This window comes from Hemiscyllium ocellatum, chromosome 45, assembly GCF_020745735.1.
Source record: "Hemiscyllium ocellatum isolate sHemOce1 chromosome 45, sHemOce1.pat.X.cur, whole genome shotgun sequence".
Lineage (NCBI taxonomy): Eukaryota > Metazoa > Chordata > Chondrichthyes > Orectolobiformes > Hemiscylliidae > Hemiscyllium > Hemiscyllium ocellatum.
The window spans coordinates 12342189-12414277 of NC_083445.1; the positions used below are offsets into that span (position 1 = coordinate 12342189).

Below are 72089 nucleotides of genomic sequence, written 5' to 3' on the forward strand. Positions count from 1 at the left end.
AAATTTTGATCTGTGAGAGCTGGCTGTATCCACTCAGGCTGTTAAAAAAAAGCCCAAATCTCCCTCATTCCTGGTGCTAATTGAATACATTCTTTCTCTGTTGACAACCACAGAGTTGTGCCCAGAATCATATATAAGCTTCCAGCCCAGACTTAACAAGTGTTTCATAAAGATTTAGCATGAACATTATAGAAAGCGATGATTTATTTCTCAATTAGAAAAATATTGAAACTCGACAAATGACAATGTGCACATGTAATAATTCGCTGTAAGTTTCATTAATTCAGTGGGTAACTGGAGAAACTCAAGTTGTTACAGATAGAGCTTCCTTATCCCTGTGCTTGTAATGCCATATAGTTTTCTCTACATTAACGACACTAAATAAATAGATGTTGTTGTTGTTGATGGAGGGCATTAATACTTTTGAATAGACGAGCAGCCAATCAGTTCTCTTGGTCTGGATTTTCCGGGTAATTTATAAGGGAGGAAGTATTGTGATATGACTGTTGGCACTTTGCAGGTGAGGTACTGAATCTGGGATGGAAGTCTGCCAGCCGAACAATATGCTTTCTGCAAAAGCTGTAAAGGTGACAGGAAATCAATTTGCGAACTTGTGTATTCAATGGAAAACAAAGGTGCTGAGCGGGCTGATGAGATTGCGGCCTTGATATTTCCGAGGCAGAGCGAGAATTCAGATAACATGTTTGTGTTCACCGTGTCCAAAGTGGGTGGCAAGCTTCCAGAATCCACTACGTTAGTCTCTGTCCTCGCTGCTGCATTAACGGATTCAGCAAAGCCTCATTGACAAACCTATATATCGATTACATTAGCACCAGACCTGATAAATCTGAAGTGAGCTTATTCCCATCTTCTGTCAAAGAAGTGATGAAGGAAGAACAGAGATTTCCAATCACTGATAAAATGTAATAAACACAATCTAGTCAAAAACTGGATTTGTGTTGTTTTCCTTCAATATCGAAGATTTTTTTCTCATTTTAAACTTCCTCAGCACGTTTTGATCACTCACGCTGATTAAGAAGAATAGAATATTTAAGGGCTGACTCCTGCCCAATATTTCTTTAGAACAGCACACCTAAGGAGAAAGCCATTCTGCCCATTGACCTGAGCAAGGCATGATAGAGTCATAATGGTCCACAGCATGGAAACAGGCCCTTCCGCCCAATTGCTCATGCTGACCACCTTTCACAATTTGAATTAATCCCATTTGCCTGCATTTGGTCTATATCCTTCCATACCTGTCCCATTCATGTACTGTCTTAAATGATGAAATTGTACTCATTTCCATCATTAACGCTGGCAGCCTGTTACAGGGAATTACCGCCCTCAGTGACAAAACATTGACCCTCTGGACCCTTTCGTATTTCTCCCCTCTCACTTTAAACCCATGCCCTCTAGTTTTAGACTCCCCTACCCTGGGGAAAATCTGGTGGCTATCTACCTTATCTATGCCTCTCATGATTTTATAGACCTCTATAAGGTCACCACTCAGTCACTTACACTCCGGGGAGAAATGTCCCAGCTTATCCAACCTCTCCTTACAACTCAAATATTCCAGTGTAGGTACCATCCCAGTAAATCTTTTTTCACACTTTCTATTTTAATGCTATCCTTTCTATAGTAGGGTGATCAGAAATGCATACATTACTCCAAATGTGGTCTTACCAGTGTCTTGTACATCTGCAACGAGACACCCCAACTCCTATACTCAATGCACTGACCAATGAAAGCAAGGATGCTAAAAGCCTAGGAGAATGTGAGGTCTGCAGATGCTGGAGATCAGAGCTGAAAATGTGTTGCTGAAAAAACGCAGCAGGTCAGGCAGCATCCAGGGAACAGGAGATTCGACATTTCAGGCATAAGCCCTTCTTCAGGATTCCTGAAGAAGGGCTTATTCCCGAAACGTCGAATCTCCTGTTCCATGGATGCTGCCTGACCTGCTGCGTTTTTTCAGCAACACATTTTCAGCTCATGCTGAAAGCCTAGCTATGATAAGTATGTACATTGTATTAAGAATTCTATGTTTACGCTTTTCCTAATGTCATTCCCATTTTAAGTTGTTCCAGTCACAGTTATAATAGAGAACGGAGAGTGAATCCTAATGAGTGGGAAGAAATATAAGCAATTTCTAGCATAAATGGAGCATATGAAAAGGAAAAAAAAATGACTTTGAAATTGAACAGAATTGTTTCTGTGCACGATTGTCTGAGATGTACTGCAGAAATTCACCAAAGATCCTCAGACAGCACCTTCCACCCCATGACCACCTCCATCCAGGAGAACAAGGGCAGCAGAAACACCACCCCCCTGGAAGTTCACTCACCATTCAGACTTGGAAATATATCTCCAGTGTGGCTGGGCCAAGGATCCTGGAATTCCCTCCCCAAGGGCATTATGGGTCAACCTACAGCAGATGGACTGCAGCAGTTCAAGATGGCAGTTCACCCCCACCTTCTCAAGGGGCAACTGGGGATGGGGCAATAAATGGTGGGCCACACCCCACAAAATGAATTTTTTAAAGCAATTATCCGGGCACTAAGCTTGTTTCATCTGAAGGTTGTGCTCTGTATGCTGTACCACTAATCCCACGGGTGATGATCAAACTGTACATGCACTCCCTATGCTTGTCCCACATTCTTGAGCTTTCGGGATAAATCCCCATGCTTGCATGTGGATAATTCTGCAAATAGATGGTACTGCATAAGCTGCAGGCACCCACGCTTGAAACATCACAAATACAGTCTGAGACACATTGGTTTCATTTACCTGCAGCATCACTGTCAGTGATCCATTGGTATGACGGACAAATGCCGCCACCCATGAGGGTAATTACAACCCATTTCGCTATTTATGAACTTTTCTGGGGGCTTGATACAGTATCTAATATTAGCATTGGACAAGTGCACCTATAAGTATGAGGAATACAATGATAGATTGTGCGTAATTAATTATGAGCCAGTTCCTCTATCGACTTGCTGAGTTAGTGTTTGAACCACAAGAGGGGTTGAATCAGTTTCATTTTATTAAAAGTCAAATTTTCAGTCAGGAATATTGTCAGTGGAAGCAACTGGGAACCTCAGAGGTACAAAGACAGAATGACAAGCCAATGTTCTACAGGCAACCCGTGGGATGCGAATGGTTTCTGTTCTGGTCTTTAATATTATATTCCTGTAGATATTGTGTTCATAAATATCGCAAGTCAGACATTCAGAAATTGGGGCCCCCTGTAAACAGTCAAGGGGATACACATTATTCCTGCTGGCCTTGGGTGGAATACAGATAATGTCAGTTGGTACAGTCGGAAAAGTATAAAATGGATGACAGACTGTGGGAATTATAATACATAACAATATAATTATAATGGTAATATTACGCATAAAGCTCAGAGGTGCCTGTAGTCCTACAGTTGGTTTTATGCTGATAAGACTAACCCTCTTTACATGCACACGAGAAACAATCATTAACCCACACCTGAAGTCTCCTATCGGTTTGTTGGGTTGTAAGAAAACACCACACACAGTGTGGGCCCTGAAACAGCTGCACAGAGGGTGGTATCTTGTCACCAAGTCACCCTTTATTTTCAGGTGTACCATATATGGGCTGTGACCAGCCAGCTCAGAGCCAGTCCCTAGACTGAGGAGACCTTCTGAATCTGCTGTTTCTGTCAGCCAGGGCTCCCTGATTGGCCTAGTGTAACGACCCTAATCAAGGATCAATGTTAGCTGATCTCATCCAACACTGCCCAAGGCGATCTGCCTGCTGAAAGATTTCAGATCAGCTCTCCCTAGTTCCCTAATCAGAATGGATCTCTCAAACAAACATCACAGAATCAGACTAACTGGTTGTTGATACACTGTTTTGTGTCAGACCTTCCTGTGAGCAAATTGGCTTCCACATTTCCTGCAACGGTGACCTAGCTTCAGAAGTACAGTACTCCATTAGCTATGAAATGCACAGGGAGTCCTGAAGTTGTGAACGGCGCTCTCCAACAATAACAATCTACATTCACCTAGCAACTTTGTTGATGCAAGACATCCTCAAAGCACTTCATGACGGGTGTTAATTGTCAAGCTCAATTTGACACCAAGCCACATGTGGAAATAATAGAACTAAAAACCAAAAGCTCGGTCAAAGAGGTAGGTTTTATGGCTCATCTTAAAGGAGGAGAGAGACATGGCGAGGAGCAAGCTCTACAACTTAAGACCTAGTTAGTGGAAGGCATAGCCTCTGATGGCAGTGCAATTAAAATTGAGCCCATTCAAAAATGAGAACTTGGATGGTTGTGGGGCTGGAACAGTTGGGAAGGCCATGAAGGAACTTGGAAGCAAGGATCAAAGCTCTAAAATGGAGATGTTGCAAGGGAAGCAGTGACCATAGCGACAGTGGGTGAACTGGATTTGGTGCGGGTTAGTAGATGAGTGGCAGGGTTCTGTATGAAGATGGAAGAAAGGAAACCAGTTATGACAACACTGGTATAGTCAAGTGTAGAGTTAAACACGGCTTAATGAGGATTTCAGTGGTAGATAAGCTCAGGTAGGGATGGCGTCGGGCAGTGGTCCAGGAGGTGGTTTTGTTGACATTGCAAATGTCAGGTGAGAATCCCATCTCAGCGTCACATACATTACCAACCTTACAAATGGTGTGCTTCAGGCTCTGACAGTAACAAAGGGGAAGGTGGAGTTGATGGTTTGGGAATGGAGGTCTGGGTAGGGGTTGGAGACTATTGGGTCTTCCCAGGATTCAGTTGTAGAAAATTCCTGCTAACCTCTGACTGGATACAAAAATAAATAAAATGGATGTCGGTTTGCTCGCTGAGCTGGAAAGTTCATTTTCAGACGTTTCGTCACCATACTAGGTAACGTCTTCAGTGAGCCTCCGGATGAAGCCTCAGGGCATCGTCCAGAGGCTCACTGATGATGTTACCCAGTAGGGTGACGAAACATCTGAAAATGAGCCTTCCAACTCAGTGAGCAAATCTACATCCAGAACCTCAACCTGAGCTACAAATCTTCTCAAAAGACTTTGTCCAGAGGCTCACTGATGATGTTACCTAGAATTGTGACAAAACATCTGAAAATTAACCTTCCAGCTCAGCTTGCAAACCTACATCCTGAGCTACAAATCTTGTCAAAACTCGCTAATAAATAAAATGCTAAAAGTTCGATAGATGCAAAGCTTTCTTTAGAAATAAGCTCTAATTTGAAATGACATTTCCTAACTGTAGAAGACACAAGTTCTCTCTGGTGTTAATTCTGATTTCACTGTCCCAGCAACATTTAAGCATTCAGAGCGACAACACTCGAATGATTTGTGTCTCTCATCCAAAAGCTCTACGTTCGAGTCCCAACCTTGGACTTGATGTCCAAAGTCCTTTCATAATGAGTATCAATCTGTTGGCATATCCAACATATGACAATGGCAGGCAATAAAAATAAGAGAGATTCTTAGTCACGAAGAAGGGCTTATGCCCGAAACGTCGAATCTCCTGTTCCTTGGATGCTGCCTGACCTGCTGCGCTTTTCCAGCAACACATTTTCAGCTCTGATCTCCAGCATCTGCAGACCTCACTTTCTCCTCGGAGATTCTTAGTCAGCCATGAAAGAAAGTTAAACCTCTATAATATACATATAGATTAGATTTCCCACAGTCTGGAAACAGGCCCTTCAGCCCAAACCAACCCTTCAAAGAGTAACCCACCCAGATGCATTCTCCTACCTAACGTACCTAACATTATGGGCAATTTAGCCTGACCAATTCACCCTAACCTGCACATCTTTGGATTGTGGGAGGAAACCCACATAGACACAGGGAGAACATGCAATCACTACACAGATAGTTGCCTGAGGCAGGGATTGAACCCAGGTACCTGGCACTATGAGGTAGAACCACTGAGCCACCATGCCACCCATGTACAATGGCACATTACCACAGCAGTTCACACTCCCTGAATGAACCGTTCACACACTATCGCCCTGGGAATTGCAAGTAGACTTTGAGAGCAATAGTTACACATCAGTAACCTTCAGAATGAAAACTCCAATAAATTATACTTATTACTATTCACTGTGAAATCTGTCTCCAGGTAGAAGAGAGGAGATATCAAGGAACAGTATCTATTTATTTCTAGCCTAACATGAGAATACTTCCTAATTATGTCAGCTCCACTTCTTCAGCACTGACATCTTTTAACTATCAAAAGGTAAACTTAAATATTAAACGGTTATCTACAGCTCAAATCCAACATCCTGTTCCCATTAATCAAATCCTTCTTTGAATGTCATCAATGAGGGTGAGATACCAGCAGGCTCTATCCATGACAGGCAACAGTGACAAATGAGGCTGCTTTGCCCCTTCAGCTTTCATTATAAAGAGATAGCGTCTGGACAGAAAATTGGCTAATTTTGCTATTTTATGCTTTGCAAAAGAGAGAGAGAGAGAGAGAGAGAGATACTGGTGTTGCAGTGTCATTTTACCTGGCCTTATCAAAAATGACTCAATAAGCTCAGTTTAGCTTGTAGTACAACCTGCATTACATCCATTGGCAATGACAGGAACAAATTTAATTTCACAAATGACCACTAAGTTATGAGCAAATGGCCCATTATTACCTTCAAACCACTCAACAGTTCCTCACGCTGGATGTGTATGAAGTGTGGTTTTTCAGTATTCCTAGTGGCTAGAGACTGTGAAGGTTGGCTATTATGTGGCTGTGGTGGGGACTTTGTCCATTTCCTTGTGGAATGTGCCTTTGCAAAGGAGATCCCCACAGAACGATGCAGAGGTTCTTGTTGAGGTTTGTCCTGAGCAGCTCTGTGATGCCAACCTCTGCACTTTGTGCGGTTCCTCCCAACACTCGCCAATATAAGCACCAACTGTGCCTTGAGGACCATTTGCTCGGTTAAAGGTGATTTGCCCAAAACGATCTGATCTACCAGTGCATTAGTTTGCCTTGGGGAATATGCTGAGGGATGCACCAAAGCTTGGGGCAGCTGTGATGGAGAAACGTCACAGCTTAAGACCTTTCATTCATAATGTACTGTGGGACTGGGAAATGTATTTGTATAAAATTCCTACAGTGCCAAAAAAGGCCATTCAGCTGATCCTTCAAACAGCATTCAGTCCAGACACCTCCCCTCAATACAACCCCCCACTACCCTCTGCCTGTAACCCTACATTTTGCTATGGCCAATCCACCTCACCTGTGTATCCCTGGGCACTATGGGTAATTTAGCGCAGCCAATCTGCCCTAACTTGCACATCCCTGCACGCTATGGACAATTTAGCATAGCCAATCCACCCTAACCTACACATTCCTGAACACTATGGGGCAATTTAGCATGGCCAATCCACCCCAACCTACACATCCCTGAACACTATGGGCAATTTAGCATGGCCAATCCACCCTAACCTACACATCCCTGAACACTATGGGCAATTTAGCATGGCCAATCCACCCTAACCTACACATCCCTGAACACTATGGGACAATTTAGCATGGCCAATCCACCCCAACCTGCACATCCCTGAACACTATGGGGCAATTTAGCATGGCCAATCCACCCTAACCTGCACATCCCTGAACACTATGGGCAATTTAGCAAGGCCAATCCACCCAAACCTACACATCCCTGGGCACTATGGGTAATTTAGCATGGCCAATCCACCCTAACCTACACATCCCTGAGCACTATGGGTAATTTAGCATGGCCAATCCACCCTAACCTGCACACCTTTGCACTGTGGAAGGAAACTGGAGCACCCGGTGAAAACCCACGCAGACGCAGGAAATGGACTCCTGGGACGGTAGCGGGGTCTTGCCTGCAGCGATGATGGAGCTGGGACTCCTGGCAGGGATAGGCCCAGAGCATGGACTCTTTTGGCGAGGGATCATTGACTGTGCCCAGAGCAGGGGCTCCTTGCTGTGGTAGGACAGGCGCGGCGACCTTGCAGAAGTCTTGTAGCCAGATTTGGGACCCTAGCCGAAGAAGATGAACTCTACTGAAGTACTTCCTTCATAATCTTTTGCACCTCAAAATGGCGACAGAGTATGGCGACGGAACACCTTTCACTGTATCTCCCCGAAAATGTGACAGCAAATCATTCATTCATTCACATCTTCCATAGAACATAGAACATACATAGAACATAGAACAATACAGCGCAGAACAGGCCCTTCGGCCCACGATGTTGTGCCGAACATCTATCCTAGATTAAGCATCCATCCATGTACCTATCCAATTGCTGCTTAAAGGTTGCCAATGATTCTGACTCCACCACTCCCACGGGTGGCGCATTCCATGCCCCCACCACTCTCTGGGTAAAGAACCCACCCCTGACATCTCCCCTATACCTTCCACCCTTCACCTAAAATTTATGTCCCCTTGTAACACTCTGTTGTACCCGGGGAAAAAGTTTCTGACTGTCTACTCTATCTATTCCTCTGATCATCTTATAAACCCCTATCAAGTCACCCCTCATCCTTCGCCGTTCCAACGAGAAAAGGCCGAGAACTCTCAACCTATCCTCGTACGACCTATTCTCCATTCCAGGCAACATCCTGGCAAATCTTCTCTGCACCCTCTCCAAAGCTTCCACATCTTCCCTCTGACAATATGATGAAGAGTTGAAATATTAGCTTGCTCTCTCTCTCTCTCTCCACGATGCTGCCTGACCTGCTGTAATCTCCAGCATTTGTCATTCACTGCAAAGTATCATCACTTTCCCAGTGCAGGTTACTGAGACAATCTTCCAATCATTATTTCCCTTATGCGACAGCCTCCATTTTTGAAGATGCATGTCATGGCATAATCTTTTCAATTATGCCGCTCATCATTATGAGAGTACAATTTAGCTGAGGAGGACATCTTGCTTCAGGAAAGTAGGTGGGAAATTTTATTTCCAAAAGTACACAATCAGTATATAAAAACATTTCAACATGAGTATCACAGGTAGACAATCCTTTATCCGAAACACTCGGGACCAGCTATATTTCGGATTTCAGAATTTTTCGGATAAAGGATTAAATGACATTTTCATAGTAACATTTTTTTTAATTACCGAATTACTGTGATTATTACAAGCCCTGAGATACAATTGGCACCTGCCAGTGCTGGGCCACACCACTACGTCACATCTGAGTGATGTGGATCGAGGGGGTGTGGAGTTACGTTAACTGTTTGCATACCAAACAACCTTGTTAATGCGAAAAAAAACTTCAGGAAAGAAACTTTGAATTTGAGAGCTTTTTGGATTTCGGAATTTCGGATAAAGGATTGTCTACCTTTAAAAGGTTTGTAAGAAAATTCAACATACCATGAGACGTGTTCTGCTCAATTCAATTGTTGCAGTCTTAACACTTATAAAATACATTCCACATCAGCCCGGGGGCAAAATATTTTCAATTGGAATTAACAGAAAAGGCAATAGGTTGAAACAGAAATATATTTAGTCACTGTGTCACCTGCCCCTTTCATTTCTCTTTGGAAACGTGCAAACTACTTGTGAAAAGTTTTTCTGAAGAGGAATATGAATCAAGCAAACTTGAGAATCTACCAACATGATATCCATGATGATTGGTGGCATGATGGCTCAGTGGTTAGCACTGTTGCCTCACAGCACCAGATTTCGATTCCAGCCTCGGGTGACTGTCTGTGTGGTATTTACACATTCTCCCCGTGTCTGCGTGGGTTTCCTCCCACAGTCCAAAGATGTGCAGGTTTGGATGAATTGGCTGTGCTAAATTACCCATAGTGTTCAGGGATGTGTAGGTTAGGTGCATTAGTCAGTGGTAAATGTAGGATAATAGGGTAGGGGTCTAGGTGGGTTACTGTTTGGTGTGGGTCTGTTTCCTCACTGTAGGGATTCTATTAGAAATTCTGTAATACACATATTGAGTTCTAAATGTTTTTGTTGTAATGCTTGTACCATGGTCATGACATTTATTTTGACCTTTCAGATAATCTTTAAACATTTTTGTGATATATTTCAACCCCATCTCACTGTGATATTTTTGTTCCAGTGTAATGGCAATGTGACCTTACCTCTGAATAGCTGTGCTCATAACCATCAGTGCCCATGTGTTCCAAGTTCTACTGCATTATCTTTTATCATATTTCTTGGTATAAGACTATGCGAGCTGCCCCTGGTGCCTCAAATATATATAAATATAGTCTTGTAAGAAATGCCTTTGGCTTGTTTGTGACATAGAGTCAAACCTCAGCATTTGCTTGTTTCTCCATATGTTACTGTGCAGAACAGAACTGCTTCAATTACTATTGTGTATGCAATTTTGATTATGAATAAAGCATATTTTTAAAATTTAAAGAAATGTTTGCCGGAGAACACCTTGGGGTGTGTCTTACAACACATGAGAGTCAAGAGAATTGAAATTGGACTCAGGCACCTCAGAGTGGAACATGATGCACAGAGACAAAGTTCTGGTAATTCCTAGTTTGAAAGGTGTCGTCCTTGGGCTAGCTACCTGACATGGAACTGAATGAATTAATGTAATTAAGACTATTGCATTAGTATTGAATGTAACATGCTGAACAAATCTAATTTACTGCAAATTCTGAAATGCTCAAGTCAAAAGGTTTTGTTGTTCTTTTGTTTGCAAATCTTATGAATTAACATATACATTGGGAACCAAAGTTATGAGAGCACAATTTAGTCTAGGAGGGTATCTTTCTTAGGAAAATCTTATTTCCAAAAGATCCAAAATTTACTTACAAATTTCCATTTGTAAGTAAAAACAGTTCAAGATGAACATGACAAGATTTGCAAGAAAGTTAAACATGCCCCAAGACATGTTCCACTAGATTTGATTGTTACAGTCTTAACATTTCAACATGGACATTACAAAATTTGTAAGAAAGTTCAACATGCCCCAAGACATGTTCCACTAGATTTGATTGGAACAACCTTAATAGTTATAAAATACAGCCTGAGGGCAAAATATTTCCAATTGGAATTAACAGAAAAAGTAATATAGAGTCATAGAGATGTACAGCATGGAAACAGACCCTTCAGTCCAATTCGTCCATGCCGAACAGATATCCCATATCAATCTAGTCTCACCTGCCAGCACCTGGCCCATATCCCTCAAAACCCTTCCTATTCATATACCCATCCAAATGCCTTTTAAAAGTTGCAATTGTACCAGCCTCCGCCACTTCCTCTGGCAGCTCATTCCATACACGTACCACCCTCTGTGTGAAACAATTGCCCCTTAGTTCTCTTTTATGTCTTTCCCTTCTCACCCTAAACCTATGCCCTCTAGTTCCGGACTGCCCCACCCCAGGGAAGAGACTTTTTCTATTTAGCCTATTCATGCCCCTCTTAATTTTTTAAACCTCTATAAGGTCACCCCTCAGCCTCCGACGCTCCAGGAAAAGCAGCCCAAACCTATTCAACCTCTCCCTGTAGCTCAAATCCTCCAACCCTGGCAACATCCTTGTAAAATCTTTTCTGAACCCTTTCAAGTTTCACAAAATCTTTCCGATAGGAAAAAGACCAGAATTGCATGCAGTATTCCAACAGTGGCCGAACTAATGTCTTGTACAGCCGTAACATAACCTCAACTTCCACTCTGCCCTCATCAATCCTCTTTGTTACTTCTTCAAAAAACTCAATCAAGTTTGTAAGACATGATTTCCCATGCATAAAGCCATGTTGACTATCCCTAATCAGTCCTTGCCTGTCCAAATACATGTACACCCTGTCCCTAAGGATTCCCTCCAACAACTTGCCCACCACCAACGTCAGGCTCACCGGTCTTTTGACCCTTGGCTTGTCCTTACCACCCTTCTTAAACAGTAGCACCACGTTAGCCAAGTCTTCCAGCACCTCAAGTGTGATCGATGATACAAATATCTCAGTAAGAGGCCCAGCAATCACTTCCCTAGCTGCCCACAGAGTTCTAGGGCACCCCTTTACACTAGTTTCAACTTACTTTGAATGCCTTGATTGTCTGTTGACTGAAATTGAGTACATTATGTAGGCTGCCACTGCAGTACAGTGAAAGGAGTGTGTACTCTGCATTTAATGTAGTGCCAGCTTTAATAGGGGACCAAACTGAACTCCCCCTAATTGTTGAAACAAGTATAAAATGTCTTACAATCCTATTCAAAGAATAATGAGCTTTTCCGGTTGAAACAGAAACATAAACGTAAATTGCCAGAGAAACAGAGAGGTGCAGGATTGGTGGATTAGCCATTTGAAGTGCAGAATTACAGGGATAGGGTAGAACCGTGGGTCTGGGTTACTCTTAGGTGGTGCGGTGTGGGCTCGATGGGCCGAATGGTCTGTTCCCACACGAGGGATTTCATATATTCTATGTTCAAACTCAGCAGGTCTGGTAGATTAGATTAGACTTACAGTGTGGAAACAGGCCCTTCGGCCCAACAAGTCCACACCGACCCGCCGAAGCGCAACCCACCCATACCCCTACATTTACCCCTTACCTAACACTACGGGCAATTTAGCTTGGCCAATTCACCTGACCCGCACATCTTTGGACTGTGGGAGGAAACCGGAGCACCCGGAGGAAACCCACGCAGACACGGGGAGAACGTGCAAACTCCACACAGTCAGTCGCCTGAGTCGGGAATTGAACCCGGGTCTACAGGCGCTGTGAGGCAGCAGTGCTAACCACTGTGCCACCGTGCCGCCCACAAAGAGTAGCTTCAGTACTCTTGCTTAAAAATGTACATTAAAGGCCTGTAAAGGTTCTACGTTTTCCAGCCCCTCAGTACTTTGACTGAAAGGCAGTCACCTTTGCCCAGTTGTATCTCTGTGGCAGCTGCCCCACATTGAGTGCACCCCCTCAGCCCATCGTCAAGGTGCCAGTCAGCAACGCTTGGTTGTGGACAACTTTATTCCGGCAGGTTTCAGTTGGAGCAAAGCCCATCTTTTCCCAAAGTGGTGGCCCTCCTGAGCATATTTGATGTTTGCCTCAGTTTGTATTCAAGCCATCTGTACAAAAGGCACATTCCACAAGGAGGTGGGCAAAAAGCTGTCCCCCACCACAGCACATCGAGGACAAAGAGCAGAGAGGGGGAGACGTCAGTCAGGTCAGAAGGATCAGATGGGAAGGCCTTTTCTCATCACCTGCCAAGATATACCTTGGTGCTTTTCTTTTAAGTTCTGATGATTCTGCCCCAGTGCCTTTGGTCCATCATCCTTCTAGACGTATCAATATTTTGAAGTCATAAGTTCTACCCAGACAGTACTCCACGTTTTAGTGCCAGCGATATTAATAATGAGAAGGAACCTCTTGCCCAATGGGACAGAACCTATGATCAATAGCTTGCTAGGGGGTGGTAGGCTTTCTTGGGTTAAGTATGTCATTGTTTGATATCTCACTGTTTTACCGGAGAGGGCGCAAAGCCCTGATTAGCGTTGTGACGCAACCCGTTGGTGAATGCGTCTGCCATAGAGTCATACAAATTCCTTGTAAATCTTTTCTGAACCCTCTCAAGTTTTACAACACCCTTCCTTTCGGGAAGGAAACTGCCATCCTTACCTGGTCTGCCCTACGTATAACTTCAGGCCCACGTGTGGTTGACCTTTAATGCCCTCTGGAAAATTAGGGATGGGCAATAAGTGCTGGCCTAGCCAGTGATGCCCTCATCCCGTGTATAAATAAAAAAAACACTGTAGTCTTGAACTCCCATCTTTACCAGGTCTGGCATTATTTGCAGAGAGAAAGCAGAGTTCACAGTCTTGGTAAAAACAAGGACTGCAGATGCTGGAAACCAGAGTCTAGATTAGAGTGGTGCTGGAAAAGCACAGCAGGTCAGGCAGCATCCAAGGAGCAGGAAAATCGACGTTTCGGGCAAAAGCCCTTCATCATGCCCAAAACGTCGATTTTGCTGCTCCTCAGGCGCTGCCTGACCTGCTGTGCTTTTCCAGCACCACTCTAATCTAGAGTTGACATCCTAGTCTGGTGATCCTTCTTCAGAGTTGGACCTGAAACGTTCACTCTGTTTCTCTCTTTACACCATCTGCCTGACCTGTTGAGTTCCTCCAGCAATTGCTGTTTTTCTGACAGATTTCCAGCACCCCCAGTTCAGTGTTTTCTGTTAGGACTAAATACTGGATCCACCCTCTTTTTTTTCAGCTTTCTTCTGAGCTCTGCATCTATCTGCTCTCGGGCGGATGAACCACAGTTTGTTCACTGTCCCTGGCGCGCGGGGTCCACCACACTGTCCAAACACAGCAAGTGGACCCTGATGCAAAATAAACTTGGACTAAAAAGAATTGTAAACACCCAGCAATCACAGGCCGGGGGAGTGATTGGACTTCATTTACATACACATAATATTCTGAATCGCGTTTTGTGAAGAAACAGTAACAGCCCAGATATTGAGTGTTTTGTAGAGGAATGGGATATTGTGGTTACTGTGCTCCGTGTTGTATTGATCTGTGGCTGTGTACTCTCCCTGAATATTGCTCATTGCAGTCAGTGCAACGTTAAAGAGGATGGTGCCTATTGGGGCAGGAGGAGTTGCTATGGCTAACTTAGTATGCTCTAGTTTCTCTTCAGATTGTATGAATCTTTTGCCTTTTACTAAAGGTTTCCGTGGAGAGCAATGCCCAGAGAATAAGCAATTTTTTTGTTGCCCTACTTCTGTAGGCTTTATGTGTCAAAAAGAGCAGTTAGCAAATGTAATATGTGTCTTGATGTGTTTGTTGTGTTATTTGAGTCTGTGTGAAGGGTTAATAGCGATTGATTCAGGCTTGAAGGTGCTTGAATTGGATTGCAGCATACAAAGGTTTAAATCACACAATGCCAGGTCATAGTCTAACAGGTTTACTGTGTTTGGAAGCACTAGCTTTCAGAGTGGTGCTTCTTCGTCAGTGACTGTGGAGTATAAAGTTAAAAATCACACAACACCAGGTTATAGTCCAACAGATTAGATTACTTACAGGGTGGAAACAGACCCTTCGGCCCAACCAGTCCACACCAACCCTCCGAAGCGCAACCCACTCAGTCCCATTCCCCTACATTGACCCCTTCACTTAACACAACAGGCAATTTAGCATGGCCAATTCACCTAACCTGCACATTCTTTGGACTGTGGGAGGAAACTGGAGCACCCGGAAGCACTAGCTTTCAGGAGTGAAGAGACAGCTAGTGCTTCCAAATAAACCTGTTTGGACTATAACCTGGTGTTTAGATTAGATTAGATTAGATTACTTACAGTGTGGAAACAGGCCCTTCGGCCCAACAAGTCCACACCGACCCGCCGAAGCGCAACCCACCCATACCCCTACATTTACCCCTTACCAAACACTATGGGCAATTTAGCATGGCCAATTCACCTGACCCGCACCTCTTTGGACTGTGGGAGGAAACCGGAGCACCCGGAGGAAACCCACGCAGACAACATGCAAACTCCACACAGTCAGTCGCCTGAGTCGGGAATTGAACCCGGGTCTCAGGCGCTGTGAGGCAGCAGTGCTAACCACTGTGCCACCGTGCTGCCCACTAGTTTAGATTAGATTAGATTGGATTAGATGCACTACAGTGTGGAAACAGGCTCTACAGCCCAACCAGTCCACACAGACTCTCCGAAGAGTAACCCACCCAGACCCATTTCCCTCTGACTAATGCACCTAACACTACAGAGCAGTTTAGCATGGCCAGTTCACCTGGCCTGCACATCTTTTGACTGTGGGAGGAAAACCACACGGACACAGGGAGAATGTGCAAACTTCACGCAGACAGTCGCCCGAGGCTGGAATTGAACCTGGGACCCTGGTGCTGTGAGGCAGCAGTACTAACCACTGAATCACCGTGCCACCCAATTGTGTGATTTTTAACTTTGTACACCCCAGTCCAAAATAGGCTCCTCCAAATCATGGCGTATAAGATCATGGTAAAAGCATTTTTAGCCAAAGGACTCCAAAGGGAGGCACGGTGGCACAATTGCCTGCTGCCTCACAGCGCCAGAGACCCGGGTTCTATTCCCGCCTCAGGCAGCTGTCTGTGTGGAGTTTGCACCTTCTCCCTGTGTCTGCATGGGTTTCCTACAGGTGCTCCAGTTTCCTCCCTCAGTCCAAAGATGTGCAGGTCAGGGTGGATTGGCTGTGCTAAATTGCCCATAGTGTTGGGTGAAGGGGTAAATGTAGGGGAACAGGTCTGGGTTGGTTTTCTCTTCGGAGAGTCGGTGGAGACTTGTTGGGCCGAAGGGCTGTTTCCACACTGTAAGTAATCTAAGATATATTAAGCCATTTTAGATCAAATCTTTCACTTTTTTTGAATGGGATATGCTGGTTTCCTTTATGTAAACCCCAGATTTTCTTTTTAATTACGTTCTAAAGATAGCTCAGCTTTTTAAATAATAGGTGTGAAGTCGGTCTGTGACCCAATGTTTAGTCAGAGTTGCACATAGTTAGTTACTCTGGAATTGAATAGTTTGCTTGTCTTTCTGAGAGTTGTGAAGAACCAGCATATAGCAGTGTGCCTGGGAACCATCACACATCATCCCAAGTAAGGATCGCAGATCTCCTTTCTCTGACGGATATTAGTGAAGGATAACGTTATAAATTACTCAACACCAGGTTATATCCAACAGGTTTATTTGGAAGCACTAGCTTTCTGAGCACTGCTCTTTCATCAGGCAGTTGTGGGGCAGGATCATAGGACACAGAATTTATAGTAAAAGATCAAAGTGTCATGCAAGGTGAGGCCACTGTTGGAATATTGCGTGCAATTCTGGTCTCCTTCCTATTGGAAGGTTGCCATGAATTTTGAAAAGATTCAGAAAAAATTTACAAAGATGTTGCCAGGGTTGGAGGATTTGAGCTATAGGGAGAGGCTGAATAGGCTGGGGCTGTTTTCCCTGGAGCGTTGGAGACTGAGGGGATGACCTTATGGAGGTTTATAAAATCATGAGGGATATGGATAGGGTGAATAGACAGTCTTTTCCCTGGGGTGGGGGAGTCCAGAACTAGAGGGCAAAGGTTTAGGATGAGAGGAGAAAGATATAAAAAGAGACCTAAGGGGCAACTTTTTCATGCAGAGGGTGGTACATATATTGAATGAGCTGCCAGAGGAAGTGGTGGAGGCTGGTACAATTAAATCATTTAAAAGGCATCTGGATGGGTATATGAATAGGACGGGTTTAGAGGGATATGGGCCAAGTGCTGGCAAATGGGTCTACATTAGGTTGGGATATCTGGTCAGCATGGATGAGTTGGGCCGAAGGGTCTGTTTCCGTGCTGTACCTCTCTGTGAGTCTATAACTGATGTGATGCATTGAACAAACCTAGATTACTGTAAAGTCTTTAATTACTTAGAATGAGGATGCAGGTTTCAATTCATCGATATGTAAATTCCAGAACTTCTTTCAAATTACATTCCTGAGACAACTTAAGGTTTTATTTTGAAAAAAGACATCTCAGCTCAGACAATGCGTTCAAGCTGTTGTGTGTGATTTTTAACTTTGCCCAGTCCAACATGAGCACCTTCACATCATTAGTGAAGATGACAGTTTCATGATGTTCATTATTGAGATTAACTTTCAATTGCAGTGGTTCTTATCTGAATGCAAATTTGTTTAGCTGCTGGGATGAAATTTCAAGCAGTATCCCTATTATTCTGATCGTCTGGATTACGAGTCCAGTGTCAATGCAATTTCATCACTACCTTCACAGCCATTGTCCAAATGGAATTATATTCTTTGATTTGGGTATTGAGTTGGGGAAATGTGGTGTCTATGGTGCAAACCCTGCACCAGGAGATTATCTTGGAGGCCCCTGAGGCAAAGAGTGAAGCTTTCTGGTTCTGTACCTCCTAGAGATCCTTCGTAACATTGATCTCCATCGTCTGCAGCAGGAGTGGTTCTGCATGGTTTTCTGGTGTTTGGACAGTTTTCCCCAAATCCTTCTCTCTGATCTTCTGAAGACCTTGGAGGATGAAAAACCTCTTGATGTTGGAGGGGCTTCATGGTTCTCCAACTTGTGAAGTCTCTTTCCAGCTCCTCAGTGTATTCTGGGGTCAACAGTTTCGCGTTCTGCTTCCATGTTCCCTTGCTGGTCGTCCTGTAAGTGACATCCGGCCAGCAGGAGGCAGTGGTCAGAGAAGAATGCCTGCTTGATGTCAGTGGATCCAGCAGCAGGGGGAGCTGTTGCGGGATAGCCAACTGCTCAATCTTTACCACCGGGGGCATACCTAGTAATTAGTCTCGGGGAGCATCTTCATACATAACATCTGCCACAAGAAGGCACCCACCCACCATCTCCTTAACCTCGGTGATGGTGAAGTTGCCTCCTCGACAGAGGAACAGCAATTGTTTGCCCTGCCCCTCCCGACCAGATTGAAGGCCCCTTAGCCCATAAACGTGAGCATCTCCCGTAGCTGCTGAGGTGCGGTATCCCACACTCCTGCAGAAACGGGAGGACTTTTTTGGTATTGGCCACACAAGCCAACATGGAAACAAATCAAGCAATAGATATACCACTACGCATGTTAATACTGCCAATTTTAACACCCATTTTGAGAGTTCATCGACCAATTGTCTGTTCTCAGGTAGCCTTGGCTCCCTTCAATCTCGAGGCTGGAGGATGTTCCCACTGGTGTCCATCTTCAGGGTAATCCTAACCATGAGAAACAACACCCAGACTGGATATCCTGCCCCAGTTCAGTACAACCCAAGGGACAGTAGCTGTAACATTCATTACAACCGTTACATTCACTTGTACACTTGGTTGGTTGCAATAAGGTTAATCCAAAATAATCAACTCCCTTGCGGATTAGGTTCCCCCAGCCAAATGAAGTTATGTTTAAAAGGTGCTGATTTGAACAGGCTTTCTTTCGTTAAATTTGAGTTTATTTCTTGCGAACCTGAGGAATAAACAATAACGCGGCACACGTACACTAAGATTAAAATGAGAAGTGAGTTCAAGGAAGGATAAAAGTTACAAAATGGAAGGGTCGGTTGTGGATTGCTTGTGAAAAATAGATATTCCTGTCAGGGTGAAACGTAAGCATGTCTTTCTGTGTCTGGAATATAACCCGTCGGAGGCGTTTCCTGCTGGGTGGAGGCAGGTCCATTACCTTCCAGCTCTGCCCTCATGTTCCTTGAACTTCTACATGGTGCAACACATGTAGGTTTGCACAGGGAGTCAATGGTACTTGGTGAATCCCATTCTGAGACATGACATTTACAATACCTAAAAAAGAAAATGTCTGGTCCAATAATGTAATATGTCCGAATGTAATCTGGGTTTCTTACCCATTGTGGTGACACCTGAAGACTCAACACTCTTGTCCTTCACAGATGCTATTGAGTTTTAGCCGCAGTTCACACCGTTGTAACTGAGATCTGCTTCTCCTCCCAAGTTCCGATACCACACAACACAGGGTTGTAGTTCAGCAGGTTTATTGGAAATCACAAGCTTTTGGAGTGCTGCTCCTTCATCTTTCTGAAGCCACCTTCTGAAAGCTTGTGGTTTCAAACCCACCTGCTGGACTATAATCCAGTATCATCTGACTTCTAACCTTGTCCATCCCAGTCCAACCACAGCACCTCTGCATCATTTTCAGTAACACATACAGCTACAACAAATAGAACCCATACATTAACTGCATTTCTCTAACTCAATGCACGAATCAAAGAATATAATTCTATTTGGATTTTACAAATGCATGGGAAGGTAGCAGTGTAATTTTAATGATACTGAACTCGAAATTCAGGATGTTAGGGGGGTCACTACTTAAAATCTCACCACAACAGCCAAGCTTTGTCTACTTTGGATTTCAGCGTCTGCAGTTTTGTTTTGTCTCTAACCTGCATTTACTGAGCATTTGGATTTATAGGCTGGTCTCCAACCCCTGCAGTCCCACATCACAGATGAGTTACCTTCAGCTGGATAAAGCAGGTATTAGATTACATAATAAAAGTACAGCTGTCCAGCTCTGCACTCAATTCAATCTCGCAGGGTTCTCAGTGCTTTAATCTTCCAATTCAGAACGTCGTTAACGTTTTCTGATTGAATTATTGCCATCTGCCTCACCACCTCCCATCTATCACATGTTGACAATGGTCTGACTTGTATAGTCGCATTTAGAATTTGAGCTGTTCCGTTGTGGGGCAGGAGGTCATGTCATTGCCTGGTCCGACCTCAGGTAACCTGGATTAGTCCTAATCCTATCACAGGGAGCCTGGATTAATCCTAACCCTAGTCCAGGGTTATCTGGATTAACACTATCGCAGGGAGCCTGGATTAACCCAAACCCTATCGCAGGGAGCCTGGGTTAACCATAAACCTAATCCAGGGTTGTCTGGATTAACACTATCGCAGGGAGCCTGGATTATCCCTAACCCTATCACAGGGAGCCTGGGTTAACCCTAAACCTAATCCAGGGTTGTCTGGATTAACACTATCGCAGGGAGCCTGGATTAACCCTAACCCTATCGCAGGGAGCCTGGATTAACCCTAAACCCAATCCAGGGTTGTCTGGACTAACCCTATCACAGGGAGCCTGGATTAACCCTAATCCTATCGCAGGGAGCCTGGATTAACCCTATCGCAGGGAACCTGGATTAACCGTAAACCCAATCCAGGGTTATCTGGACTAACCCTATCACAGGGAGCCTGGATTAACCCTAACCCTATCGCAGAGAGCCTGGGTTAACCCTAAACCCAATCCAGGGTTGGCTGGACTAACCCTATCACAGGGAGCCTGGATTAACCCTAACCCTAGTCCAGGGTTATCTGGATTAACACTATCTCAGGGAGCCTGGATTAACCCTAACCCTAGTCCAGGGTTATCTGAATTAACACAATCTCAGGGAGCCTGGATTAACCCTAACCCTATCACAGGGAGCCTGGATTAACCCTAACCCTATCGCAGAGAGCCTGGGTTAACCCTAAACCCAATCCAGGGTTGTCTGGACTAACCCTATCACAGGGAGCCTGGATTAACCCTAACCCTAGTCCAGGGTTATCTGGATTAACACTATCTCAGGGAGCCTGGATTAACCCTAACCCTAGTCCAGGGTTATCTGGATTAACACTATCTCAGGGAGCCTGGATTAACCCTAACCCTAGTCCAGGGTTATCTGAATTAACACAATCTCAGGGAGCCTGGATTAACCCTAACCCTATCGCAGGGAGACTGGATTAACCGTAAACCCAATCCAGGGTTGTCTGGACTAACCGTATCGCAGGGAGCCTGGATTAACCCTAACCATAATCCAGGATTGTCTGGATTTTCCATGGAAGATCGAAACATTACACATCATCACTCTGGTCAGCTGTGGTGGGCCATGCCTGCTATCAAACAGGACATGTGTCATCAGTCTCTCGATTGGGGAGTGTATTTCAGTAAAAGGATTTCTGGTGAGCGTGACTTCAAGGTCCACTGTCAACAGGAATATGTCTACTAACTGGTGGCATTCTTTGAGAAGGATGCATTCCCTGCAGACTGCAGAATAGAGTCGAATGGAATCGTAATTTATTGTCACTTGTATTTTGACAAAAAAAATGCAAGAAGAAATGGTAAAATTGTCATGCTCCAGCGCCTATATTAATGACAGATCTTAGGAAATGCAAAGCTCCATTAGCACTAGACAAGGAGTTGGGTTAGATGATGTTTTCAAAACCCTTTAAGTGGGACTTGAGCCCAATATCTCCAGCCTCAGTGGGAAGGTGCCACCAAGTGGGCAAAACGCAACACTGCAAAGGGGCGAAAGGATGGTTTAAAGGATGTGACAGGAGGGTGAGGACCACAGCAAGTAAAGATGTGACAGGAGGGTGAGGATCACAGCAAGTAAGGGTGTGACAGGAGGGTGAGGACCACAGCAAGTAAGGATGTGACAGGAGGGTGAGGATCACAGCAAGTAAGGGTGTGACAGGAGGGTGAGGGCCACAGCAAGTAAAGATGAGACAGGACGGTGAGGATCACAGCAAGTAAGGGTGTGACAGGAGGGTGAGGACCACAGCAAGTAAGGATGTGACAGGAGGGTGAGGATCACAGCAAATAATGGTGTGACAGGAGGGTGAGGACCACAGCAAGTAAGGGTGTGACAGGAGGGTGAGGACCACAGCAAGTAAGGGTGTGACAGGAGGGTGAGGACCACAGCAAGTAAGGATGTGACAGGAGGGTGAGCAGCACAGCAAGTAAGGATGTGACAGGAGGGTGAGCAGCACAGCAAGTAAGGATGTGACAGGAGGGTGAGGACCACAGCAAGTAAGGGTGTGACAGGAGGGTAAGGGCCACAGCAAGTAAGGGTGTGACAGGAAGGTGAGGACCACAGCAAGTAAGGGTGTGACAGGAGGGTGAGGATCACAGCAAGTAAGGGTGTGACAGGAGGGTGAGGACCACAGCAAGTAAGGGTGTGACAGGAAGGTGAGGACCACAGCAAGTAAGGGTGTGACAGGAGGGTGAGCAGCACAGCAAGTAAGGATGTGACAGGAGGGTGAGGACCACAGCAAGTAAGGATGTGACAGGAGGGTGAGGATCACAGCAAGTAAGGGTGTGACAGGAGGGTGAGCAGCACAGCAAGTAAGGGTGTGACAGGAGGGTGAGGATCACAGCAAGTAAGGGTGTGACAGGAGGGTGAGGATCACAGCAAGTAAGGGTGTGACAGGAGGGTGAGGACCACAGCAAGTAAGGATGTGACAGGAGGGTGAGGACCACAGCAAGTAAGGATGTGACAAGAGCGTGAGGACCACAGCAAGTAAGGGTGTGACAGGAGGGTGAGCAGCACAGCAAGTAAGGGTGTGACAGGAGGGTGAGCAGCACAGCAAGTAAGGGTGTGACAGGAGGGTGAGGATCACAGCAAGTAAGGGTGTGACAGGAGGGTGAGGATCACAGCAAGTAAGGGTGTGACAGGAGGGTGAGGATCACAGCAAGTAAGGGTGTGACAGGAGGGTGAGGACCACAGCAAGTAAGGATGTGACAGGAGGGTGAGGACCACAGCAAGTAAGGATGTGACTGGAGGGTGAGGACCACAGCAAGTAAGGGTGTGACAGGAGGGTGAGGATCACAGCAAGTAAGGGTTGTGACAGGAGGGTGAGGATCACAGCAAGTAAGGGTGTGACAGGAGGCTGAGGACCACAGCAAGTAAGGGTGTGACAGGAGGGTGAGGATCACAGCAAGTAAGGATGTGACAGGAGGGTGAGGATCACAGCAAGTAAGGGTTGTGACAGGAGGGTGAGGATCACAGCAAGTAAGGGTGTGACAGGAGGCTGAGGACCACAGCAAGTAAGGATGTGACAGGAGGGTGAGGACCACAGCAAGTAAGGATGTGACTGGAGGGTGAGGACCACAGCAAGTAAGGATGTGACAGGAGGCTGAGGACCACAGCAAGTAAGGGTGTGACCGGAGGGTGAGCAGCACAGCAAGTAAGGGTGTGACAGGAGGCTGAGGACCACAGCAAGTAAGGATGTGACTGGAGGGTGAGGACCACAGCAAGTAAGGGTGTGACCGGAGGGTGAGGATCACAGCAAGTAAGGGTGTGACAGGAGGGTGAGGATCACAGCAAGTAAGGGTGTGACAGGAGGGTGAGGACTACAGCAAGTAAGGGTGTGACCGGAGGGTGAGGATCACAGCAAGTAAGGGTGTGACAGCAGGGTGAGGATCACAGCAAGTAAGGGTGTGACAGGTGTGTGAGGGCCACAGCAAGTAAGGGTGTGACAGGAAGGTGAGGGTCACAGCAAGTAAGGATGTGACAGGAGGGTGAGGACCACAGCAAGTAAGGGTGTGACAGGAGGGTGAGGGTCACAGCAATAAGTTAGCAAGTGAAATGACTAAGGGGGACTTAGAGACTAAAGCCAGGAAGGCTGAGTGGATGGCTAGGCAGGAGTGAGTTATTTCTGACCATGGAGGGACTGGTTGCCTGAAGTGTATTGGTTTTAATGTGGAGTGCGACATGTCAAGCAGATGAGCTTCAAGTTTAGATTGGTATGTATAACTACAATGTTATAGCTGTTACTGAGGTTTGATTGATAGCGGGACAAGACTCGAGAGTGTGGCGCTGGAAAAGTGCAGCAGGTCTGGCAGGAGGAGCAGGAGAGTCGACGTTTCGGGCAAGAGCCCTTCATCAGGAATCAGGGCAGAGGAGATGAAAGCCCTGCATTCAAATCCTTCCAGCTCCAGATTACAGGAGGATTCGGAAATGGGAAGGCTATGGGGAATTTTGAATTGGGCTGGGTGGGATTGGCCACACGGGATCAATGTGGATTTTACCAGTTTCCCCATTTTCCCTCCTCCCAACTTATCCCAGATCCAACCTTCCAACTCAGCACCGCCCTCATGATCTGTCCTACCTGTCCATCTTCCTTCCCACCTCGCTGTTCCACCCTCCTCTCCGACCTATCTCCATGAGCCCCATCTTCATCCACCTATTGCATTCTCATCTACCTCCCCCCAGCCCCCTTGGGCCCCCTCCACATTCCTGATGAAGGGCTCATGCCCAAAACATCAATTCTCCTGCTCCTCGGATGCTGCCTGACCTGCTGTGCTTTTCCAGCACCTCACTCTCGACTCTGATCTCCGGCATCTGCAGTCCTCGCTTCTCCTGGACAGACAAGACTGGCAGCTTTACATTCGGGGACTTAGATGTTTCAGGCAAGATAGAGAGGGATGGAAATGAGGTGGGGGAGGTGCATTACTGATTAGGGAGAATACGTACTGAGGGAGGACACCTTGGAGGGTCATATGGGTACAGCACAGGAATAGGAAGGGTGCAATCATTTCAATAGGGTTGTACTACAGGCCTCCCAACAACTAGCGAGTGATGGAGGAACAGGTATGTGGATAGATTATGGAGATATGTAAAACAATAGTGTAGTTGTGGTGGGTGATTCCTCTGTAGTAACCGGGTCTCCCTTAATAGTGGGCGGCACGGTGGCACTGTGGTTAGCATTGCTGCCTCACAGCGCCTGAGACCCGGGTTCAATTCCTGCCTCAGGCAACTGTCTGTGTGGAGTTTGCACATTCTCCGTGTGTGTGTGTGTATGTATGTATGTGTGTGTGTGTGTGTGTTTCCTCCCACAGTCCAAAAATGTGCAGGTTAGGGTGGATTGGCCATGCCCGTAGTGTTAAGTAAATGTAGGGGAATGGGTCTCGGTAGGTTGCTCTTCAGAGGGTGGGCGTGGACTTGTTGGGCCGAAGGGCCTGTTTCCACACTGTAAATAATCTAATATCCCTTGTTAGGTGTATCTAGGAGGGTTTAATGAAGCAATATGCAAATAGTTTAAGTAGGGAAGGGGCCATACTAGACCTGGTATTGGGGAATGAGCCTGGCCAGGTGAGTGAAGTTTTGGTGAGGGAACAGTGATCATAATTCTGTAAGTTTTAAGTTACTTATGGATAAAGGTAAGAGTAGTCTTTGGGTGAAAGTAAATCAGGGGAAAGTCAACTACAACAATATCAGGCAGGAACTGGGAAATGTAAATTGGAGGCAGTTGTTTGAGAGTAAAATCACATCTGTCATGTGAGAATCTTTTAAAAGCCAGTTGATTAGAGTTCAGGACCAGCATGCTCCTGTGAAAATGGAGGATAAGAATGGTAAGATTCAGGAACCTTGGATAGCAACAGAAATAGTGAGTTTAATCAAAAAGAAAAGAAGGTGTATGTAAGGTTTAGGAAACTGAAGACAGACAGAGCCCTCAAAGAATGTAAAGAAAGTAGGAAAGAATTCAAACTAGGAGTGAGAAGTGCTAACAGGGGCTTTGAAATGTCCTGGGTGAATGCAATACCATGATGCTTTAAACATATATAAGGAGCAAAAGGATAGTCACTCAAGGACAAAGGAGGGATGTTATGTGTGGAGCCAGAGGAAGTGGTATTCACAAAGGACATGGTGGATGGTGAGTTTAGAGAGGGCTATGTTAATGTTCTAGGGCTTGCCAATATAGAAATAAAATAGGTGTTGGGTGTTCTGAAAGCATTCAGGTAGACACATCTCCGGACTTGATGGGATCTATCGCAGAATACTGAGGGAGGCGAGGAAGGTATTTGCTGGGGCTTTGCATGAAATCTTTGCATCTTCTTTAGTCAGGGAGATATCCCAGAGGACCGGAGAATGGCCATTGTAGTTCCTTTGTTTAAGAAGGGCGACGGGGATAATCCAGGAAATGGTAGGCCGGTGAATTTTATTTCAGTAGCAGGTAAATTATGAGTGAAGGTTCTGAGGGACAGGATTTACTCACATTTAGAAAAATATGGAGTTATTAGTGATAGGTGGGCAGGAAGGCTTTGTGGTTGGGGGATGATCTTGGTGGAGTTCTTTGAAGAAGCGACAAAGATGATTGATGAGGGTAAGGCAGTGGATGTTGTCTACATGTAAGGCCTTTGACAAGGTCCCTCATGGCATGCTGATACAGAAGGTGAAGTTGCATGGGAACCACAGTGAGCTGGTAAAATGATACAGAACTTGCTCGGTTATAGAATGACAGAGGAGCAGTGGAAAGGTGGTTCTCTGACAGGAGATCTGTAACCAAATGGTGTTCCACAGGGATCAGTGCCAGGACCTCTCTTGTTTATAATATATATAAATCATTTGGAGGAAAATATAGGTGATCTGATTAGTAAGTTGTGGATGACACAAAGGTGGGGGCAGCTGTGGATGGTGAGCAGGATTGACAGGAAATACAGCAGGATAGAGAGAGGCCAGAAATCTGAGCAGAGAAATGATGGACAGAATTTAATCCAGCTAAATAGAACAACATAGAACAGTACAGCACAGTACAAGCTCTTCAGCCCTTGATCTTTTATCCTACTCTAAGAAAAGTGAGGTGATGCACTTTGGAAGGTAAAAGGCAGGACAGAAGTATACAGGAAATGGCAGAACCCTTAGAATCATCAACATACAGAAGAATCTAGGTGTACTGGTCCACAGTTCCCTGAAAGTGGCAACACAAATGGATAACGTGGTTAAGAAGGCATGCGGCCTTCATCGGTCAGGGCATAGAGTATAAAAATTGGCAAGTCATGTTGCAGCTGTACAGAACTCAAGTTAGGCTGCATTTGGAATAGTGTGTACAATTCTGGTTTCCTCACTACCAGAAGAATGTGGAGGCTTTGGAGGGGGTACAGAAAAGGTTTACCTGGATGTTGCCCGGTTTGGAGAGTATTGGCTCTGAGGAGAAATTGGACAATTTTGATTTGTTTACACTTGAATGCTGGAGGCAGCGGGGTGGACCTGATAGACTAAAAGAGGCACAGAAAGAGTGGAGAGTCTTCTTCCCAGGGTAGAAATGTCTATTACTTAGGGGACATTGATTTAAGGTAAAAGGGGGCGAGTTTAAAGGAAGGGTGTGTGTGTGTATGACATCAGTAGAATGGGTGGTGCCAATTTAACAGGAACATTAACGTCTTCAGAACCCATTAATGTTTACAATAAACAGGACAACAGAATTGCACTGTTCCTCTTCCAGCTGTGACACACGAATTTTGGATTCTGCCGAAACAAGCAAAGTTAACAATGAAATTTGTGAGGAACTTAAGGCACTCGGGACTTTTTACCTTTTTTTATTCATTTGTGAGATGTGGGAGTCACTGGCCAGGCCCAGCATTTATTGCGCCGTCCCTAGTTGCCCCTTGAGAAGGTGGGGGTGAGCTGCCTTCTTGAACCGGCGCAGTCCACCTGCTGTGGGTTGATCTGCAATGCCCTTAGGGAGGGAATTCCAGGATTGTGACCCAGTGGAGATAAGGAAGAAATGGCAATATATTTCCAAGTCGGGATGGCGATTGGCTCGGAATGGGACATGAAGGACACGATGTTCCCATACATCTGTTGTCCTTGTCCTTCTAGATGGAAGTAATTGTGGATTTGGAAGGTGCTGTCTGAGGATCTCTGGTGAACTTCTGCTGGGCATCTTGTAGATAGTACACACTGCTGCTGCTGCTGAGTAATCGGTGGTGGTTCTGACTTAGGACAACTGCTAATAAATGAGTCAATAGTCGTTCTCCCAATGGAATAAGCACATCCTTTTAGGTATTTGTCCGTTCAGGATGGTAGATCCCCTCCGTTCCATAACCATGATTGCATTTACTGATCAGTACACATGTCCGTATTTCAATTCACCTCAACAGTTCAGGATGAGACAGAAGGGAGAAAATCAGGCAACATTCCTAAACACTATTCCGTGACTCATTTGGGGAGTGAACGTAGGAGGAGTACAGTATAAAACTGACCTGTAACTTGAACTAAGTAACTTTGAATTAAGAATAGACTGTAGGAAATTGCACAAAAGACCTGCTATGCTCATGAGTAGCTATGGACAAGGGTGCAAAATACAAAGAGGTGAGCATAAATTAAAGTTTGCGTGCCAAGTCTGTTTCTCTTGAGGGGGAGGTGGCTACACAGGTACTGGATGTTGTTCAAAAAGCGGTCCTTAGTGTCTGCCTGGGAACCAACTACGACCTGGTTATGGTTGGAATAGAGTGCTACCACCAATCCTCCTTTCTCAACTCAGTCTAAGGGTTTGCCCAGTTAACTGCAGTACAGGGTCAACCACAAGTGAATCTTAACAAGAACAGGAACTTGCCTCAGCTGCACAATGTAGTTTATTGCACAATAGCAATAGATACAAGTTACATTGGTTGGCTGGACATAATCATCAGGGCAGTCAGGAGCCTGCAATAATCCTATTCGGATCTTGAATTGGAGATCCCCACATAGGGCTGTATGACAACATCAGATTGGCGAAGCCTAATGTAGTCTCCTGCATTAACCCCTGTTTTGACCTGGGGACACTCAATAATGCCATAACACCGTTGAGAACAGTTTCTAAGATTTTCCGATACCACAATGGAAGCCTTCCCACTGGAGGTGAAGGGGAAGGGAGGTGCCGTTTATCTGAAAGGGGCAACTTTGATGGGCGACCTTTAGAAGTCACGCAAGCTTTTTTTTATTTCAAAAAGATACTTTATTCAGAAAAAAATTCTTTATGTAAGTACAGTGTCACAAACACAGTTCAGTTTTGCACAGTGGCATATCAAGGAAACAAACACATATTGGAGTTTGACACTCTCCAAACAAACAAAGACCTCTCTTACACAGTTACAATCCCATAACACCAGGTTATAGTCCAACAGGTTTATTTGGAAGCACTAACTTTTGGAGCGCTGCTCCTTCATCCTGGTGGTTGTGGAGTATAAGACTGTTAAGGCACAGAATTTATAGCAAAAGTTTACAGCGTGCTGTAACTAAAATGATATATTGGAAAAGGCGTGGATTGTTTGTTAAGTCTTTCATCTTTTAGAATGAACATGTTGGTTTCAGTTCTTTCATGTGCAAATCGCAAAACTTTTTTTAAAAGTTACATTCTCAAGTGAACTTTAACAATTGGTGTCATGTCGGCCCAGATAATGTATTGAAGGTGTGAGGTGCCCTGTGTGAGGCTGTCTGTGCCGCAATGGTCAGACTGATTCTAATCTAAAAAATGGATTTACAGAATCTTACATGGACTCCTGCAGTTTTTGAGCAAAGTAAAATATAATTCTGCAAGTACAAATTCATCCCACAAACTTATGTATATGTGTGTGTGTGTGTGTGTGTGTGTGTGTGTGTGAGAAGGGGGTTATGCATATCTATGAGAGTGTGTGTCTGTGTGTGAACGTAAAGGGGTAAAAGTGCTATATTTACATGCATTTGAGGTATGGGAGGGTCCGGTAACTGAACGGACCCCCATTTACCTTCAGCAAGATGACCTCAGACGGTGGTTTTTCCCCACTGTGCCTTGGCAGCAGCTGCTCCAAGCTTTCGTGTGTCCCTCAGCATGTAGTTCTGGACCTTGGAATGTGCCAGTCTGTAACACTTGATCAGGGTCGACTCCTTGCTCTGGAAGACCGACACGTTGCAGGTGGACCAAAGATGGTCTTGAAATTCGTTGATGGTGCTCCAGGTGCAGTCGATGTTTATCTCAGCGTGCGTCCCAGGGAAGAGTCCATAGAGCACAGAGACCAAGGTCTCAGGAGAGACCTGGACAAAAACCACTGCATCTTTCTCCAGACTTGCTTTGCAAAGGCACATTGCAGCAGTGTGACAGTCTCTACCCACCACCCCAGAGCTGCTTCGAGGTCAGTGCCTACAGCCAAGTCATGCAAACTCAGTTTGGTGCTCCAGACGTTTGGCACTGTAGCTGCCTGTACAATGTTCACAGATGTTTGCAGGGAATCACTAACTTGATCCTCTTCAAATGTATGTGTGTGTGTGTGCGTGCACACGTGTGTGTGTGCGCGTGCGTGTGTGTGCATGCGTGTGTGTGTTTCTTGCTGCCAAATGCATGTTGAGCTTGTAACAGCCGTGCTGGCACCTAGTAATATGGAAGGGGAATGGGTCAGGGTCAGATAATCTTCAGAAGGTCGGTGTGGACTTGTTGGGCCAAATAGGCTGTTTCCAAGCTGAGGGGATTCTATAGAACTTCTATAATCAGCTCTCACTGTCATAGCACGTGCTGTGGCCAGCACCAAAGATAAGGACACGTCTTGTAAAAAAAATTTTGAGATGGGAAAGATTGGCCCAAATTTCTGGCCATGTCGAACTCTAGGCTACTTCAAATGAGCAGGTTCATCCAGTTGTAATTTCATTATCTGTTTGTTGTCTTTAGTTGAGAAACATTCATTTCTCAGTTGCAGCCAGAACAAAGTAAAATTAATTTCAAACAGTGCACCCTTTTGCAGTTTATATTTACTCCTGTATCATCTTTAGTATTAGCTTCCTGTCATAACAAATTTACATTTACATTTATATTGGAATAGTAAGAATTCAATCAAAGTTTCGAATCAATCTCTTGCACCTAGAACAATGAATTGATCTCTGCAATTACTGAACCCAACTGCATGCAGCCTTAGTAATGTGATTTATTGGCTGATATGGTATTGGTGGCTGGGTAATCTCATTTGGGGTCTGCAATGCCTGCAGAACCTTTTCTAGTATGTCTGAGTTGCTGCCTTACCCTTGCGCATCTGTGGACCAATTGATTTTATATGTCATTGAAGAAATATTTGCCAGAGGCAGCTTTGATTGGAAGCCTGTTTATCAATTCTTGGAGTGAACAGAAACAGCTTGTAGTATAATGGGAGCTAGCTTTAAGTTACGGAACTTCTCACTGCACTTTTGTGAACAAACGCGTTCTATTTGCCCGTGGGGGTGGCACAGTGGTTAGCACTGCTGCCCCACAGCGCCAGGAACTTGGGTTCAATTCCAGTCTCTGGCGACTGTCTGTGTTAAGTTTGAACATTCTCCCCGTGTCTGCATGGGTTTCCTCTGGTTTCCTCCCACAGTCCAAAGATATGCAGGTTAGGTGAATCGGCCATGCGAAATTGCCCACAATGTTAGCTTCCTCCATGTCGGTCCGACACAAGCCAGGAATCTGGGTGGGTTACTCCTTAGAAGGTCGGTGTGGGCTTGTTAGGCTGAAGGGCCTGTTTCCATACTGTAGGGAATCTAAGCTTGTGGCGTAGTAATAGTGTCCCTGCCCCTGGACTGAGAAACACAGGTTCGAGAACCGCCTGCTCCAGAGGAGGGAAATAATATCTCTGAACAGGTTGATTTGAAAATTAGGTAAATAATAGGAAAAATATTTGGGGAGGCACAGTGGCTCAGTGGTTAGCATTGTTGCCTCATAGTGCCAGGAACATGGTTCGATTCCACCCTCGGGTGACTGATTGATTGTGTGGAGTTTGTGTGTTCTCCCTGTGTCAGTCCAAAGATAGCATCATAGAATCCCTACAGTGTGGAAACAGGCCCTTCAGCCCAACAAGTCCGCACTAACTCTCCGAAGACTGACCCATTCCCCTACCCTATTATTCTACCTTTTCCCTGACTAATGTACCTAACCTACATATCCATGAACACTATGGGTAATTTAGCATGGCCAATTCACCCTAACTACACATCTTTGGATTGTGGGAGGAGACCAGAGCACCTGGATGAAACCCACACAGACAGGAGGAGAATGTGCAAACTCCACACAGACAGTTGCCCAAGGGTGGAATCGAACCCGAGTCCCTGGTCCAGTGAGGCAGCAGATGTGCAGGTTGGGAGGATTGGCTATACTAAAATTGCCCATAGTGTTCAGGGAAGGGCTAGCTAGTTGGATTACTAGGGTCTGGGTGGGATGCTTTTCAGAGGGTCAGTGTGGGCCGGTTGGGCCGAATGGCCTGCTTCCACACTGTAGGGATTCTATGATTCTTCTTCTATATTCATTGAATTCTCAGATCTAGCGAGGCAATGAAAGTGGGAACTGAATACTAAAAAAACATTACTTACTGAGATGGATTTGCTCAATAACAGTCAATATCAAGGAATCCTTTGATACATAATGCACTAGAAGTCTTGAGATAAACTGAGGACTCTATGGGCCAAACAGTCTGCTTCCACACTGTACGGATTCTATAAAAAAAATAGACTGAGATGAATGATCAAAGGATAACAGAAGTTGATATGCAAGAAAGCAGCTAATACTGGAATATGGATCTGTAGAGTTTACAGCAACTTTTAACTCTAATGCAACCATCAAATTAAATCTTACAGCAACTCAGACTAATAAAGGAGCTTCCCAAGTGGACAAATTTACTGCCTCGTGTTATGGACCAGGCCAGACCCCCTCAAAATATTTTAAGAAGATAGCCTAGACCCTAACTTTGTCTTATTTTAAAGGTGAATGTGATGTGGGTATTCCAGGAGTGATTCAGCTGGTCAAACCACTCGGCTTTAAGCAAAACAGAATTTATTTAAACACTATGGTTGAAACACAAACAAAAGAGAACAGAATTTAGAATAACCTAATTATTTGAAAACTTAACCAACTCAATACCGCAACTTAACTTAGGAGCTGTTCCAATTCCCGCAACATCCCGTAAATACACCCCTTGGCAAAAAGGTAAATTCAAACACAGGTTCTTACAGACAGGAGAGATTTCAAAGAGAGAAGCCAGTCAGGAGTCATCTGCTGAAGCTTGGAATCTTTTCTTCCCCACTGTCGCAGCTTTTGTGCTTGCTACCAGCAGTTTCTCTGCTACAACTAAACCAAGCTGGAAAAAAACCTGATCTGGGAGAACTGGCCATTCCCCTGCCATTGTTAAAGTAGACATATCGGCACCTCTGCCTTTACGATCCCTCTTGAAAGAAACCAAGGACAAAATAACCTTTTGCAAATGACAGCATCGACATACTGGTCTTGAACTCAGCCCACACAATTCGAATTAGTCAATCTTCCTGTGCAGTTTTTTTGTGACCTTATTCCATCTCCAAAATCACTCCTGCTCTCCTACACAGAGCGCGAGGAACTAACAGCTAGCTCACTAGAATGACCTTTCTGTGAATTTTTCAAGCTAATATTTTCTTTTGTTCTTTTAATCCCATGTAATGAAAGCTATTTGTACTCTTATGCTAGCATGTTTTAACATTCCCAAAATCAACTAGCCAGCACAGATCAGTACTCCTTACCCCTCTAGAGCCTCTCAAACGCTCCATAATTTTGACTCTGGATTTCTGCATCTTCTCCCTTCCCTTTGTCACACTATTAATGGCAGGTATTCAGTCCTAAACTAAATCTCTCCCTCTCCCACCTGGGCCTTTTCCATGGTAATAAAGTCATTGGATAATAATTCAGGGGCTCAGACGAATAGTCTAGGGGTTATGAGTTCAATCCCATCACTGGAGCTGAGAAAACTTAAGTTAATTAACAAGTGAAACTAACAATCAGTTGAACACACACTCTCTCACACACACAAACACACTTCTTTGAAGTTATGTTGGTGCAAAGATGCAGCTTTAACCCCTTGGTTGCTGCTCTGTAAATACCAAGGTGGAAGAGGAAGCTTTTTAATAAGATCTTCCATTTCCCTGTCTTATTAGCAAAGGTTGAACAGGTTGGGACTCTGCTCATTGGAATTTAGAAGATGGTGAGGTGATCTCATTGAGACACTTAGGATTCTTCAAGGGTAAATGCTGAGGGGATGCTTCACATCCAACAACCTGCTCTGAAAACTGTGCTCACATCTGTGATAAATTCTCCCACAGCAGCTACCACCATCTGCAACTTTCCAAAACAATGAACAACACTCCCTGGAGCAAATTTTGCAATTAGTTTGTAATTAGTTGTAATTGGTGTGATAGTTATGTGCTAAAGAAATTGTTGCGAGTGACTGAGAGAGGAATTAAAAACAGAGGAGGTGATCACACCTCACCTGCCATATCATATTGGTCACTGCTATCAATTTCCCCCTCAGTGTGCAACCTTATGAAGCATCATTGTCGAAAGGGCTTCACGAATGTAGGTTATTCTCGGACTGGAGACTTTCCTGATCTTCATGATTGGATTTCATATCACTAGTGCAGCTACATACTGAGTTATCAAGGCAACAAAATCAGTACAGTGAAAAAAACGCCGAGGAACAGCAGATGCTGGACGTCTGGAGCAAACAAAAGCAGGAACTGCTGGAGAGAAAACACCAATGCTCCCAAATCTGCTAGGTTTCTCCAGCAATTGGAAACTCAGCATAGTGGTTGCTTTCAGGCTGAACATGATCTTGTGAGTATAAACCCCGCTGGTGGTTCGCTCAGTTGGCCAGATAGCTGGTTTGTGATGTAGGTTGATACCACCAGTGCAGGTTCTATTTCTATACGGGATTGAGATCTCTGTGAAAATCCTACCTTCCCAACCTTTCCCTTTACCTGAGGTATGGTGACCCTCAGGTTAAACCACCACCAGTTGTCTCTCTGTAGTGAAGGGGGGCATTATGGAGACTTTACCTTTGTTTAGAAAGAAGCTCATTGAAACCTTGAAAGAGGGCAGCTGATAATAGATTTCAGTGCAGAAGCTTCTTATAAAATTAAACAGAAATATCAAAAATGCACAATCAAATTAAATGGGGAGCAATTTTTAAAAATGCATTCTCCATGGAATGTGGGTGCCCCAGTCTATTGTTGTTTATTCCCAATTGACCTTGAGAAGGTAGTGATGAGTCACCTTCTTGAAACATAGAGTCACAGAGTCATAGAGCTGTACAGCACAGAAGCAGATACCGACCAGATATCCTAACCGAATCTAGTCCCATTTGCCAGCACTTGGCCCATATCCCTCTAAACCTTTCTTACTCATATACCCATCCAGATGCCTTTTAAATGTTGTAATTGTAGCGGCCACCATCACTTCCTCTGGCAGCTCATTCCATACACGCGCCACCCTCTGTGTGAAGAAGTTGCCCCTTAGATCCCTTTTAAATCTTGCCCCTCTCACCTTAAACCTATGGCCTCTAGTTTTGGACTCCCCTACCCTGAGAAACAGACCTCAGCTAATCATGCCCCTCATGATTTTATAAATCTCTATAAGGTCACTCCTCAGCCTCTGACACTCCAGAGAAAACAGCCCGGGCCTATTCAACTTCTCCCTACAGCTCAAACCCTCCAAGTCCACCACAGTCTAAGTGCTGTAAGGTAATCCATCATGCTGTGAGATACATAACCTGGATAAATAAGTGCTTTGGGGTGCAGTGGTGACCTTCTAGTACAAATTATTTCAAGATTGATCGGCACTCACTATCATCGAAATGTAGGTATCCAAATTGCGATGGAACTTTCTCCAGTTACCTGGATGTGTGCAATCCACCACTTTAAACACTCACTCCTTCCACTATCAGATGCAATGGGTTCACCATCAACATTGCAACAGCTTGCCAGAATTTCTTCAACAACACTTTCCAACGGTGACCTTCACCGACTCTTCTTGGACAGTCACTCGGGGTCAAGGATGCCTTGTTTCTACTCCAGTTGGATGGGTTCTGAGATGGCTTGAGTAGCGCTTGTTTGTAGGTTTGTGTGTTCCCTCCAGCACCTTGACTTCACTTCCACCCTTGACAAAATCCCTGGATGTGCTCGGTATCTTTCCGAACCAGCTTCCTCCATGTCGGTCCGACACAAGCCAGGATTTTCCATGCTCCTAAGGGATGTTTTGTGGACATCTCTAAAGCATTTGCATCACCTTCCTAGAATAGACCAAGCCGGAGTAGAGCAGTTGCTTATGGGAATCGGCTTGTGAGAGGACATCGCTGATGGACCACTATTCTTCTCAATTGACTGGGAGGATTTTATGAAAGGTTGGTATGTTTCCAGTTCTGCCACCTATAGGGGGGAGGGCAGAACCATTATTTGCAAGTTCCTCCACATTATCCTGACTTGGAAGTTAATTACCATTCCTTCATCTCTGCTAGGTCAAAATCCTAGAGTTCGTTCCCTCAGGGCACTTTAGGAATTGCAGCAGTTCTAGAAGATGCTGGAGGGAGGAAAGGTTTAAGACGGCAGAAGGGCTAGCAATAAAGTGAACCACTTTGCTTTGGTGGTGTCAAGATGCTGGAGGTATGTTTATTCAGGCCAGGGAAGAGTGTTCCAACACACCCCTGATCGATGACTTTGACAAGATTTGGAGAGTCAAGAGATAAATTACTCACTGCAGAATTCCTAGTCTCTGTCTCGCATATGGAAGCTGAGCATTTATTATGAGCTGGTCATGTTAAATTTCTGGTCAATGGTAAACCCCCTGAGATGTTGGTAGCGGTGGATTCTGTGATATATTCTATGATTAAGCAATGATAATAGTGTTATCATAGAATCCCTACAGTGTGGAAACAGGCCCTTCAGCCCAACAGGTCCACGCCAACCCTCTGAAGAGTATCCCACCTAAACCCCTTACACTACATTTACCCCTGACTAATGCAGCAAACATACATATCCCTGAACACAATGGGCAATTTAGCATGGCCATTCCCAATGAGCCATGGGTGGACCAAGTACTGGACAACATGGATCCTACTGTCATCATGCACTTAAGAAATATTGCCGATGACCTGCAGAAACATGGCCTTTTTTTTTCCTTCTTCTCTAGTCTGAAACTATCAAGCCAGCCCACCTGCACTCCAACCTGAAGTAACCCAACCCAGCACAACATCTGGATCCCACCTGTTAGGATGATGCAGCTCATAATCCAGGTTCTTCATAGGCATCGAGGGACAATGGCAGGAGCTCCTAATTCTAGAAACAATAATTGGCAACTGGATGTTCACATTAAGTCCTATCTTTAACAAGGTCTGCTCATAGCTGACGATACTCAGATTAATGTTTGCCTGCACTTGCCAGTCGAACTCTACTAAATTTGCACCATGTCAAATGCTGGAAAATGGGACCTCGATTAATTTAGAATATCTGGTCGGCATGGATGAGTTGGACTGAAGGGTATATTTCCATGCTGTCATCTCTATGACTCTCTGTCCAGTGTGAGTCCTTGGATGAGTGGCTAATCCTGGAGCAGGAGAGTGGACGGGCTTATGCCCAAAATGTCGATTCTCTTGCTCCTCAGTAGCTGCCTGAACGGCTGTGCTTTTCCAGCACCACACTCTTCAATTCTGATCTCCAGCATCTGCAGTCCTCACTTTCTCCTGAGTGGCTAATTCTGCCCTTCAAGTATTGCCTGTGATGGAAGTATCTTTCTCTGCGTCCGTACATAGTCAGACCCTTCGGTCCAACCCGTCCATGCCGACCAGATATCCCAACCCAACTAGTCCCACCTGCCAGCACCCAGCCCATATCCCTCCAAACCCTTCCTATTCATATACCCATCCAAATGCCTTTTAAATGTTGCAATTGTACCATCAATTGTACCAACAGCCTCAGCCTATTCAGCCTCTCCCTATAGCTCCCCCAACCCTGGCAACATCCTTGTAAATCTTTTCTGAACCCTGTCAAGTTTCACAACATCTTTCTGATAGGAAGGAGATCAGAATTACACGCAATATTCCAACAATAGCCTCTGTTTCCAATGCCTGTCATTCCAAATAATATTTTTTCAAGTCTATTCCGTTAGCGCTGTATCAGATCCTTCAGCCTCTAGGTTACATTTAACAGGCAGCAGTGTCTTCAAAACACATCATTTAGCTACAAAAAACTCAATGATTTTTATTCAACATCTGAGCTGCAGTTAGCAAACCCAAAATTGATATCCTACTATATGCACATTTTTCTTTCCACGCATTTTGAAAAGGAGAATCATTTATCCTGCAAGTGAAATTAATCTGACCATAGAAGACGGATAGAGACAACAGAAAAACTGCAGATGCTGGAATCCAAAGACAGGAAGGACACAGCAAGCCAGGCAGCATCAGGAGGGTCAATGTTTCAGGTGTAACCTTTCTTCAGGACTTCACAAAAGTGGGATATGCAATCACCATTTCTGTAGTGATTGTAACGAGGTCAGCCGAGTGGAGCCAATAGAATCTGAGTTCCCCGATTGGGGCTGTTAACCTGGTCCAATCAGGAAGCCCTGGCTGACAGATATAAACAGGAATGTTAAGTTAGAGCCTGGGTGTCCTTGGAGAAGGAGCACGCGGTGTCCACCAACACCCTGGAGTTGTTCAGGGAGAGGTGGGCGCCGCAGGGAGTGGAGTGCATCATTTCCCCCTCCAACATTATTTTAATTTAATCCCTGCCCTCCCCTTCACTGTTTGATCACACAGCATTGCCCTCTTTGATGTGAAGGGCACTGCTTGTCACTGGCCACTCGGGTGTTTTCCTATTTTTCCTGGTGGTGGATATTGAATAAAGATTTGTACACTTTGTGTCTGTCACTGTGTCTCACACCTGCACACACACACACACACACACACACACACACACACACACACACTATGGGTGCTGGGGAAAAAAAATAAGCACTACCGCAGTTAGGCGATAGTGTAGGAAAAAAGAAAATAAACAAAAAGAATATAAAACACAGGAATGTTAAGTTAGGGCCCGGGTGTCCTTGAAGAAGGAGCACGCGGTGTCCACCAACACCCTGGAGTTGTTCAGGGAAAGGTGGGCGCCACAGGGAATGGAGTGCATCATTTCCCCCTCCAACTCTATTTTGATTTAATCCCTGCCCTCCCCTTCACTGTTTGATCACACAGCATTGCCCTTTTTGATGTGAAGGGCACTGCTTGTCACTGGCCACTCGGGTGTTTTCCTATCTTCCTGGTGGTGGAAATTGAATAAAGATTCGTGCACTTTGTATCTCTCACTGTCTCACACCTGCACACACACCATGGGTGCTGGAGAAAAAAAAAGCACTACCGTAGTTAGGCGGTAGTGTGGGGGGTTAATAAAAAAAAAGAAGAAAGAAAATAAATAAACAGGAATGTCAGGGGTTCTGTTCACTCTGGGGGCTGACTCTGAGGGAGCTGAGTCAGTGTCAAGGACTCTCCATGTATAAATAAAAGATGGCTTGCTGACAGGATACCAGACTTTGTGGAGTTTTTTAAATTTGGAAATGAACTTTTGTCTTCTGCCATAACTGATCTTTAGTGTAACATTGTTGCAGATGAGTTTGTTCCCCTCCCCCGACTTTTCTTCTCTGATTATCCCTCCCTGCATTTGTCCTTCAGGTTTGACACGAATTGGGGTACACATTTCCAAAGGTGTTGGCAGCTCACAGGTGGGCCTCCCTTTTAGTAGCCCACACTCGCAGCCTGGCCCAGCCCCCTGAGTACAAAACACTGCAGATGCTGGAAATCTGAAACAAACCCCTGAAAACCCTTATCAGATTCAGAGACAGAGGAAAGCGGCTAGTGTTTCAGGGCAGTGACAAAGGAAAAATGGGTGGAAAAACAAAGGAAGTGATAAAGGGATGGAATAAAGAAACAAAAGTTGTCCCTAACGGAGGTGGAAGTGGGGATTGCTATAGATAATAAAGTTGAAGATAGGACTTAATGAGAAAAATGAAAATCCAGTTGCCAAATATGATTTCTAGAATGAGAAATCTGCTGGCTGCAGAGGCATCCATCCATGACAGTATCAGTAGGCGTGATCATCACTCAGTCCGTGTGGAGATTACATCCTATTTTCACATTGAGGATGCCCTCCATCATGTTGTGTGGGATAATCACCACAGTAAACGGGTTAGACACTGAGCAAATCTAACATGTCAAGATCAGATATTCATAAGGCACTGTGGGCCATCAGCAACAGAATTGTACTTAAGCACAACTTGCAATCTCTGGCCTACCACATTGCACACCCAACCATCAGCATCAATCCTGGTTCAATGAAAGCTCAGGGAGACATGCCAGGAGCAGCACTAGGCGTACCGAGAAATAAGGTATCAACCTGGCTAAAGCTACAACACGGGACTGCTTGTGTGCCCAAGACCATTGGGTGGCCACAGCTTTCTGATCAGATCTAAACGCCACAGGCTTGCCACATCCAGTCTTGAATAGTGCTGGGCAAATTAAGCAACTCTTTGGAGTTGCTTAAGCCCATCCTTAATCACAGGGGAGCCCAACCCGTCAATGCAAAAGAAAAGGCTGAAGCATTTGCGACAATTTTTAGCCCGAAGTGCTAAGCCATCTCAACCTCCACCAATCCAAATTAACACAGCAATTAATTAGTGCCTCTTTCAACTGCAGTACCAACTCTCTCTCTCTCTCTCTCTGTCATGATTGTCTAAGATTTGGTGTTCATACGTGTGTTCTAATGGTTGTCAAAAGGTATGGCAACAGGTCTCTTAATTACTGTATTCCTGATTTGTACTTTGGTAAATATACTTCATTCATAACATTTGTAAAATACATTGCAAAACGTTTCGACTCAAAAATAACAGGAAGTGCAACAAAATTCAAATTGTCTCCACAGAGTACGTTCTACTCTTAGACCTACGAGTAATAGTCTTAACATTTACAAAATACAATTCAAATTGCTATAAAAATAAAAAGACAGTAAAATTTATTGCATAGCTTTGTAGAGGCCATCATGCCTCTGTGGTGGTAAGAGCGAAATGGTGAGCCGCAGAAAATAAGTCACATTTAAACTAGATCTGGATAATCAATGGAAGCAACGATGATTTTGCTTGGTTAGTGAGAGAAGATTAAAAGATTGTGTTTCTGTCCAGTAGACTTTTAAACTTCACGGGCAGCACAGCGGCTCAGTGGTTAGCACTGCTGCCTCATAGCGCCAGGTTCGATTCCAGCCTCGGGTGACTGTCTGTGTGGAGTTTACATGTTCTCCCCGCGTCTGTGTGAGTTTCCTCCGGGTGCTCCGGTTTCCTCCCACAGTCCAAAGATGTGCAGGTTAGGGTGGATTGGCCACGGGAAGTGCAGGGTTACAGGGATGGGGGATGGGTGGGATACTCTTCATTATGGACTCAGTGGGTAGAGAAGCTCTTTCCAATCCTTTGCCTCCCATGCAAGGAATATACATGAAATTATTGCCGTTGGAGAATGTGGGGATGTAAGTGGCAGAATCTTCATGATTAAAAACCCGAGGGCTGCAGGATCAGCATTCGCCTTGAGCAGGAGTCATTTGTCATCCTGAACACTTCAAGAAATCTGTGGAGCAGATTATTCTATTAACAATTTAGTCACAACCCTGCTTTTCTGTGTGCGTCATGGATGGGAAATTAAGAGAGAAATTCACAAAGTTGCAACCAAATGGGAGCTATTTGCTGTTTAGTTGATTTGGGTATTAGTATTCCCCCCTTGCATGGGCTTTGCACATGTCTGATAAATTGGGAACATGTGAGGTTTCATGGTGGGGAGATCAACCAGCTCCAATTTCAAGTGTTGGCAATGGTCAGTCTATTACAGATGCCCCCCGATCAGAGTAAACTGGAACTGGATCAGAGTTAACTGGAAGGGGTGGCACGGTGGCTCAGTGATTAGTACTGTTGCCTCACAGCACCAGGAACCCAGGTTGGATTCCAGCCTCAGGCGACTGTCTGTGTGGAGGTTGCACATTCTCCCTGTATCTGCGTGGGTTTCCTCCCACAATCCAAAGACTTGCAGGTTAGGGTGAATTGGCCATGTTAAATTGCCCAGAGTGTTCAGGGATATTTAGGTTGGGTGCATTAGCCAGGGACAAAATATAGGGTACGGGAAAGGGTCTGGCGTGGGGGGTTACTCTTCGAAGGGTTGGTTGGGTCGAAGGGCCCGTTTCCACATGGTAGTGATTCTATGTTCTGAACTGTTCTGTTTTGAAGAAGGAAACTGAATCTGAAACGTGAGCTTTGCTTTCGCTCCACAGATGCTGCCAGACCTGCTGAGTTTTTCCAGCAATTTCTGCTTTTTGCAACTCCTTTTCGCCCTTAATTCATAATCCAAAGCAATACAGCTGGTCATTGTCTCAAGGCACTCCCATTCAGTATCAGAATATTCATTAAGCATGAATTACTGACAGACTGTGGGATGTGGCGATGGGAGTGGAGTGGGGGTATTTCTCCAGTCGCTCTGTTTGTGGTCTATCACCTTTTTTTAAGACCCGCAACAAAAATATTGTAAAAAAAAATGGAAATTGCTGGGAAAACTCAGCGGGTCTGTCAGCATGTGTGGAGAGAAAGCAGTGTTAATGTCTCACGTCCAGTGACCCTGCTTCAGAATTGAATGTAGCTGGGAAAAGGTTGGTATGTTTGCTAAAGTTGGGGTTGGATGGGGGTGAGGAGTAAATGGCAGAAGCCCAGAGAGAGAGAAAGAATAACTATGGAGCAGGTGCAGAGAAGGTTTACCAGGATGTTGCCTGGTCTGCAGGCTTTTAGTTATGAGGAAAGGTCGGTTAAACTTGGATTGTTTTCATTGGAAAGATGAAGGCTGAGGGACAACCCGAAAGAAGGCTACAAAATTTATAAGAGGCACAGATAGGGTTTATAGTCAAAGGCTTGTTTTCCCCCAGGGTGGAAAGATCAACAAGAGGGTACAGGTTCAAAGAGAGGGATAACATTTAGGGGAGACGTGCAGGGAAAATGTTTCACACAGAGGAGCCTGGAACACACCCAGTGCCAGAAACAGGCACATTAGCAACATTTAAGGAATATCTAGATAGACACACAAACGGGAGGTGTTTATGGACCAGGCCAGACCCACTCAAAACACTTCAAGAAAGTAACCCAGACCCTAACTTTGTTTTAAGCAGGTCTAATTCCAGAAGGGATGCAGCTGGTCAAACCATTTCATTTCAAACAAAACAGAATTGATTTACTAGACTACCGAATGAAACACAAACAAGAGAGAACAGAATAACTTAACCTATCCGAAAACCCAACAGATCATTCCAACTTAATGATGCTGTTCCAAATGCTTGAAACAATCCCCATAAACAACCCCTTGGCACAAAAGGTAAAATCAGACCCAGGGTCTTACAGGAGAGAAATCAGAGAGAGAGAGGAGGATCAGCATAGACCTGCTTCCTTGAGATCCAGTGGCTTCACAACTCACTGCTTGCTCAAACCAAACCAAACCAGAGAAAAGCTGAGTTGGGAGAACTGACCACTTCCCTTTCATTATACAATGTTTTTTTTTAATTTAAAGCTATAATCAAGTTGGCCCAAAAACCCTTCAAACTTAGATTTTTTTGGTTTGCGTCTTTTACAACCTCTCTGAAAAAATAGCCAAGGAACAGCATTGTCACAAGAGGGATAGAAACCACATGTGGGCAATAAGTAGCAGATCTAAATAAGGCTTGATGGGCCAAAGGGACTGTTCCTGTGCTGTATTGAATTGTATTACATATTGTAAGATGGCCCAAATCACTTCCCTCCTCATAGGCGATGAAAGGAGATCAGGAAGGAGTGAAGATAGATTGCATAAGTTGATGTTACAGAAGAAATCTATAGTTTTGAACAGGTCCACGTTAAAAAGTACAGCACTTGTCAAAAAGCCAAACCATATAAAGTACCAAATTCAAACAGACTAGTGAGAAATTCTGGCCTGAAAGAGTTAAATAAATTGTTTATCTAGTCCCTTGGCTCAATGGTTAACACTGCTGCCTCACAGTGCCAGGGACCCGTGTTCGATTCCGGCCTCGGGATCTTTGAGTGTGGAGTTTGCACAGGATATTAAGGTTGACAGCAGTTTGCTAACCTTGTATGGTGGAGTCCTCTCCACACTGTGATATGAATCCGGATAGGGTCTCATCACTTCCCCATTGCTCTTAGCTGCAAGTACTACAGGAATAGTTCAGAATAAACTCTCAGAGAACTAAAAACTTCAACCAAAGTGCCTTTTGAAAGCAAGGTTTAGAAACAGATAGAAAGTGCAACAAGGAAAAGGAGTGACTGATTAAATCTTAGCTAAACACCAACCCAAGGAAGCATAAAGCTGCCCTCATTGCCAGAAGATATGGAAAATGATTTATTAAAACAAGGTTTTATGTCTTTCATTGAGACCCTCGATTTTCCTGACAACAGTTGGAGCAGAATGCCAGCCACATGGTGGCACTTACCATGATAACCCTGAATGCACCTATGCCCACTGTCACCACTGCAGATGTCAGATGGTCTTCCTGAGAGTCAACCCAAGGAAACCTGGACAGCGTCCCCTATCATGCACTCAGATCCTGTGTGGACCAGCTGGTGGAGGTATTCACTGACAGCTTCAATCTCTCCCTACGACAAGCCCAAGTCCCCAGTTGCTTCAAGAAGACCACCATCATCATGGTACCTAAGAAAGCACGTGCAACTTGCCATAATGACAACCATCCAATGGTTCTGACCTCCCTAAACATGAAGTGCTTTGAAAGGCTAGTGATGGCCCACACCAACTCCTGACTCCCAGCCTGCCTCGATCCTCTACAAAGTGCCGGCCTGACGTAACAGGTCCACAGCGGTCGTCATGTCCCTAGCCCTGCACTCATCCCTGGAACATGTGGCCCCCAAGGACAACTACGTCAGACTCCTGCTCACTGACTACAGCTCCTCTTTCAACACCTTTAAACCCTCCAGACTGATCACAAAACTCTGAGAGCTAGATCTCCCCTCCTCCCTCTACAACTGGATCCTCAGCTTTCTGACCCACAGACCGCAATCGGTGAAGATAGGTAACTGCACCTCCGCCACAATAACGCTCAATACTGGAGCCCCCACAAGGATGTATCCTCAGACGCCTACTGTACTTCCTGTACACCCACGACTGTGTAGCCAAATCCTGAATGAATGGCATTTACATGTTTGCTGACAAATCACCATGGTAGGACGGATAACAAACAACGATGAAGGAGATAGAGGACTTGGTGTCGTGGTACGATAATAACAACTTCTCTCTCAAAGTCAGCAAAACAAAAGAACCGATCATTGATTTCTGGTTGAAAGGAGGAGGACACACTTCTATCTACATCATTGGAGCTGAGATGGAGAGGGCCAAGAGCGTCAAGTTCCTCGGAGTGATGATAACTGACAATCCGTCCTGGGCTGCCCACGTACATGTGATGGTCAAGACTGCACAACAGCATCTCTTCTTCCTTGGTGGCTTCGGAAATTCAGCATGTCCATAAGGATCCTCGCCAACCTTCACAGATACACTAATGAAAGCATTCTATCAGGATGCATCAAGGCTCGGTACAGCAACTGCTCTGCCCAGGAGCATAGGAAACTACAGGAGGTTGTGTGCACAGCCCAGACCATCACGGCAGCCAACCTTCCATCCATAGACTCCATTTACACTTCACGATGGTGCGGAAAGGCTGCCAACATCAAAGACCCCTCCCACCCTGGTCATGCTCTCTTCCAACCTCTTCCATCAGGTAGAAGGTACAGAAGTTGGAACACAAGCACCAAGTGGTTCAAGAACAGCTTCTTCCCTGCTGTTAGTAAGCTGCTGAATTGACTCTCTAACTTGAAAGCAATGTTGATCTTGCTTCACGCACCTCCTGTGCAGTGTAGCCTGTATGCTTCGCTCTGTCTCAGCGCCCTATGATCTATATGTCCCTGTTTGCTGTCATCTGCCTGTACTGGACACAAAACAAAACTTTTCACTATACTTTGGTATATGTGACTACAATAAATCAAATCAAAAAACAAGACTATGTCACTTTGTCAACACATTGAGGACACTTGAGAGCATTGCTTTGGATATACTTTCTTTATCCTGTTCAGTATCTTAACCTCCAAAAGGTCTTCTCTAGAATATTTCCTTTAGACCAAAGAATTCTCAGTTATCTGCTTGCTCCCAACAGGTGAATATAAGTGACCTTCACACTCCCCTAAAATGCAACTGAGATCACCTTTATCACAGCCTCTTAGTAAAAAATCACCTGTTTTTTGTAACAGAACATAGGGTGTACCTCAATTCCCTCCACAAAGCTGCCTCCATTTTAACCATAACTAAATGAATCACAGTCAACAGAATTCACATAAATATGGCACTTAATGAGAAACAATTTTGAAAACTTATTTTTTAAAAACTGGCAAGCAATTACCTATAATGTTAACCTTCACCACCCGTGTGCTCAGTATGGTGGAGAGTCTATTAGGGCCTGAGAAGATGCTTTAGGATTATCTGTTGTCAAAATTGATATTCTTAATCTGCAGCACTGTGATGACAGGACGGCTAAGCTTTGAATTCTAAACACTTACTTAACAATGACTGATGCTCTTTCCATTTTCAGAGTTAATGCACGGTAATAACACGTCAATGGAGTTAGATGATAAAGGTGAATAACCTCCCTTAATAGTTTAGGAAATTACCCAACACGTACCTTAGTGCTATCTGGTCCCAGTCACTGCTGAGTTAGCTGACCTCAGCTAAAACACAGAGTTAAAGGAGGTGCTTCGGTGTTTCTGATTTAAGGTTGGAAAAATAAGTCAGGGTGTCTAATCGTATACAGTATTAAACTTTTGCTTAGCTCAAATATGTACAAATTTGATGAGGCTCAGCTGTGACAAATAATGTGTTCATGCAACCCATTATTAATTATACAGGAAGATTAAACACTTGGCTCAAATATTGGTGTGTGTTTGCACAAGAAACCAAAGCTCCAACGTGTGGTCAGAAGTGGGGATATTTACTGATGGTTGCTCTGTTCAATGCCAATTCAGACGTCTGTCTGAGGTACTCACACAGTCTGTACCTATACGCAGCAGGACCTGGGCAACATTCAGCATTGGATTGGAAAATGACAAGTATTATTCACACGACATTTATATAACTTATTTGGGTGTGAACATAGGAGGTAGTTAACAAGTTTGCAGATGACACCAAATTGGAGATGTAGCGGGCAGCAAAGAAGGTTACCTCAGATGGGCCAATGGGCTGAGGAGTGGCAAATGGAGTTTAATTTAGATAAATGTGAGATGCTGCATTTTGGGAAAGCAAATCTTAGCAAGACTTATACACTTAATGGTAAGGTCCTAGGGAGTGTTGCTGAACAAAGAGACCGTGGAGTGCAGGTTCATAGCTCCTTGAAAGTAGAGTCACAGTTAGATCGGATAGTGAAGAAGGCGTTTGGTATGCTTTCCTTTATTGGACAGAACTTTAAGTATTGGAGTTGGGAGGTCATTTTGCAACTGTACAGGATGTTAGTTACGCCACTTTTGGAATATTGCATGTAATTCTGGTCTCCATCCTATCGGAAGGATGTTGTGAAACTTGAAAGGGTTCAGAAAAGATTACAAGGATCTTGCCAGGATTGGAAGGTTTGAGCTATAGGGAGATGCTGAACAGGCTGGGGCTGTTTTCCCTAAGCATCGGAGGCTGAGACATGACCATACAGAGGTTTATAAGGTAAAGGGGCATGGATAGGATAAATAGTCAAGGTATTTTCCTTGGGGTGGGCGAGTCCTGAACTAGAGAGCATAGGTTTAGGGTGAAAGGGGATTTAGATGAGACCTAAGGGGCAACATTTTCACGCAGAGGGTGGTGCATGTATGGAATGAGCTGCCAGAGGAAGTGGTGAAGGCTGGTATAACTACAGCATTTAAAAGGCATCTGGATGGATATGTGAATAGGAAGCATTTAGAGGGAATGCTGGCAAATGGGACTAGATTATATTAGGATGTTTAGTCGGCATGGACGAGATGGACCAAAGAGTCTGTTTCTGTGCTGTACATCTCTATGACTCTATAATGCAACTCCAAGGCAATGACTGTCTCCAACATGAAATAAACTAAACATTCCCCTCTTGCCATTCAACAACATCACCTTTGCTAAATGCTGGCCATACCGGCAGCATACATATTTTTCAACAAACAAAAATAAAAAGCCCAGCAAAATGGAGAATTCTTTAAAATTTCATTCTCAATCCTCACAATCTCTTCTTAGTATCATTTGGACACAATAAGGGAGGAGTTAATCTCACAACTGCCTCTTTCTTCTGTGTGAAAGACGCATCAGGTTCCTCAATTTTGCATCATCACCTGCTAACATTATCCACCATTTGTCCTTCTAAATATTTTTAATGAAGTTGTTCAGATAACTAAAGGGAGGCAGATCCTCTCTATCTCACGGGATTAATGCAGAATCCCTCATGAACCTTGTCAAGGGCACTTACCATTCACCTACATCTCCCATGTTAATCTTCATTATTCCCACAGCTCGTTCCTCTCCTGGCTACAGTCTTTCTTTCTAATTGGTCCATCCTCTGCTCATTTTTTTCTCTTTGTTGCTCCTCCCTCTCACACTATAGTTCATTCAATTTACCGAGGTCTCATGGTGAACCATATGGGAGCTGTAGCCACTTCCATCTCCACTGCCCTGCACATTGAAGGTATCAAACTGTCTTGTTCACTGAAGGTCATCAGAAAATACTTAAAACCATTGTTCATGGTCACAAATTCAGAACATGTTAAATTAGGGAATGAAGATATATGCTTTGAACAAACCATAGAGTCATTCAGAGCACAGAAGCAGACCCTTTGGTCCAACCTGTCCATGCCAAGTTTCCTGAACTGGCCCCATTTGGCTGCATTTGGCCCGTACCCCTTTAAACCTTTCCTGTCCATTTATCTGTCCATGTGTCTTTAATAGGTTGTAATTGTACTCGCCTCTGTCACATCCTCTGTCAACTCATTCTGTATACCCACTACTCTCTGTGAAAAAGGTGTCCCTCAGGTCCCATTTCAATCTTTCCCCTCTCATCTTAAATCTCTGCCGGCTAGTTTAAGCTTTCCCTGGTCGAGGGAAAAGACCTCGGCTATTCACCTTATCCATGCCCCTCGTGATTTTATAAACCTCTATATGGTCACCCCTAAGCTTCCTACGCTCCAGGGAAAAAAATGTCCCAGCCTATTCAACCTCTTCTTATAACTCAAACTTTCCAATCTTGGTAACATCCTTGTAAATCTTTTTGTTCTCTTTCCAGTTTAATAACATCCTTCCTATAGCAGGGCAACCAGAATTGTATGCAGTACTCCAAATGTGGCCTCACCAATGTCTCGTACAGCTGTAACATGACATCCCAACTCCTGTACTCTACGCTCTGACCAATGAAAGTAAGTGTGCCAAATGCCTTTTCACCACCTTGTCCACCTGTGATGCCACTTTCAAGGAACTATGTACCTGCATCCCCAGCTCTCTCTGTTCAACAACACTCCAAGACTCTATTATTAATTGTAGAAATATCAGCAACTTTGCGAAAACAATAGTGAAACAAATCCATATTTGATCATTTTAATTGAGGCGAAGCTATGAACTTTGTTGAAAATCAAAAATAATCGAGAGGTATGAATAAGAAAGTTGTTCCTGTCCTTTGAGTGGCTGTGAGGGATCGAAGTGAGCACACACATTGGATTACAAAGGATGTACAGAACGGATTAGGCTATTCCACAGTCATAGTGTCATAGAGCCACACAACATGGAAACAAACCAGTCCATGCGGACCATAATCCCACACCTGCCTGCGCTTGGCCCATTTCCTTCCAAACCTTTCCTATTCACGAACTTACCTAAACGTCTTTTAAATGTTGTAACTGTAACCCAAATACACCACTTCCTCAGGAAGTTCATTCCACACTCATAGAGTCATAGAGATTTACAACATGGAAACAGACCCTTCGGTCCAACCCATCAACCATGATATCCCAACCTAATCTACTTCTATTTGCCTGCACGTGGCCCATATCCCTCCAAACTCTTCCTATTCATATACCCATCCAAATGCCTTTTAAATGCTGTAATTGTACCAGCCTCCACCACTTTTTCTGGCAGCTCATTTCATATATGCACCACCCTCTGTGTGAAAATGTTGTCCCTTAGGTCTCTTTTATATCTTACCCCCTCATCCTAAACCTATGCCCTCTGGTTCTGAACTGCCCCACCCCAGGGAAAAGACCTTGTTCTTTACCCTATTCATGCCCCTCACTTTATAAACCTCTATAAGGTCACCCTTCAGCCTCCGACGCTCCAGGGAAAACAGCCCTAGCCTATTCAGCCTCTCCCTATAGCTCAAACCCTCAAACACTGGCGACATCATTGTAAATCTTTTCTGAACTCTTTCCGATAGGAAGGAGACCAGAACTGCATGCAATATTCCAGAAGTGGCCTAACCAATGTCCTGTACAGCTGAAACATGACCTCCTAACTCCTGTACTCAATACTCTGACCAATAAACGAAAGCATACCAAATGCCTTCTTCACTATCCCATCTTCCTTGCAACTCTACTTTCAAGGAGCTATGAACCTGCACTCCAACGTGTCTTTATTCAGCAACACTCCCAAGTACCTTACCATTAAGTGTATAAGTCCTGCTCTGATTTGCTTTTCCAAAATGCAGCACCTTGCATTTATATAAATGAAACTCCATCTGTCACTCCTCAGACCATTGCTCCGTCATCAAGATCCCATTGTACTCTGAGGTAACCTTCTCTGCTGTCCACTACACCTCCAATTTTGGTGTCATCTGCAACTTACTAATCACATCTCCTACGTTCATATCCAAATCATTTATATAAATGATGATAAGTAGTGGACCCAGTACCGATCCTTGTGGCACTCCACTGGTCACATGCCTCCAGTCTGAAAAGCAACCTTCCACCACCACCCTCTGTCTTCTATCTTTGAGCAGTTCCGTATCAAAATGGTTAGTTCTCCCTGTATTCTATGTGATCTAACCTTGCGTACCAGTCTCCCATGAGGAACATTGTCAAACACCTTACTGAAGTCCATGTAGATCACTTCCACCAATCTGCCCTCATCAATCTTCTTTGTTACTTAGAATCATATAGTCATAGAGATGTACAGCATGGAAACAGACCCTTTGGTCCAACCTGTCCATGACGACCATATATCCTAACCCAATCTAGTCCCATCTGCCAACACCCGGCCCATATCCTCCAAACCCTTCCTATTCATATATCCATCCAAATGCCTTTTAAATGTTGCAATTGTACCAGCCTCCACCACTTCCTCTGGCAGCTCATTCCATACACATACCACCCTCTGCATGAAAAGTTGCCCCGTAGGTCTCTTTTATATCTTTCCCCTCTCACCCTAAACTAATGCCCTCTAGTTCTGGACTCTCTGAACCCAGGGAAAAGACTTTGTCTATTTATCCTATCCATGCCCCTCATAATTTTGTAAACCTCTATAAGGTCACCCCTCAGCCTCCGACGCTCCAGGGAAAACAGCCCCAGCCTGTTCATCCTCTCCCTGTAGCTCAGATTCTCCAACCCTGGCAACATCCTTGTAAATCTTTTCTGAACCCTTTCAAGTTTCACAACATCTTTCCAATAGGAAGGAGACCAGAATTGCACGCAATATTCCAACAGTGGCCTAACCAATGTCCTGTCCAGCCACAACATGACCTCCCAACTCCTGTACTCAATACTCTGACCAATAAAGGAAAGCATACCAAACGCTGCCTTCACTATCCTATCTACCTGGACTCCACTTTCAAGGAACTATGAACCTGCACTCCAAGGTCTCTTTGTTCAGCAACACTCCCTAGGACCTTACCATTAAGTGTATAAGTCCTGCTAAAATTTGCTTTCCCAAAATGCAGGGCCTCGCATTTATCTGAATTAAACTCCATCTGGCACTTCTCAGCCCATTGGCCCATCTGGTCCAGATCCTATTGTAATCTGAGGTAACCCTCTTCGCTGTCCACTACACCTCCAATTGGTGTCAGCTGCAAAAATACTAACTGTACCTCTTATGCTCGCATCCAAAACATTTATGTAAATGACAAAAAGTAGAGGGCCCAGCACCAATCCTTGTGGCACTCCACTGGTCACAGGCCTCCAGTCTGAAAAACAACCCTCCACCACTACCTTTGAGCCCGTCCTGTATCCAAATGGCTAGTTCTCCCTGTATTCCATGAGATCTAACCTTGCTAATCAGTCTCCCATGGGGAACCTTGTCGAATGCCTTACTGAAGTCCATATAGATCACATTTACTGCTCTGCCCTCATCAATCTTCTTTGTTACTTCTTCAAAAAACTCAGTCAAGTTTTGAGACATGCTTTCCCACACACAAAGCTATGCTGACTGTCTCTAATCAGTCCTTGCCTCTCCAAATGCATCTAAATCCTGTCCCTCAGGATTCCCTCCAACATGTTGCCCACCACCGATGTCAGTCTCACCAGTCTATAGTTCCCTGGCTTTTCCTTACCACCTTTTTTAAATATGGCACCACGTTAGACAACCTCCAATTTTCCGGCACCTCTCCTGTGACTATCGATGATACAAATATCTCAGCAAGGGGCCCAGCAATCACTTCCCTAGCTTCCCACAGAGTTCTAAGGTACACCTGATTTGTATCCGTGCACCCAATGTGCTCTCCTCTACATCGGGGAGAAAGGGTGCCAACTTGCGGATCGTTTCAGAGCACATCTCTGGGACGCCTACACCAACCATCCCCACTGCACTGTGGATGAACACTTCAATTCCCCTCCCACTCCATCAAGGACATGCAGGTCCTGGGTCTCCTCCATCGCCAAACCCTTACCACCCAGCGCCTGGAGGAAGAAAGCTTTATATTCCGCTTTGGGACCCTGCAGCCACATGATCAATGTGGATTTCACCAGTTTCCTCATTTCCCCTCCCCCCCACATTATCCCAGTCCCAAGCCTCCAAATTGACACCGCCCTCTTGACCTGTCCATCACCTTTCCCATCTATCCGCTCCACCCTCCTCTCTTACAAATCACCTTCTCCCCCACCTTCATCTACCTATCACATTCCCAGCTACATTCCCCTCAACCCCACTCCCCTCCCATTTATCTCTCAGTCCCCAGGCCCACAAGCCTCATTCCTGATGAAGGGTTTAGGCCCGAAACGTCGACTCTGCTGCTCCTCAGATGCTGCCTGACCTGCTGTGCTTTTCTAGCACCACACACTTGTCTCTGATCTCCAGCATGTGCAGTCCCCACTTTCTCCTACACCTGATCAAGTCCTGGGGATTTATCCATCTTTATGCATGTTAAGACATCCAGCAGTTCCTCCTCTGTAAGATGTCATGATCTATTCCCCCACATTCTTCATCTTCCATGTCCTTTTCCACAGTAAACACTGATGCAAAATACTCATTTAGTATCTCCCCCCATCTCCTGTGGTTCCACACATAGGCTGTCTTGCCAATCTTTGAGGGGCAGTATTCTCTCCCTAGTTGCCCTTTTGTTATTAATGTATTTATAAAATCCCTTTGAATTCTCCTTATCCCTACTTGCCAAACCTATTTCATGTCCCCATTTTGCCCTCCTGATTTCCCTTTTAAGTATACTCCAACTGCCTTTGTACTCTAACGATTCACTCAGTCTCTGCTGTGTATACCTGACATACGCCTCCTTCTTTTTCTTGACCAAAACCTCAATTTATCTGGTCATCCAGCATTCCCTATACCTACCAGGCTTGCCTTTCACCCTAACAGGAATATACTGTCTCTGGACTCTCGCTATCTGACTTCTGGAGGCTTCCCATTTTCCAGCCATCCCTTTATCTGTCCCCAGTCAACTTTTGAAAGTTCTTGCCTATGACTGTCAAAATGAGCCTTCCTTCAATTTAGAACATCAACTTATAGATCTGGTCTATCCTTTTCCATCACTATTTTAAAACTAAGAGAATTTGTTAAGTGCATTCACGAAAGTTTCTGATTCAATATGTGAATGTTCCTACATATGCACCTCAGTCACCTGCCCTGCCTTATTTCCCAAGAGTAGGTCAAGTCTTGCACCTTCTCGAGTAGAAACATCCACATATTGAATCAGAAAGTTTTCTTGAAAGCACTTAACAAATTCCTCTCCATTCCCTACCATAACCACCCTATTATTCTTCCAGATAACTCAGATCTTCTTACAAATTTGTTTCCCAATTTCCCACTGAATATTGGGGGATGGCGGGTGGGGGGGGGGGAGGCAGCGGGGGAATGGGTCTATAATACAATCCCAATAAGGTGATCATCCCCTTCCTCTTGCTCATTTCCAGCCAAGTAACTTGCCTGGACATATTCCCAGGAATATCCTCCCTCAGTACAGCTGTAATATTATCCCTTATCAAAAGCAGTACTCCCCCTCCCCCCTTGCGCCCCCACCCCCTTCTATCCTTCCTATAGCATTTGTATTCTGGAGCACTAAGCTGCCAATTCTCTCTATCCCAGAGCCAAATTTCTGTAATTGCTAGAATATCCTGGTCCCATGTTCCTAACCATACCCTGAGTTCATCTGCCTTCACTGCTTGGCCTCTAGCATTGAAGTAAATTTAAATTTACCAGTCCTCTTTGTTCTCTGCTTTGTTCCCGCCTGTTTGACTAGTTCCTTTTCCCAGCTGTACCAGTCTCAGATTTATTTCTTTCCTCATTATTTCCCTGGGTCCAATCCCCCACTTTACCAGTCTAAATCCTCCCCAGTAGCTCTAACAAATCTCCCTGCCAGTGTAAAAAGTTTGCCCCTCATGTCTTTTTCACATCTCTCTCCTCTCACCTTAAAATGGTGCCTCCTAGTCTTGAAATCCACCACCCCAGGGAAAAGACAACTACCATTAACTCTATCTATACCCCTCATTGTTTTATAAACTTCTATAAGGTCACCTCTCAACCTCCTGTGCTCCAGTGAAAGATGCCTCAGCCTATCCAGCCTTTCTTTATAACTCAACCTTCCATTCCCAGCAACATCCCAATAAATCCCTTTTGAACCCTCTCTAGCTTAATAATCTCCTTCCTGTAACTGGGTGACCAGAACTGGATACAGTAATCCAGAAGTGGCCTCCCTAACATCCTGTACAACTTCAACATAACTTCCCAACTCCTGTACTCAAAGCTCTAAACGATGAAGGTAAATGCGCCAAACACTTTACAACCCCATCTTTATGTGATGCAAACTCCAAAGAATTATGTACCTGAACTCCTAGATCCCTCTGTTCTCCAATACTTGAGCTTTTTCCTGTAATTCCTCATCAAAACCTACCATTGTCACCGCCCGCTTCACCCTTCCTCAAATGTTTGTCCAGCCATTCCCTTAAATACATCAATATCATGCACTCCAAACCGCTCCCTGTGGTCATGATTTGGAGATGTCGGTGTAGGACTGAGGTGTACAAAGTTAAAAATCACACAACACCAGGTTATAGTCCAACAGGCTTAATTAGAAGCACACTAGCTTTTGGAGCACCACCTGATGAAGGAGTGGCGCTCTGAAAGCTAGAGTGCTTCCAATTAAACCTGTTGGACTATAACCTGGTGTTTCTTAAGATTTTTTTTAGATTGTCTACAATATGGAAACAGGCCCTTCCACGCCTCCCCTCCGACGAGTAACCCACCCAAATCCATTCCCCTACCCAATACTTATCCCTGACTAACGCACCTAACACAATTGGCAATTTAGCATGGCCAATTTACCTGACCTTGGATTGTGGGAGGAAACCGAAACACCCGGAGGAAACCCACGTAGACATGGGGAGAATGTGCAAACTCCACACAGACAGGGGGGAATTGAACCCAGGACCCTGGTGCTGTGAGGCAGCAGTGCTAACCACTGAGCCACCGTGCTGCCCAGATTAGATTAGATTACTTACAGTGTGGAAACAGGCTCTTTGGCCAAACAAGTCCACACTGACCTTACGAAGCACAACCCACCCAAACCCATTCCCCTACATTTACCCCTTCCCCTAACACTACAGGCAATTCTGCATGATCAATTCAACTAACCTGCACATTTTTGGATTGTGGGAGGAAACTGGAGCACCCGGAGTAAACCCACGCAGACACGGGGAGAATGTGCAAACTCCACACAGACAGGGGGGAAATCGAACCATGGACCCTAGTGCTGTGAGGCAGCAGTGCTAACCACTGTGCCACCGTGCCAGTGTGTGATTTTTAACTTTATACTCTCTGTATTAGTGACTTCCACATTCTCATCCCATTCTTGGGTATTAAAAAACTTTCTTTTGAATTCCCTATTGGATTTTTTTGGTGATTATTTTACACTGATGGCCTCTAGTCGCCTTTTGCTGTATCGTGGCATTCATCATTATAAAGACTTTTATTAGGTTACCCCTCAGCCTTCCTTATTCCAAGAGAAAAGAGATTCTGCCATCTATCCCACTTGCTTTGAATTCAAAAGGACAAACACATTCTGAGGGTTAGTTTTATCATCCATCCCAAAAACTAGCACCTTCTTCTACTCTGCGGCAATCCATCAGCACGACATTAGAGTGTTATCCTATCTTCACAACTCACCCAATGGTTGCGTTTCTCTGAAATAAATGCTTTTCCTGTAGCTTGGTTCTCATGCACTAGAGAACTTAATAAATTCTCCTTCAAAATAATAGATCAAATTGCTCAAGAGTTTTGGGTTTTGAGTCAACGTTTTGAGGTCGGCTCTTAAAACTGAAATGTGAAGGGGACATGTCAATGCAGGATCTGGCATTGGTCACAGCTTGTAACTGCGACAGCATTTGTCAACAATAGCAAACCGTATCTCTACTCTGAATGACAAACAGGGATATCATTCCTTTGGTCAGACTTGAGATATTCAAGTGATGAAAGCTTTAATCTGACTGGATTATTCCATTCTGTGTTTGCTTTTGCTACAGGTCATTCTTTGGTTTGTGATAATATAATCGGTGAACTGAGACAAGAAGCTCTGCAGAAAGATTTTGACCTTGAGATGGATAAATATGCCACTGGTGATCAGGAGAATAAGGACATTGAAAATGCCTGATGTATCTAATAACAGTGTTCAGCATTCTTCCTGAGGAGATCAGGGGAGCAGTGAGCATTCTGTCAATCTAACGGGATGATTTCACGAACTGACCAGCTGCTGTACCTTAATATCACTAACTAATATCTTGAACAATTAAGAATTGAGCTTTCAACCATTTGCCAGCTGTTCCTAGCCAAGAATTCAATTAACTGTTCAACAGAACAGTTCAACAGAGGCTGTCCTCAGATGCCATCATCTTTATTGCAATTATCTGAATCTGCTCTTACCTATGTGTTCACAATCCACTGCAAGACAATCTCTATGACCATAATTCTCCTCCCTATTCATGGCCTACTTCTACAGGCTGCGTTCAAGTGTATTTTCACAGGGAAAGTACCATTACTGTCCAATCCATGATAGAAGACCATTGCACTTGGGGGGACATTATGTCAGTTGTGAATTGCAGTTCAGCTGAGATCAGAAGGGCAATAAGAGATAGAAGCAAGAATAGGCCATTTGGGTCTTCAAGCTCACTCGATCATTCGATAAGAACATGGCCAGTTTCAAAATTGTCAGAATTCCACTCTCATGCCGGTCCCCATAACTCTCAACTCCCTTGTAAATCTGTCTAACTCAGCTTTGAATGTATTCAATAATCCAGCTCGCAATGCCTTTTGGGGAAGACCATTGGCTCTCTGAGAGAAGAAATTTCTGTTCATCTCAGTCTTAAATAGGAAACCACTTATTTCTAAACTCTGTCTCCTAGTTCTGGACTTCCCCACAAAAGAAAACATCCACAAACACCTACCCTGTCAGAACCTTATTTGTCTCAGTGAGGTAATCCCATTCTTCTCATCTCCAGTGTTTATAGATACAACCTTCTCAACCCTGTCATCACCACCCTCTGCATGAAAACATTGCCCCTTAGTTCCCTTTTATATCTTACCCCTCCCACTTTAAACTCTCTGCACTCAAGTTTTAGACTCCCTATACCCTGCGATAAAAACCTTGGCAATTCACCCTATCCATGGTCAACCACACAGCTTAGCGTGAAGCATCAACTGAGGCTGCTGGGACATTAGATGATCAGGCTTTTGGCAGACTGAGGTCCTGAAGTAGTTGTCAATTGACCACTTAAAAGCCTTAATTAAGAGCCTTTATTGGTGGTGGGTCAGGAAGGTTAAATATGGGTCTCCTCACTCAGAACGTAATGCCTAAACTGTCAGCACAGTGGAAGACAGCTCCCTGGAGTATACTTCCGTATGCAGATAATAACATCATCTACACTCCATCCAAAGGAGTTGATAGCACCGTCATTGAGCCGAGGATCAACTGTTGGGCCAGACACCTGCTTAGGATGCCTGAGTTCCGATTGCCAAAGGATATCTTCTTCACCCAGCTCAAGGAAGGCACTTGAATGTCAGGAGGACTAAGGAAGTGCTTCAAACACTCCCTGAAGAAATGCGGCATAGATATCAATGCCTCAGGAGACACTGGCTCAGAATAAATTGACTTGGAGGCAACTCCTGTATGAAGGACCACATTTCCTTGAGAACATAGAGTCCGACAGCACAGAGACAGGCCCTTTGGCCCACAGTGGTCTGTGCTGACCAAAATGTCATAGAATTCCCACTGTGTGGAAACAGGCCATTTGGCCCAACAAGTCCACACCGACCCTTTGAAGAGTATCTCTCCCAGACCGATTCCTCCACCTGATCACTTTTACATTTCCCCTGACTAATGTACCTAACCTGCACATCCTTGGACACTATGGGCAATTTAACATGGCCAATTCACCGAACCTGGACATCTTTGGACTGTGGGAGGAAACCAGAGCACTGGGAGGAAACCCATGCAGACACCCTGGTGCTGTGGGGTGGCAGAGCTAACCACTGAGCCACCACGCTGTCCTCACACTAACTCCATTTCCCTGCACTTGGCCCATTTCCTTCTAAACCTTTCCTATCCATGTACATTAGCCACCCCCCACCCCCTGTACCCACAGGGGATACGTTCCAAGATCTACCACTGATAGGTGCAAACCCATTCATTTCAATGGGAAATGTACCTTCACAGCAGCCTTCTGGTCCCTGGTTCTGGAAGGCCCCCTATAATATGTTCGGCCTGCGTAAACCACAGGTAACTGAAACTGCAGAAAACGATTCCATGGATATGGGGGTCACCCTGTATTTGTCCAAATGCCTTTTAAATGTTGTTAATGTACCCGCCTCAATCACTTCGGCTGGAAGTCAGCAGGAGGACATCCTGAAAAGAAACCGAAGAAAGGAATATCAATGATGCCGACGCCAAGGACCAATCCTACCTTGGATGATTTTATAAACCTCTAGAAGGCCCCAGCCTCTAACACTCCCGGAACAATAGCCCCAGCCTATTCAGCCTCTCCTCATAGCTCAAACTCTCCAAACCCAACAACGTGCTTGTACATTTTTTTCTGAATCCTTTCAAAGTTCACAACCTCTTTCCGTTGGCAGTCATATCATCATGAAGCTATCGCAGGATTGTGATCAAGTTATTTAAAACCCTAACCCAAAAGGTGGGTTCAGAGGCAGTGTGAACAACAGAATAATGGAGAGCAACTATCTGAAAGCAAAGATAAGAAAAACAAGAGTAAGGCGGAGACATGCAAAGAGAAAGAAACAAAACAGAAGAGGGAAGGGTTTGCAGAAATGATTGAAATATTTGAACTCAATGTTGAGCCCAGAAGTCGATAAGTGCCTCAGTGAATTCATCGAGTTTGCACTGAGGTTCACTGGAACACTACCGTTATACAGAGGTTAGAGATATCAGCACGAAAGCAAGGTGGAGAATTAAAATGTCAGGCCTTCAGCAGCATTTTTTAAATTTCAAATATACACTTTATTCATAAATTCTCAATATGTTCTCAATTAGTTCTGTACAGTCTTTTCAGAGAAAAACAAAATTCTGAGAATTATCAGTTCTGCTCTGTAGTTATGAAAACAAATGCATTTTCTACTTACGTGAAAAAAATTCACGTTCGTTTGGAGGCACTGAGAGATTCTAACATCTGTACAGAGCCTTGTTATGCTTTGGAAAAAAGACATTAAGTAGTGGTCTTTCCTCACTGTGCCTTGGTTTGTAGCTGCCCTAAGCTACCCTCAATACTGAATTCCTGGACCTTGGAATGTGTCAATCTGCAACACTCGCTCTTTACACTGGAAGATCAACAAGTTTCAAACAGACCAAAGAGCATCTTTCACTGAGCTGATGGTCCTCCAGGCGCTGTCGATGTTTGTCTCAGTGTGCATCCTTGGGAACAAACCGTACAGCACAGACTCCTGCGTCACAGAGCTGCTTTGGATAATATACATCAAGAACCACTGCATCTCCCTGCAAACCTTTTCTCGAAAGGCACATTCCAGGAGGAGATGTGCGACATTTTCAACATCCTTGCAGCCGCTTTGAGGGCAGTGTATGGTAGCAGAGAGAATCCAGGCAAACATGAAAGATCTCACAATTAGTGTCCTACTCACCACCAGCCGAGTGATGTCTTGGTGCTCGATGGAATGTTTTGGTGATGATTTGACTGCTAAGTGACTTTGACAGTCTGAATAATTCAACAGGATCCACTCTCTCCTTTTCCTGCAAGGTTTTGAGGATTCTTCGTGCCAATCTCTTCCTGATGGACTTGTGGTCAGAGGCGATTTTCTTTGCAAATTTTTCCACAGAGGAACACGTGATCCGAGACGGCCCAACTATTTGGGGCATTTTGCGGCAGCAAGGCCAGCTCCATCATTTGCAACACCGGGGCCAGGTAGAACCTCAGAACGTGGTGAACACTTGGTGTTTGCATACTGAGGGTCTATGCACAGCTTGGTGCAGCCACACACAAAGGTGGCCATCAGGATGGGAGTGGCGCTGGGTACATTCATTCCCCGCTCCCCCATCCAGAGTTTTGTACCAAAGAACTTTTGATAATGAGAGTGGACTACAATGCTACAACAGGGTTTCTACAAAAATGGGCTATTCAGAGTTTGCAAGCTCAAGAGTCTTTTATTAATTACAGTTGACTGTGCTTCGGAAGCCTTTATGCAAATTAAGACTGCGTGTAACATTGGAGATAAAGGACTCAAATCACAGAGATGCTGGAGAACAGAAAACACATCAGCAGTGATGGAACATTCATTATTGGGAGAATTCGGAAATGTTGTTTAAATTAGCATAACATTACACAAAAGACACAAACTACCTCAGGTTGCCCGCATTGCTTTGTAGCTGCAAAGAAAATAAATGTCTGGAAGCTGTACACACAGTGCAAAACAAATATTAATGTCCCGAGATTATCTGTTATTATCATCAACAGCCTGGCTCATCATTGTTAAGAACCTACCTCCTCTCATCTATGTCAATGACTTTCATTATTTATGTTTGTGTTTATCAATGTGTCTGGAATTTCAAAGAGGTAAATCTTTTTAAAATAAAATTCCTTCCCTTTTCAGCACATCTCCGATTAGAGAGTGTGTCCTCATTCATTAAATGCAGCTACTTCAGTGCAAAGAACTGAACATTACGAGGCACATAATGAGGTCCAGGATTGTGTGATGAGAGATGCACTAAATCCTGAGGCAGCTGCTACAAAGGCCATAGTCTAGGACCCTACTGCTTTAGAACACAAAGAGCTGGAAAACAACTTAGAGTTAATGCATCAAAGAATGTTTGCCAAGAAAGATCAATATAACCTGAAGTTTTAAATGCAAAGAGGCACTTCAGAGAACCATACACACACACAGTCCTTGACAGAAGGCTGACTATACTACAAACATACAAAAACAAAGACTGCTCCATCACTCAATGTAACCATGTCTCCTCTGAATGTAGTCTCAACTCCAAATTCCCACCTACCCCAAATTTGGCGAGACAAAGACTGCACTTCCTGCAATGCAAAATTGTAATTGAGACAATTGCACAGAGGCCAGTATGCCATCACCAAGTCACCCTTTACTTACATTTGCAGAGCACATGGGCTATGACCAGCCAGCTGAGGGCCAGTCTCTAGAATGACAAGACTCTCTGCATCTCCTGTTTATCTTCTATTTTTTCTTTTTTTTATTGTGGAGAGCCCTTCACTCACTGGTCGAGCTCCCTCAGAGGCTGCTTTTAGATTGAACAGGATGTCTGACACTCCTGTGTTTTGTTTTATTCCCCCCCCCCACTGTGGTAGTGCTTACTTTTCCCCTGCACCCATGGTCAAACAGTAAAGGGGAGGGCAGGGATTAAATCAAAAAAGCGTTGGAGGGGGAGATAATGGACTCAACTCCCTGCAGCGCCCATCTCTCCCTGAACAGCTCAAGGGTGTTTGAAGACACCGTGTGCTCCTTCTCCAGAGACACCAATCTCCTATTTATATCTGGGAGAAAGTGAAGACTGCAGATGCTGGAGATCAGAGTCGACAGTGTGGTGCTGGAAAAGCACAGCAGGTCAGACAACATCCGAGGAGCAGGAGAATTGACATCGATTCTCCTGCTCCTCAAATGCTGCCTGACCTGCTGCGCTTTTCCAGCACAACACACTCAATTCCTATTTATATCTGTCAGCCAGGGCTCCCTGATTGGCCCAGGCTAACAACCCCAATCAAGGATCTCATAGTCAATAAAATCCATCTGCCCTCGTTCCAATCACGACAGTTAGATATTCTTTCACTGGACATTATTGTCAAAGTCAGCATTTATAGTCCACCCTAGTAGCTGTTGAGAATGTGGTGATGAGTAGCATTCTTGAACCTCTGCAGTACACACACCTACAACATTGTGAGGGGGCCAATGCCAAGATTCAGACTCAAATGTACTTTTGTAATGTTCTTCTGTAAGATTACAAATGAAAGATATTTTCTGTTGGAATAGCAGATACTGAACAATGCTCCAAGTGCAAAATATCTCTTCGCTTCACCCATCCAAAAACAGCTTTTGAGACTCTGCTCACAGAACCTTTCAAAGCACCTTGGAGTGCTGGTTCATTGTTCCTTGCAGGTGGATTTACAGGTGGACAGGTTAGTGAAGAAGGCATTTGGTGCACTCGCCTTTTTTGGTCAGAGCACTGAGTGTAGGGGTTGGGAAGTCATGTTGTGGCTGTTCAGGACATTGACGAGGCCACTTTTAGAATACTGCATTCAATTCTGGTCTCCTTGTTTTGGAAAGATGTTGTTAAACCTGAGAGGGTGTAGAAAAGATTTATGAGAATGTTGCTGGGGTTGGAGGGTTTAAGTTACAGGGAGAGGCTGAATAGGCTGGGGCTATTTCCCCCGGAGCATCGGAGGCTGAAGGGTAACCTTATAGAGGTTTATAAAATCACAAGGGGCATAGACAGGGTGAATAGTCAAGGTCTTTTTCCCCCGAGTAAGGGAGTCCAAACATAGAGACCATAGGTTTAAAGTAAGGGTGAAAAGATTTAAAAGGGACCTGAGGGGCAACTTTTTCACACAGATAGTGATGCATGTATGGAATGAGCTGCCAGAGGAAGTGGTGGGGTCTGGTACAATTAGTATTTAAACACATCTGGATAGGTATATGAATAGGAAGGTTTAGAGGGATATGGGCCAAATGCTGGCAAATGGGACTAGATTAGGTAAAGATATCCGGTCCAAAGGGTCAGTTTCATGCTAGACATCTCTATAACTTTATGATATCCTTGTCCTGCCAACCAAGTAAGCACCACTCTCCATTCCACTGTAACTTTCACATTAACTCTATTGTAAGTCTCATTCTTTGCACACCATCTTATGCACTGGCTGCATGTCTTGTCTCCTTCGTGACTTGCAACTAGGGCCACACAGTGGCTCAGTGGTTAGCACTACAGCCTCACAGCGCCAGGATCTGCATGGGTCCCCTCTGGGAGCTCCGATTTCCTCCCACAGTCCAAAGATGTACAGATTAGGTGAACTGGTCGTGCTAAATTGCCCATAGTGCTCAGGGATGGTAGGTTAGGTGCATTAGTAAGGGGAAGAATAATAGGATAGGGGAATGGGTCTGGGTGGGATACTCTTTGGAGGGCTGGTGTGGACTTGTTGGGCCAAAGTGTCTGTTTCCACACTGTATGGATTCTATGATACAACCAGCGTCTCCACCACCACTATGGTGAAATGGTCAGCTCCTCAAGACGTCACCACCTCAATCTCTGAGGTCAAGGATACAAAAGCTTCAAAGGAAAAATTGGCGAGGCCACCTCCTACAACCCCTATCACCTCAGATACTGACAATTCCATGGACAAGTTCGCTTCAGAAATTGTGGGAGCACAATCTGGTGAGTGCATCACAGCGACAGCTCCGTAGCTGGCCAAGGAAGAAATCTATCAGGCCACTGGCACCTGGAGGATTGCTGAAGACCTGGTACCTGCTCAGCCCCAGGCAGGAAAAGAACCTGGTGTCAGCAATTGGGAACTTCATCCATATGCACCAGGAGGAGCAGAGTTGGTAAACAGGTACATCGAAAGCATGATTTGAAAATATCTAACGGATGGAGTCAGATGCTTCTAGCACCAAGTTAGAGGCCTCATCGGACTTCTCATTCAATTCTGGCTACAGCTCAGATTCCTTTAACATTCCACCCGTACAGGTATTATTCTGTTAAACCTATGTTGTACTCCCTCTCTGGCCAATCTATTATTCATCAGGTGACGTACAAACAGCTCAATTCCTAGTCAGCTTGCAGATTTAACCAAAGCAGTTGCACAACATGCAATTCAACAGAGGGGATGAATGGTTTGAAGTGCAGGTCATTCAGCTCAATGTGCTCATACAAGTTCCCCACAAGACCGATTTAATAAGTTGCATTCATCTGCTTGTCACTCAACAATTTACCCCACACCACTCCATGCTCTTTAAAGAGTCACAGAGCTATATAGCATGGAAACAGACCCTTAAGTCCAACTTGTCCATGCTGACCAGATATCCTAAATTAATCTAGAACCCTTCCTATTCGTATACACGTCCAGATGCCGTTTAAACATTATATAGAGGAATTCAATGGCTTATCCAATTTCCTTTTGAAGTTTCTTCCCAGCTTGATGAATTTCAATCTTTTGTGGCAGAATCAGAGCCTCCGAGCAGTGAATCATGTACCACTGCCCTGACCATTCCTCTGTGTGGTAGGGTTTCATTATTTCTGCTTACCGGCATACCCCCCATTACATTACCATTACTTAGTTTGTGTTTTTACATTGATTATGCATACCAGTTTATTGTCCGGAATGTTTCATCATCCTGGTCCTATCAATGCAGGTTCATGAAAGGTTTGCTGCATTAAGATACAGAAGTGACTGAGGGGCTGACTGGCCTAAAATTGCATTCAGTGTTTTGCACATGCTCACACTACAAAGATGTGCAGGCTAGGGTGGATTGGCCATGCTAAATTGCCCAGTGTTCGGGGATGTGTTGATTAGTCAGGGGTAAATGTAAAGTAATGGGAATAGGTATGGGTGGGATACTCTTCAGAGCGTCAGTGAGGACTTGTTGGGCCAAAGGGCCTGTTTCCACATTGTAGGATTCTATGATTTGATTCCAACCTCAGGTGTCTGTCTGCATGGAGTTTGCACGTTCTCCCTGTGTCTGCATGTGTTTCCTCCGGGTGCCCTGGTTTCCTCCCACAGTCCAAAGATATGCAGGTTAGAGTGGATTGGCCATGCTAAATTGCCCATAGTGCCCAGGGATGTGCAGGTTAGGGTGGATTGGCCATGCTAAATTACCCATTATGGGATATAGGTAAAATAGTGTTACTTCTGCAATTATAATTACTTATGCAAAGTAAATGAACTCACACCAGTGTGTAAGAGCTGAGTCAACTAGAATGCAAACTATGTGGAGGAAATACATATTGTTTTTGTATTAGCTAAAATTGTATGCAAGAATGAAACGTGACTGTAAAACAATGGTAGATGTTACAGACAAATAGATCAGGTGCTGTGAGGATGTAGGTTAAGCCAGATATGCTTGTACAAACAGTAGTTTTACAGAAACACAGGAACAAACCACAATTAGAAGGTCATAAGGATCAGTATGGTTGGGGAAAGCACAGATGGAGGGAATATATTATACCTAACAATGACCCACAGCGGGATGTGGTCAAACGGCCTTGTGAACCCAGAAATAAGCATTTTGTCACAGACAAGGCAGGATAAGGCAAGCGATAAACAGGAGTAATGGGTACCGGTCTTAGAGAAGGGGAAGATGTAAACGGGGAGGAGCAATGGGATAAAAAAAAGAACCAAATTACATAAATATCGTGTATTCGCTGAATTCAGGGTGTGTGTGTCACTGCCTTGTAGACAGTGGACATCGCACCCACTTGCAAGAGTAAAATAAATGACACTATTGATTCAGATCTTGTGTCAGACTGAAATTATTGAAGTGAGTGAGCTTGTTTCTCACAATTGGGGGCTTGTCCGGGATGTTCTTCCATCGCCGGGGGGAATGGCTAGCCTTGGACACTGGGAATACGCGTCCCATTCCCCATTGAGGAGCGGTCTCGTGTCCCGGTTTGGTCCGCTCCCTTGGATGACTGGTGTGAATCCCACCAGAGAGACATCTGAATCAGACAGTGAAAGGAGGTCGATAGAAAATACGGTAAAAAGGGGCCAGGCAACTCTGTGCACAGACCAGGGTAAGAAAATTCACTTTTAAGTACTGCCTTGGTGGCCAGGATTGGGTTTTAGTAGTTAATAAGGGACTAACAAAGGAACTCAATATGGGTTATGCCGTGGGTAAGGAAAAAGCCTCCGGGAGAACAAAAGAAGACAAAGGCAATGGAAATGGAGGCGGGGTCCCTTACAACATACCTCCAGAAAGTCCGTTGGGCAGGATGTTGTGGAATTGGAAAAATAATACTTGTACAAGGGAAGAAAGATGATTAAATATTGTTGCTTTGTATGGACTAAGGAATCCATTCTTCGTCCCGCCGTCTTCTGGCCAAAGTACGGGTCGGATGACGACTGGGTTTGTAAATATTTGAATTCATATGTCAATGAAAAACAGCCTCACAGTCAGGAGGAATCAGATTATGCTTCAAGTAGGAAGGACTAGTGGCTGAAGGGCTACTGAAGATACACTTTGTAACTAAATCATGGCCAGACATCCAGAAAAATATTCAAAAGATAGAGGGCTGAAGCGAGGAGCACCCAGAGGTGTTGTTGCAAAAAGCTCAGAAAGTGTCTGTGAGATATGATGTGTGAGAGAGAGAGAACGAAAAGAGCTGTACAGCTGGTAGAAAGTTTAACCCTTTGTGATTTGGTTTGAATGGACATTTGTTTGTTGGTGATTGAATGTTTGTGCTTTATTCCCTGGAGCTTGAGTTCCAGGACTGTTTTGAATCTGATTTTTGTTATGGAATCTTAACATGATTTCTTTTAAGGTTAAGGATTCTATAGTGATTATGAAAAAAAAATGATAACTCCTGTTCTTTTTACAGGTCATGACTGCCTTACTATCAGTTTCTAACTAATCTCTTTTATCCTTACATAAAAGCGATTTATGGAGGACAGTTGAAGTTTCAGTTCAACAATAGATTGTAGTAAAAACAAAATCCTATAGTTAATATCGGTGACCTTGGATTCGGCCATTATTCATGCGTTAGAAGGTTTTGTTTTAACTTGAATATACAAATTCTTTTAAGGCAGCTCTGATTATTTCACGACCTATAGCATTGTAATTGAGCAATGATTGGTCAGGACTACTTAAGAAAACTAATTTTGGATTTAAATTAAGGGACCAAAACTGGATAATTATAGTGGATTTCAAAGTTGGGAACTGGATGCATTTTACATTTTAAATATTAAATACTGAATAAATGAATGTAAATATATAAATATATTTACAAGTTAGGAACAGGCTTTAAAGTTAGTCAAGCATGAATTGATGAATTGGTATTTGAAGCTATGGGGAGCAAGAAATATTGCAATATTTCTTAAAAAAAATTCCCAAGGTCTAAATAAAACATTGGGTGATGAAGAACAGCCATTGAGTGGCCCTAAGGCTGTTCAGTTGGTTAAATTGGGTCAGCAATTGATCTGGCAACGTAACAAGAGAAGTGGAAACAAAAGGCAAAAATAATGATAGCCCACGGTTGATGAGATAATAAAGAAAAGGACAAAACTAAAAGGAGAAAGAAACCGGAATGGTCAGGGAGGAGATGTTAAGGGGTCTGGTGAACAGGAACAAGGATCGAAGTGGAAATCCCCACAGGCGGGATGTTATTACTGTGAAAGGACGGGTCACTTTAAGAGAGAGTGCCCAGATTTAAAAAGGAAGTAAAGACAGTGCCGTTTATGAACCTTGATGAAAAATAAAGGTGTCAGGAGTTCCTGCCCCCGGGGACCCACCAGGAACCCTTGATAAATTTAAAGGTGGGACCTTATAAAGAGGACTTAGTTTTACTAGTCGATACAGCGGCAGCAAGGTCATCCTTAAAATTTAAGCCCAAGATAAAGGGAACGAAAGGGTTAATTGGATTAGGGTGACAGTTTTGTGATGAGAGGCACGAAGAATTAGTTTTGCGCTCATGACAAAATACTGCCACCAAATTGGGACTGAAGTAACTGCAAATGGTGCTCTGGAATCTGTTGAGGTTCTTAAAAATGAATGTGCTCGAGCAAAACAATTACAGAAACAGAATGAGAAAGCACAAGTGACTGGTAAACAAATAGAACTGCGCAATTACAGTTTTAAAAATCTTTTGGTCGTTTGCTGCGTTTCCACCCTGAATTAAGATAATGATTTTTATATTTATATAATATATAATTAATAATTAATATTTACAATAAATCGATTGTGTTAGCCTGAATCAATATTAATTGGCAGGATCCCTTCACACAGTCTCAGTGACCTGTCATATTGATTCCTGGTTCATTTAAAACATGACTGCATTAATTCATTGTTAATTAAATAATGGAAAGCTACATTACTGGCTGATGAGGTAACGAAAGAAGCAGCTCTGAATCCACAGGAAGCGGTGGTTTATTCCCTAATACCTACTGTCCCAGGTCCTTGGGAAGTTCCTATATCTGGCCACTGCCAATCCCAGAAACTAAAGATTTGTTCTTAAAGAAGTATATACTGGGCTTGTCCTCCTCTTTGTCTTTCCTCAGGAAACAGATTTTATTGGCACAGACTCCACCCCTTGAATTCACTGTTCATCCCATCCAGCCAGGAGATTGTGTCTTAGTAAAATCACGAACAGGGACTAAATTGCAACCGGACTGGGAAGGGTCATACCAGGCTCTTTTGACTACCGAAATGGCAATAAGGACGGCAGAAAAAGGCTGGACTCACGACACTTGGATCAAAGGGCCGGTGGAATCTCCAGTTGAGGAAGAAGTCTGGACAGCCGAATCAATGCAAGACCCGCTGAAACTCAGACTAAAGAGACCTTGAGTAACTGATTATACAGTGGCGACGCAAGCGCGGGGATTATTTCTGTAGGATTGTATATTAAGTCTTTTTGTGCTTCAGCATGATTTTTAGAATACTGGGAATGCTTAGAGTCATGATGCTAGCCCTCTTAGTATTGGGATTTTGTCAAATATTATTTTCATATGTATTATTAACGGTTCCTGAGTCTGATAATGCACAAGTAATAGACGCTGATGCATGCAGCTTAGTAAATTGTGGGGATGTAGATAATCAGAGACAGTACCACAGCTCTGAGATACATCTTAAGTCCTATGGAGATGGCCTTGGGGATGGTACTTGGTATAATGGTCTCGTCACAGTACACCGGACCTCCTTCCGACCAGCTTGCAATTGTCCCGATAAAAAGTATAGCCCAATATACCTGACAATAAAGAAAACCACATGGCACGAAGCAATTCTGGGGGGGGGTCACCTATGAGATACAATTAAATGAAACATTTGGGATAGAAATAAAAGTAAACGGAAAGGATTTCTCGGGTTGTTGTTTTCGAATTAGTGTAGGACAGGGAAAACGGGTAGAACTACTGGATAATAAGGTACAACCTTTCACCCCAGTAAAAAATGAGGTCTGCAGATGCTGGAGATCACAGCTGCAAATGTGTTGCTGGTCAAAGCACAGCAGGTTAGGCAGCATCTCAGGAATAGAGAATTCGACGTTTCGAGCATAAGCCTGATGAAGGGCTTATGCTCGAAACGTCGAATTCTCTATTCCTGAGATGCTGCCTAACCTGCTGTGCTTTGACCAGCAACACATTTACAACCTTTCACCCCTCCTGATGACCCTAAAGTAGTAAAAATTATAGAGGTAAAGGACTTGAAACAGACCATCGAAATAGAAACTGGGTACAGGGATGCAAATGCCTGGGTTGAATGGGTAAAGTATACTGTAAAACGTCTGAACAAGAGCAATTGCTATGCACGTGCCTCCGGTAGGCCAGTGGCCTCAGGTGGTTCCCTTTGTCCTCGGGTGGAAGTGAGACAGGAAGGGCATGAATGTATGATAGCCCTGTATCAGGATGAGACTGCATGGAATGATAGGAATTGTACTTCCCTATCTCTGATGTTCCCTCCCTTGGAGAAAAAAGATTTAAAAGCCCCCCCCCTACGTTTTCAGCCACAGTTGCAAATCACACGTCGTGGTACGAGGTACAAATCGGTCTAGAGATTTGGGGGGGCTGAAATTATGTACAGAGATTAAGAATGTCACCGAAACGGACAAGGGAGGGAACTATCTTCGAGGAGAAAGTGAGGTCTGCAGATGCTGGAGATCAGAGCTGAAAATGTGAAGGGCTAATGCCCGAAACGTCGAATTTCCTGTTCCTTGGATGCTGCCTGACTTGCTGCGCTTTTATAGCAACACATTTTCAGCTCAAGCGAGGGAACTACTCAGCACTAAAGGTTCCCCGAGCGGATCTGTGGTGGTACGTGGAGACAAAATATTGAGACCCACGCTACCTCTGGATTGGAGAGGGATATGTGCAATTGTACAATTGGCAATTCCATTTACCCTGGCATTTGAGAAGGAAAAGATAGTAGGGGAAAAAGGAAGGGGTTAAAGATTACTGTTAGACACTTCTTTCGATGACAGGATTTATCTCGATTCTATAGGAGTCCGGGGGGGGTGTTACCTGATGAGTTCAAGATTCGTAACCAGATTGCAGCAGGCTTTGAGTCAGCTCTCTTTTGGTGGGTAACAATTAATAAAAATGTAGATTGGATAAATAACATTTTCGATAATCAACAGTGATTTATAAATTATACAAGAGATGCGGTTAAAGGAATAACAGAACAGCTTGATGCGACAAGTGGGATGGCATGGGAAAACAGAATGGCCCTTGATGTAATTTTAGCAGAAAAAGGGTGTGTGATGTTAGGAAGAAGCTGTTGTACCTTGATTCTTAATAACACTGCGCCTGATGGTTCAATTATTCGGGCCTTAAGGGGATTGACTACCTTAGCAGAGGAACTGGCTGAGAATTCAGGAGTAGACACATCTCTCACGGGATGGCTTGAATCATGGTTTGGAAAATGGAAGGGGGTGGTGGTTTCCATCCTTACTTCCCTGATAGTAGTAGTCGGGGCATTGGTGGCCATTGGCTGTTGTATCATACCCTGTATACGAGGGCACACTCAAAGACTGATTGAGACAACCTTAATGAAACAGATGCCCCTAAAAGGAAATCAGGCAGAGGAACTTTATTGACTAAATAATGAGAGGATGAGTGAGACCAAAATGGATGAAATCTCCGGAATGATGCTTGCGAATTTCGGGGGCGATGCTTAAAAGAAAAATGCAGAAGGTAACAAATGATAATTAAAGAAAAAGGGGAAATTGTGGGATAAGGGTAAAGTAGTGTTATTTTTGCAATTATAATTACTTATGCAAAGTAAGTGAACTCACACCAGTGTGTAACTGTTTCAACTAAGAGCTGATTCAACTAGAATGCAAACTATGTGGAGGAAATACATATTGTTTTTGTATTAGCTAAAATTGTATGCAAGAATGAAACGTGACTGTAAAACAATGGCAGATGTTACAGACAAATAGATCAGGTGCTGTGAGGATGTAGGTTAAGCCAGATATGCTTGCACAAACAGTAATTATAAGCATATGTTTCCCACTTTTACAGAAACACAGGAACAAACCACAATTAGAAGGTCATAAGGATCAGTATGGTTGGGGAAAGCACAGATGGAGGGAGTACATTATACCTAAAAATGGGCCACAGCGGGATGTGGTCAAACTTCCTTGTGAGGCCAGAAATAAGCATTTTGTCACAGATAAGGCAGGATAAGGCAAGCGATAAACAGG

General features: G+C 44.3%; 1 non-coding gene across 1 annotated transcript; it reads left to right on the forward strand.

Moving 5' to 3' along the window:
* The first annotated feature begins 14544 nt into the window (after nucleotides 1-14544).
* LOC132836079 (U5 spliceosomal RNA) lies at nucleotides 14545-14657 on the forward strand. Its single transcript, XR_009647324.1, has one exon. It is a non-coding gene; the product is annotated as a U5 spliceosomal RNA (small nuclear RNA).
* The last annotated feature ends 57432 nt before the right edge of the window (nucleotides 14658-72089 follow it).